The sequence below is a fragment of the Solanum lycopersicum genome, chromosome 1 (genome assembly GCF_036512215.1).
Source record: "Solanum lycopersicum chromosome 1, SLM_r2.1".
In the NCBI taxonomy this organism is placed as follows: Eukaryota; Viridiplantae; Streptophyta; class Magnoliopsida; order Solanales; family Solanaceae; genus Solanum; species Solanum lycopersicum.
The window spans coordinates 79,022,347-79,081,185 of NC_090800.1; the positions used below are offsets into that span (position 1 = coordinate 79,022,347).

Sequence of the window (58,839 nt, forward strand, 5' to 3'; positions counted from 1 at the left end):
AACATTTTTTTTATAGATTAGTTTGGCTACATATTAGCTTAATTTTTTTAGAGCTTTAACATATTAAGTTAATAAATGATGAATCAATATTAATACAAATTTAAATGAAATTAATTTTACCACCACTCGAAAGAAAGCTAATATATCGAGAAGATTATCTAAATTTTCATAAAGAAAAATATAACCACATCAACCCAATAACTTTTTTTTAAAATTATATATATATATATATATATATATATATATATATATATATATATATATATATATATAAGACGGAATTTAACAATATATTTTCAATATAAAGAGAATAAGAGATAGTAATTGACAATGATAAGACAGGAATACCTCAGCCAACTGTTTGTACTAATATATTTTTCAGACATTTCTCGAAATTTAAAATTTATATCCACTAAAATCTCCCTAAATTAATATTTACTTATTAATAATTTTTAAGATTATATTCTCCTTGACCATATTTTTACTTTTAATTATCTCAATTTATTTGTCTATTTTGACAAATTAAAAAAAAGGAGAAAAAGATTTTCTATTTTCTTATTACATCCTCATTTACTTCTTGAAAGTTTAAGCTTCTCACAACATTGATTAATTATCTTGAGTAAATTTATTTTGAAATCATAATTAATAAGAGCAAAGTTGTAATTTCATTATGCTAATCATTATTGTTTTAATATATTTGTCATTTCTAAAGTGAACAACTAAATAGGAACAAAGGAAATAATATCTTTCAATTCTAATTTGAGTCAATAGAAAAAATCATCATTTCGATAAAATAACAAAATATTATTTTTTTAGAAGATCTATATAAATATATCCCATTAATATATTTTTTTTGGTAACTAATGGTTTTATTTAATTATAAGAGCAAGCATTACGAATCGAGTTGCTAACTGTCACGACTCAAAACGAGCCGCGAGTGGCACCCACACTTATTCTCCTAGGTGAGCGAACCAACAAATCTAAAATCCCAACATTTCAACTAGAACGAACAAAATATAATGCGGAAGCTCCAAAACTCATTAACGAAATCAATTAAATAAACTTCTAAAGTTTAAAACTTATTATTCCCAAAATCTGGAAGTCATCACATCAAAAACATCTATCCTCAAATTTCTAAATCTACGAGTATTAAGAAGCTAAAATAAGTAAAAGGATGGTCCATGTCCGAACTTCAAGACACCAAGACGTGAAGAAGAGAATCCAGCACGAGCTAGGAGTAATAGCTCACCCTGAAATCTAATGTGCTGAAGACTGGCTAGAGTTGAGGACGAGTCGAAGTCGATGGCACGCTTGCTGCACTCCACAAATAACAAAGAAGAAAATTACAAGTAGGGGTCAGTACAAGGAACACGTACTGAGTAGGTATCATCGGCCAACTCAAAATAGAAAGCAATATATACCGAATAACAATGTAAAATCAACTATAATACTTAACAGGTGACAATCAACAAGTATAAGAACCATTGACAACAACACCAAGCATACCTATGAGGACTCAAGCCTCCACACCATACTCATTTGGGAAATAGGTTCTTTGAATTTGATTACATTAACATAATTCAAGATTCATTCCCTCCAATATTACCGTGTCGGAACGTGACACTCCGATCCCCTAATACTACGTGTCGGAACGTGACACCCGATCCCCTAATACTATGTGTCGGAACGTGACACTCCGATCCCCTAATACTACGTGTCGGAACGTGACACTCCGATCCCCTAATACTACGTGTCGGAACGTGACACTACGATCCATTTATCTCCTTAATTTTATTTCATAAGTCTTCATTATGCCAAGGCGTCATCTTAACAGAGAGGATTCAAGATTAAAGATTCAACAGTATCAACATTCTAATCCACCATAATTACACAATTACAACATACAAACCCACAATCAAGCATATAGAAGACTTTACAATACCACCCAATACATATCAATCGTTATTAAGAGTTTACTATGAAATAGCATAAACCATAACCTACCTCCACCGAAGAATCGCGATCAAGCAAGTTACTTGTCAATGCCTTTGCTTTCCTCTTCGCTTCTCCCTTTTCTCGCTCGTTCTCCCTCTCTCTGTTCTTTTTATTTTTCCTTCTCCAGATTCTTTTTCTTTTACCCTAATTATCATATAATTCATTATGACAAAAGTAACCCATTATTTATTTCAAGGTTATCTCCTTTAACCCCCAAGTAAATAAATTATTAAACTTACCCCACTAATTTCATAAAGTTTGTCATTAATGGTCCAAAATACCCCTTTAAAACTTTTAGCAGAAATCCGACCCAGTCGGGGTTACGCAACTTGTGACGGCCCGTCGTACCTGCGACGGTCCGTGCTGCAGTTCCGTCGCGGAGTTCAGAGAGTCGCTCCCAGTACCCAGATTTTCAGAGTTGAAGTGTCTCGACGGACCGTCGTACCTGTGACGGTTCGTCTTACCTGCCGTCGAGGGTAATCAGGAGAGCAACAGAAGAAATTATACAAGTATGGGACGACGGAATCCATCACGGTCCGTCATGACCATGACGGTCCGTCGCGTGATCCGTCGACCCAGTCAGTTTTTATCCAAAAATAGTTCTACTGCTTGAACCGACTAAACAGGTCGTTACACCAACACAACAAGTTTAGTTCTTTAGATGAATCTCATACTACTATAGTCTAACATATCATTGTTCAACACTTATAGCTAGGTAAAATATTCCTAATACTAAGCTGGGATCTTACGATAATTATGTAAGCTAACTCTTTTGACACATCAAAGTATAACATGATCCTTTGTTGTTTCGACTATAATGACCCTCCCATTAATATTATAAATTAATAAGTGTAAGTATAAATATATCAAAGAACATTTAGTAAAATATAATTTTATTATATTCTGTTTTTCTTATTAAACTTCAAATATAGTGGAAACTCATCTCTGACTTTTTATACCATCACAAAAAGTTTCAATATTGTCTTTTCTAATTGCATCACAAATTGAGAAGAGTTCTAGATACAAGTGTTTCCTTTCGTGTAATTGATTCCAAATGTATTGTAGCATATTCAACTTTATCATTAACATTGTTTTTCCAATGATATCGATGATTTGTTCTAAGCATTGGACCTCTAAACATGTATTATTTTCACCCATCAAATAGGTTGTTAACGTCCATTATATTATCCTTATCGGGATCACCAATCATTGCCTCAAGTTTATGAATGACGTTTCACAAGTGGATTCTTTCAAATTCTTTGAGATTTCATCCCTAAATAACTTTTCGGTGTCGAAGCACATTTTAAATTAATAAATATTAATTTATTAATTAAATAATTCCTGTACAAAATAATAATATTTTGTGATCGCGCCTACTAATTTAAAGAGGTTTTACTTTAAGTTTATTTTGATTGTATCTTCGTTAAAAATATTTTGATTTGTTAATTATTATGACTTATACTATTTGTTATGTATTTTATAAATATATAAAATTTCACAAATAACTTGATAATTTATGCGAAAATTTTTGCAAAAACATAAACGATGGGACTCTTGAAAAATTAAAATATCACAAAAATTAAAATAACAATTCTGAAATAAAGTATATGATTATAATTTTATCCAATATTTGATTGGGATATTAATTAGTCTTTGAATTACTTATCTTCATTTTTATCATAATAATAATAATATAAGTTTCTAATACACATGATATAACTTAATTCAGAATGATTAATTTCTACTACTTATTCTTAATCGAACGATAATTTATTTGCAAAACTCATCCAATCATTTATATCACAGTGATGGATAAATTATCTCATATACATGATGAGATAAATTATCTCAGTATAGCTAATTACCCAAAGATAATTAATCCTGAAATAACTTGTTTCCAACCAAACTTGTAACATAATAGATTCCACCTTGTTTTGGTTGGAAACTTCTTATCCCACTATGTATATGAGTAAACTTATCCATCATAATGATACAAGTAGAGGGGATAAGTTATCCTGAATATGACTACGAACTAGACACAAAAAAAATATCACATCACTATATCTTATTCCATAATTATTTATTTTTATCACTCATATTAAACGACACCTAAATTAATTATGTAATTGTCAAAAATAAAAAGAATTCTTTTATTGCTTCTTGTTCACATTATTTTCACCCCGTTCTCGATCAACACCAATGAAGCACTAGAGATATTCATCAATGGTGACTTTTTAGTTTTTCATAGATTAAGTAATCTCATAAAAAATTATTCATTATTTATTAAGTTTTCTTCGTAACATAAAAAGTTTTTTAGATATGTGCTTCTGTTGCTTTAGAATGTGGTTGCTCTTCTTAGTTCGTTCAATCAACAATACAAATAAATCAATTGTAACCAAACTTGATCCATATACCATCTTATGTACTTCAATATATTTAAATAATTCTCAAAATTGTTAGTATGAAGAATATTTGAATGTTATTTTAAAAAATAACGGTTAGATCTATAAAAACGTGTTTTAAAAAATAAAAATTAAAAGAAACACTGAGAAATCATTAATCTTAAATTCAAAAATATCAGAAATTATTTTTAAAAAAAAAATATATTTCCAAAAATGATCTTGTTGACTATCTATGAATAATAGTTAATCTCTTTAAAAAATTCGATTTACTTTCATATGTGTTTTCTCTATCTTAGCCTTAGGACCTCAATAGTCAATACGGACAACTTACGCAGCGTTTTGGACGTTTCCTTTTAGGAAGCTATGGATTTTCAATTTGAGGTATTGCTCGCCGCCACAACCACCGATTTATTGATTTGCGGCATCAAATTCCGGTGGTTCTGCCGCCCCGACAATCACCTACCACCGCCGTTCACCGACGAAGCCAGATACTGCGCCGTGTGCCTCTACGACGTTATTAGCGGGGAGAATTGCCGGAAACTGCCGAAATGTGGGCACGTGTTCCACGTGGAGTGCGTGGACGCGTGGCTACAAAGCAATCGGACATGTCCACTCTGCAGAAGGCAAGTTACTGATCAGGGGAGAGGCGAAACCGTAATTTCGCGGGCGGAGGATTTTATTTTGGAAAAGATTTATAATCCTATTACTGAGATAGTCACAGTGCTTGTGTCCGGCGGTATGTCTCTTGCACATCCATGAATCTATTCATCTTTTTTTTTTTTATATCATCGAGCTCTGTATGATTTCTATTGATTTCATCTGTTGTTTTTTTTTTGGATCCAATCTAGCTAATTTTGAGATGTAAAAATTGGGGAAGTTTCTTTTTTTTTTCTTCTCTTAATTAATCCATTTGTACCAAATTTAGCCATAATGAATTGTATTAATATTAATTATCATAGTGAAGTTTTTTTACAGTCAATTGGATGGAGGAGATGTTTCATTTTTCCATTCTTGTGTAAGCTTTGTTCAAAGAAAATTATACCCTTCCAGATCTCATTCAGTGGATATGTTATTGTTGCTCTTCTATCGAGAAGATGATCAAAATAGTCCTATATATATACACTGGGCGATTTTGATGCTGTAAATTGTTTCATGGATGAGATAGATCTAGGACTCTAATGGAAATATAGATGTTAGTTGTGTTGGTGATAAAGGGCTGTTTGGTCATAAATTTTTCAAAGAAAAAGTTTAGCAATTTATTTTCATTCGTATAGTTTGTTATTATTTGATAATATTTTTAATAAATATTTCAAATTTTTTAATTTTTTTAATCTTGCGTCAAATCTCATTATTTGAGATCTTTTTAAAAAACTTTATCTTTTAAAAAGGAACACATCGATACTAGTAATGAAATGTTAAATGATAATATGATTGTTAATGAAAAAATGAAAAGTCATGTGACTTTGTCTACTTAACGATGTACAAAATGATATTTATTGGACCACTTTAAATTACCACATTGATCTAGTGTAATGGACACTATTAATTGTTACAGCGAATATTCAATTGACTTATAATACAAACTTATGATTAATTTTAATAATTTTTAAAATTTATGTAAATTATATTTTTATAAAATAGTGAAATATATCTCTCAAATACTGTGACTAAACACATAGTTAAATTTCACTTAAATTTTTATCCAAATACTATTTATTAAAAATTTTTAAAAATATATAATCAAACAGTAACGAAGGAAAAAAAATAAAAACTGAACAGACAAAGGTAGAAATAAAAATTTATAGAACATATTTTAGAAATTCGAAGAAACTTCTGTATATAAGAGGACTTTTACAGTAACTAAAAGAATAAATCAATTTCTAGAAAAAAATAAATGGTGCAAGTGGGCAGAAATGGCAGAAGAAAGAAAGGGTCCACCTTGTGTGGGACCATATTACATTATTTTTTGATTTTTCATATAAAGGAATACTATTTTGGATAAATATAGAGGACAAAAATATTTGAACAACACTATTTTTATCATTTTCTCTTGGTATATCTTATCAAACTAATTAATGATTTAAAATTATAAATTTAAATTATTATTATTAATAGTTTATGTAATTATTAAATACTAAAAAGAATAGTATAAGAAGAACAAGAAAATGCTTAATTTGCAAATAGAACTCGTAAAAAGAAAAAAAAGATTTAGTACAAACGGAGCCAGGTTAAAATAAAGTGAGTGGGGTATATATGTTATTGGTGAAGAAAGAAGTGAAAATGAAGTTTTTGGGTTGGATGTCTTGTTTCTTATTATGGAAAATCAATTACAATCATAAATAAATATGAAAAAAAATATATTTTTATTAATAAATAATTTGGGTATATAATTTTGTTTCTCCTTTTATACTTTTCTCATGATTCGAGAAATATTATTCATGATTTGAGAGATATCAATGACGTATTTCTCGAATTAAGACGATATGAATTTGATTTTTTTATAAATATTTTGTGAATTTACGAAATGTTCGACATGACTTTTTAACCCTATATATAGACATAAATTAGAGTTTAAAATTAGAATAACCTAAAAAAAAATTAATTGGAATCGAATATTTGCAGACTTGCAACTAGAATTAAATCCATAGTAAGAGTATGAAATTGTGAGAATGAAGCTACATATTTTTATGGGTATGAAGAAGAAAGTATGAAAAAAATAATTAAAAAAATGAATGTTTAAGGCAGATATATTTTCAACAAAATTGTATTCTGTGGTCCAAAATAATCTCTGCCAGGAAATGACATTTTAAAATTATGTGGAAAAGTTTATTCAAGCTAGCTTGAGTTATTTTTTCTTTAAATTCTATATTTTTTTTTATCGGAGATTTTCAAAAAAAAATTACCTATAAAAAGTTTTAAAATGCTGTGTTCTTCTATTACTACTACTTGTTTAATTTATGGAATCAAGAATCTTTTTATTTGTTTTTCTCTTTTTACCTTTGATAGATAAATTTAGAATTTCAAAACCTTATTAATAAAATATACTTGTAATAACTTTTTTTTAAGATTGTATCAAGTTAACTAAAATAAAATAAAGTGAGTTTTAAAAATGCAGGTTGTGATTTACCTTATTCTGAACGAGTATTTACAGTTGTGGTATTATAATAATAACATATATAAATAAAATTTAAATAGAATAATGTATATGTAATTTTAGCTCTACCTCGTGCAGGGAGTTACTGTATTGAATTATATGAAATTATTTACAGAGTTATTGTATTGAATTATACAAAATTATTTATAAATTGATGTTGATCTTTGGTAGGACATTTCAGGTGGGAGTGGTGGTGGCATGAAACATTTAAATGGATGTACGGAATATATTAGACCGCCTAATCTTAATTAAAATACTTTTATTTCAATTTAGATAAAGTGTTTTTTTTATGAGATGAAATATTCTTTTTGTTCTCTCCAATAATTTAGAATAAATAAAAAATATTTTAATAGTTTAAGATGAAACATCAAAGTGGAATGCATTGGATGATGGATAACATGTTAGCATGTTTTCTATCACTAAACAAGGTTGGATTTTTTCTTAATCATGTGTAGGCAATAATGATTAGAGAACTTAATTAATTGTTTTATATTTGTCAACCCATTTTTACATCTCCAATAGATAGAATTACTATACTCCTTGTGTGTTAGGCTGATTCATGGGTCGATATATATTTCCTTAATCGCTAATAATCGATCTATTTTTTTCTTTTTTAGTGTTTTTAATAACTTATTTATTTTGAGAAATTAAGAAATGACTAAAAACTTTATATATTGTACCCTTAACTAATTACTTTGAAAAATGTAGGATTTCTTAAAAAATTTAAAATTTTCACTTCATCAATTTCATATTAAATAGGGGTAAAATGGTAAATTACTATGACAATCACTATTATTTCAATAGGTGTATCAATTCAAAAGTGAATAAATAAATAGAGATCGAGGGAGTATGAAAAATCATGAAAGTCGCGTAATTCTTAAAAGTGGTTTGTAAATATGAAAATATGTCTTAAAAAATTATGTGATTATACGTAATATCACGAAAAATTAAGAAAGTCGCATAATTCTTAAAAAGTTGGCTCGTAAATACGAAAATATGCCTTAATAAATGGTGTGTCTATACATAATGTTCTCTCAACTTATTACGGAGACCCTTATAAAAAAATTCTATTAGATTGTTTGGAGTGCTCCAAGGCGTCAGATCCATGGACTATAATACACACGCAAAATCAAGAAAGCCAAATAATTCCTACAAGTGAACTCGTAAATATGAAAATATACGTTAAAAATGATGTAATTATACGCCAAACTATCCCAACTAACTACAAATGTCCTCATAAATTTTTTCAGAAACTTTTTTGAGTGCTCTTAGGTGCCTGATACATGACTAATAAATACGAAAAACCAAGAAAGTTTTGTAATTCCTAAAAGTTGGCTCGTAAATGAGAGAATATGTCATAAAAATGATTTGACTATTCTCAACTCATTATGGAGGTTCTCGTAAAGTTTTTTAGGAATTTATTTTGGGTGCTACAAGGCGTCAAATTCATGGGCTAATACACACGAAAAATCAAGAAAATCGTGTAAATCCTAAAAACTGACTCGTAATGCGAAACTTTGCCTCAAAAATGGTGTGACTATACATAATGCCCCCCTAACTCATTACGGTGGTCCTCATAAAAAAATTTTAGAAAAAAGTTTGATTGTTCCAAGGCTTCAGATCCATGGGCTAAAAACACATGAAAATTAAGAATGTTGTGTATTTCCTATACTTAGGCTCATTAAAAAGGTATGACTTTACATAATGCTCTCCCAATTTATACACACGAAAATCAAGAAAGTTGCATAATTTCTAAAAATTGGCTCGTAAATTGCAAAATATGCTTTTAAAATGGTGTGATTATAGTAATACTCCCCAACTTACTATGGATGTCCTCACAAAGTTTTTTTAGAAATTTTTTTTGGGTGCTCCAAGACGCTAGATCCATGGAATAATAGACGCGAAAAACAAAAAAAATTGAATAATTCCTAAAAATTGGCTCTTAAGAATGAAAATGTCTTAAAAATGATTTGACTATACTTAATGCTCCCCCAACTTATTATGTGTTTTACTTTCTTACATTTAATTAAATGCCTCAAAGAGATAAGCAACTATAATACTCTAAAACTTCATATCTTAAATTGAAATAAACTATAGTTATTTTTGATAAATAACATTATTATAGCTATTTAACTTTAATAATCTTATTATTATAGTCATTTTTATAAGTCGATCTCTAAAAAATAAGACATAGATTTTGTCCTCGGCTTATGGGCTTGTACAAAGCACCAATGTAGTACCAAGGTCCAACATGCTAGAGCTTAGTAACATGGAAAAATTAGTAAACTAATCAAAATAAATAACATATTTAGTAAGTATCCATACTTTATAAATATAAGCAATAATGTCAAAAATGTCATTATTTTAAAAAAAATTATGTGTCCCAATTTTCTTCCTATTTTATCTCTCTTTTTCAATTAATTCTATATATCCTTTTTTTTAAAAAAAAATTATTCTCTCTCATATTTATCTTTTCAAATTGTTAATTCTCTCTCCCATTTAATTTTTTTTCTCTCTCATGGTTATCTTTTCTGATTTTCCTCCAACATTCAAGTTGCAAATATTTTTTTGCCATATATTTTGGTTGTTTTTTTAATCCAAAATTGAATCAACAAGAATCTCTTTGATTAAGGTATCTCTAATCTTTATCCTATTTTCAGATTTCTTTTCTAATTTTTTTTTGTTTAAATCTTAAAAAATTGTTGTTTGTATTTTTCAATTTCCGTTATGATTTACTCTCCAATGGCTGATCCAAGAGGCTTACTAGAGGTTTTCATCTTAATCAACCAATTTCTGGTGATTTTTCATCCTTTAATTTATTTATTACTTAACAAATAGTATATAATGTATGATCCGCTGCTAAAATGAGGGAAGAAAGAGAGTAAGAACATTTACAAGACTCATTGGTGTGCAAAACCTTCCTCAAATTCAGAACGCAAATGTAGAATCTTTGTCTACTCGTGAGGATCTTGAAAAAGACGACGAAGATCGAATAGTTGTCGAACAATTTTCTATTAGTTTGTTTTGTATTTATAGTTCTTTTTTAGAATTTGGTATGCTTTCTTAATTTGTATTCAAATCACTATGTATACTATCAATATTTGTATTTATTAAAAATTTCATGTTGCATGGTTTATGAATCTTGTATTTGTCCTTAATTTGTATTCATCCAAATGTTGTATTTTATTTATAAGAAGAACAACTTTATATTAGTTTATTTGTATTCGAATACAAATACAAATAATAGACATATTGGAATGAATACGACTTAGAAAAGGAAACAAGATTTTGAAAAGAAAAATAAATACATAGTGAAAAATATATACGAATACAAATGTATTTCTTAAATAGCTACATTTTATTTGACATATATATTGGAATGAATACAAACTAATAAAGGTATGTCAACTGAATTTGACATTTTCTTTAATTTGTATTTATTCTAAAGGTATGTCAACTAGTTATGTATTTTATTTAGGTTAAGAATGAGTACACCAAATGTTCAATTATTTCTTTTCAATTTTATATTTCATTCACTTTTTCATCATACTATTTTTTTGTATTTTATATATTATTATACAAAATTAAAATAAAAACTAGAATAAATAGAAATACAAATAAAATACATATTGAAATGAATACAGGATTTTTGAAGAAAAAAATAACTATATAGGGAAAAAATATATGAAAATACAAATATATTTCTTAAATGACTATATAGATAAATTCGGCATACCTATTGGAATGAATACAAACTAATAAAAAACTATAATAAATGTAAATAGAATATATTGTGGAATGAATATAATTTTAAAAAGGTAAAAAGTCTGGAGAAAAAAAATAAAATTTAAATTTTATTTAAAAATGTAACTGATGAGAAAATTAAGGATGCTTGTCTTTTTTTGAAATATCCCTCTTAATTTTCTCCTTTTTGTTATTAAATAATTATATTCTTTAAATAAAAATAAATAATAAAAACATAAATAAGATACATAACAAACTAAAATGACATTTTTACTAAATATTGAAATTGTTGCTAACGAGTTCTCTTAAATGCTAAAATATTGACATTTTGAAAAATTTCCCCGGTAACATTAGGAGCTGGCCTCTTAAATGGTCCTATGCAAGTTCATTTGGGCTTCTTGGGCCAGTATTTTGAATACAATCGAGGCCGATTACCTTAGTCCTTTTGGATTGATCTAAGAAAGAAAAACTATACTATTATAAATACATATTTTACTTATAATTTAAAAATATTATTCATAGTATCACTTTTTAATAATTATATCATATATTTTAAAAATTTTAATCAGATACACATATTTTTCAATATGATATTAAATAATTATATTAAAATTTAAATTCCTTAATTAAAGATACGTTAACAATTCGACCTCTCTAAAATCTTTTCTCCCAACAATATCCTTTTCCCCAACTCCCATGTTATTTCTTTCATGTATCTGATGTACGAAATTGATGTATTTGATCTTTTAACGTATTTCAACTTTCAATATCTTGTATCTGTTTCCTTTTAATGTATCGAAGTCGTTAATGTCTTGAGTCTGATTTTTCTGTTAATGTATCTAGTATGTATATAATTGTGAAATAGGTTCACCATCATAGTTTTTAAATGGAATAAACATGGCTATTGTGAAAAAAAAATAAGGATCAAGATTCAAAGAAATAAAATTGAATTAATGGAAAGAATAAGATTTTATACACTTTTATTGTTTCTCAAAAATGATAATGTTGCAGATCCTCGAAGGTCGTTAATAATATTGCATTACTCTATTATCACGCTTTAAAAACATGTAGCTAGCTTCAATTGTATCTCATATTTAATCTATGCCCGATCTCAGAGACACACTTTTATTATACTAAGATTTTATTATTTCTGAACTTATTTTATCAATAATTTTCTACCCCTTTTCGACCTATGTGGCATTATCTTGTGGGCTCAATGCTGATTGATGTTTTCTTTTTCAAACTAGTGTCACGTAGGTAAAAAAATAGTAGAAATTAGTTATAAAATAAGTTCAGAGAAGTAATAAGACCTTAGTATACTATAAGTTGTCTCTGAAATTTCGGGCATAGATTGAGGGGCTACTTGTGCATTTTCCCTTGTAGTATTAATCTTTTTGTCAAAGATAAATTTCATTATGTTTATAGAAATTTTGTACAATTAGTTCTTATAATTAATTTAATTAGCATATACTAACTGAAAAATATAATCAATCATTCTTTTAATAATATTAGTTAAGAACATATGTTTATTAATTAATATATTTTCAAAGATAAAAATATCTTAAAAATTCAATTTAATATCATTTATCAAGGCTCATATTTGTCTAATATAAAATCTTAATTTTAAATAATTAATTCTTATTTTTAAAATTCAATATAACCATTGGTTTCACTTATGCAATCAAATGGTACATTTATAATAACATGATAATTATATTGCGGCAAACAAACAAATCAACATAATTACTAGGCTAAGTCCTAACAATAAATTAAACTACTTTCTCCGTCCACTATTATTTGTTATGTTTTTATTTTAGAGTCAAACTATAAAAATTTTGACTAACATTTTAAGATGTATTTTTTCATTATATTAATATGCAAAATATTGCAATTTATAGTATTTTTCAATTTTCATATAGTTTTTGAATATTTAAATTTTTTTGTTTAAAATATCGAATTAAATATAATCTAATTTTACTTTAAAAATTAGTCAAATAAACTTTCAAAAAATATAATATACCAAATAAAAATGAATAAAGGAAGTAGAAAATCCTTACATTCACGATAAGGTAAGGAGAAATAGAAAAAGAATTATAATATAGAAAATCGAATACTCACCAACAAAGTAAGAGTCGGGATAAGCAAACAATTAGACTCTCTTTGGGTCAGAAGCGGCTCAAGCATATTAGTGACCTAAAGCAAAGATTAAGCGGAGCCTTAAAATTAAATTGTTAATAACTTTTATATAATTGATTTCTTCTACTTTTCAATTAATAATATAACCATTATTATTTTAAATTATTATTCATGAGATATAGTACTCCAAATATTTGAAATTTCTTCTATTAATTCCTTCATTTTCATGAAGTTTACTTTTTATACAAATAGTATTCAATATTTGTTAAAAAAATACTCCTTATAATCTATTATTATTAAAAATGAGGGCCCTTAAATTTGGGGGCCTAAGACACATGTTTTTTTTTTTAAAGTCAAACCCGTCGGTAGCCCCCTAAAGTTGGTACCAGTGTTTTGGACGGCGAGAGGCGACAAGGGTCTGCCTCGCCACGCGGCGAGGCGCTCGCTTTTTTGAATCAATGCGCCAATTAATACCAAAAATTAAAAATATTTAATTGCACATATAATATTCAAAATTTCAATAGCAATTACATATATTACAAATACTATAATAATTACTATATAAGAATTAATTTTTTTCAAAAAAATAATGGACAACAGTCACAGCACAGTGGAAGCAGAAAGCATTTTACAGTAATCCGGGACAAAACAGAGAGTGAAGAAAACAGAGAAAAAAGGAGAGTAGTGAAAGCAGGGAGCAGTGAAGAGTAAAAGAGAAAGAGACGAGCAACTCGAGGGAAAGAGACGAAGAAGAGAGTAGCGACTAAGGAAGAGAAGAAGAGAGCAGCGATTGAGGAAGAGAAGAAGCAGCACCGACTCGAGGAAGAGAAGAAGAGGAATACACGAAAGTCTGATGAAAGTTTGAAAATAGAAAAAAAACCTAATATTATTAACTTAAAACTTTTTTTTTAAAAAAAAAATCAAAATGGTGACACCATTTACGTCGCCATTGGGTCGCCTATTTAAGTTCGCCTCGCCTCAGTGGATAATGGCGATACAGTCTTGCCTCGCCTCGCCATTGCTATGGCGAGCGCCTTTCACAACACTGGTTGGCACCAAGTTTCACATAGACACTTCAAGTGGACGATTTTTATTTTAGACACTTTAAGTAGGATCCTATTATGTCATTTTGACTTTGCTGAGTTGACATATTATGTGTGCTACACTTACTTTGAGCGCGTGAAAGGCATAATTTTTATGATTTTTTATTTTCTTTTTAATTTCTTCTTCTTCTTCCTTCTCTCTCCTTCCCACACTTCCTCCACCATATACCACCACCTTGCCACCATTTTATATTTAACTTTTTTCCTCTCGTTGTTATTTCTTGATGTGGAAAAATAAATTAATAATATATATATCAACAAAAATAATTTAAGCAAGGATCAAAATATGTCTAGAGCATATATCTTCTTAATGATATTAAATTTTTCCACCTAATTTTTTCATAATTTCATTGTCGGAAAGTTCGATGAATCCTTAAAATGTTCATTGGTCTATTTCCACCTCACTCTATTTAAGTTAATTTTTTTTTTCATATTCAATTTTGAGATATTAATTTTCTACTTCTAAGAGCTTTTAACTTTTTCTATTTTGATGAATCCACTTTAAGTCAATTCATAAATAAATCTAATTTTATTAAGGATAAATTTTTTGGGTATTTTAAAACTTTCAAAATGAACAATTTTAATGATGAAGGTGATTGGAGAAAAAAAAAAGGGATGAATTTGAAGGAAAGGAGGAGATATAGAAATGGAGGAGGAAAAAAGAAATGTGTCAGATTTTTTTTCATTTTCTTCTTTATTAAAAGGAAATTTAAAGTAATTAATTAATTTTAAAATAAGTTTTTAATTCATAATATATTTTCTTAATAACTATTTTATATATATATCATGTGTCATTATTTAATTTTTCATTTGAATACGTTATCAACAAATATAATATACACATTTATATATTTAACCAATTGTTAAAAAAATATCAATATGATATTAGATTTGACCCTTTTTTTAACACTATGGAGCCACTCTTTTGGAGAGTAGGCCTATCCCATGTGTTTCTTTGGTTAAAACAGATTTTTCTCCCTTTACCTTAGTGAAGAAGAGTTCACCAAGAATGGCTTCTTCTTCTTCATTGGCACCTCTATCTTTCTCTCTTTCCTCTGAATTGCTTCCATCACACAAACCCAATTCTCTTTCATGGTCTTCTTCATTTCCCCAACTCAGAATTTCTGCTTCTTCAATTCCATGCCCTTCAAATCTCTCTTTTCACAAGGTATCTTCTTTATTTCTTCAGCTCTTTCAACAATTTTAGTCTTTTTTTTGGGGAGAATCTTTTGTACTGTGATTTCTAGTTAATTCTGTCAATTTCTTGCCCTAATTTGATTTAAATCTGCATTCACATTTTATCCTTTATTTTGTGTGTGTGTGTTATTAACTCTGGATAGTAGCTAGGTAAAAAAAATGTGAAAGAGGAAAAAATAGTTGGTGATATTTCTTTGTATTTCTGCTCAACTGCAGTCATATATTTCCACCTTATCTGAATGTGAAAAACATAGGAAAATGTGATATTAGAAAGGAAATCCAGCTAAAATGACAATGTTCCTATTAAAAGATTGAATTTTTATGAGATTTAAGGGTCAATTTGAGGAATTCTGAACAAAGCTCATATGACACAAATGTTAGTAATTTTTTAGGCAAAATAGAGATTACTAAGTTTTTGATTGAACAGCTACCTCTCTTGGGGGAAGGGGAAAGACAAGGTGGTCGAAGTGAGGATGTAAAGATGGGCAAAGGGATTGTACAAACAGTTACTAAATATGTTCCTTCTTTTCAACATTGCTATTTGCACTCTTAAGAGTCTGAATATTTTCACATTATCGTAGTTAAGTAGAGAGTGCTCGATGGAGTTCCTGACCTGTGTAAATATTGTAAGATGAGAATTGGAATGTATCTTGCTTAATCATTAAGGCCTTTTTTAATTGCAACTCAATGCTCACTGCTGCTTTATTGTGCATCCTGATATGAGGTAAGCTCGATCGACTAGTATTGCATTTACATTTTAGCTCTTAACGTAAAAGATTCTCATAACTTCTTTTCTTTCAGAATTGGAAAACAGTTTTACGATAGAGTTGATACATACCAAGAACGAGATAGATCTTCCAAAGAAAGTGGCTCTGTGTTTTCTCACCGATAGTTTTTTGCAGAGAAACCTTGTTGTAGTTACATTCACGATCTCACCTTTGCCAAGTATTGAGGCATCGTGTTTCTGTCCTCTTTACCCGCAATTATACTCCTGAAAGCAATACTCACATGCGGAGGTCACTTGGCTTGTTTATATGTTGTTTTTGTTACTTAATTATTAAACAGATCTGCTGATTTATGGGAAGTATCTGCTAGAATTGGGCATATGTGATGTACAGTGATCGGTGATGTGAGTGAAATTTGAGTATGTAGTTGACTTCTAAATCATATCCATTGTGTTTCTTCGTTGCTTACCTGATAGCATAGCTGTTTTAGCTAACTTTTTTCTGCAAGCACATATCTTTTTGACTTAGAAGACAATCATTTTGTTGGATTTTATAAGGAGTTAAGAAGACGAGATTCTTTCATGTTGGGGAACTTTTGATCTATAAAAGAAGTCATCATTTTGCTCGAATAAGATACTTGCTCTAAGAAGAGATAAGAGTTTGGATCAAAATATGAGGCATTCATTTACACAGTACAATCTCTGAATGTATAGCATATTCCAACATGTTTATCCTAGCTTAGCATGGATAACAGATCAGAAACTGCGGCATGGGTGACTGTTTCATTCGGATTTAAGAATGTACCTGCTCATTTTTTATTATTTATTTTTTTGTAGAAATTTGTCGTTGAGGCTGCATGGACGAGAAGATCTCGGAGTGAAGCTGCAAAAAAGCCCAACAGGAAATCATGGAAACAAAGGACAGATATGTATTTGAGACCTTTTTTACTAAATGTTTTCTTTTCAAAACGATTTATCCATGCCAAAGTGATGCATCGAGGGACCAGCAAGGTGATCTCTGTTGCTACCACAAACTCGAGAGACTTGAGGAACACATTGCCATCGCTTACTGATAACGATGCTGCTAGGGTAATAGGCAAATTGATTGCAGAGCGATCAAAAGAGGCTGATGTCTATGCCATTGCATATGAACCTGGGAAGAATGAAAGAATTGAAGGTAGACTTGGGATTATTCTTGATACTATTCAACAAAATGGCATCATATTTGTTTAAAAATTTCACCTTGTGTACACACTTTTTACTTGCAACTAGCTATATTAGTTATTTTCAAGATCAGTTATTCCCAAACTATTAGAACATATTCTGGGCTCGTCTTTGTTGCATATTATTAATGTTACTTGCCAAAAGATTGTTCTGTTATTCTGGTCCTGTCTTCTTAGAGAAAATCCAAGAGCAAGATAGGACATTGTTCTTAAATTTGTGCAACTGCGAATGCCAATAGTGCATGCTCGACTAGCCAAATAATAATTATTAGTACTTATGAGTTTCAAGGATTTGTTCGTTACAGAAATCATGAGAGACGAAGAAACTCTTATAATCTTATTTATCAGATATCAGAATTGACAACGATAACAATACAGAGACGATAAACTAATAATACAACATTGTGTTTCCTTCAAAAGAAACAAAAAAATTAGAGGAAAAACAAAGAAAATTTTGCATAAACTCGTATCAAAAAGTAGAATCTATAAAGATGCATCGTTTTGCTGCTGAAGACACACAGCAAGCACCAATATTCAAACAACCTGGAGAGAAAGAAATGACAAAAGAAAATGTTAACAGTAAAATCAATTCAAAGCAGCAGAAACAGATGCACGCATTTACGCAAGCCCAAGTATAGGGTTCTTTTAATTACCATAACAATTAATTGTGATGCCTCTCTACTAATGAATTCTCAGGCAGCAACCTGTTACATACAAGAACAATATGTATAAAATAACAAGAAAAAGGAAATAAAGGATATGCAGAACGAAAATATTGTTATTTTGACAAACAAATAAAGACGACAGAATATATGCCCATACCAATCAATTGGTAATAGAAGAGATTTTTATGACTGCACAAAGTTAGAGAACTTCAAGTACTTTAAGTTTTATATTTTGTATAAATGCTGGTCTGAGATGAATTTTAATTGGATTAATATGGTTAATGAGGATTCATATAGTTGACCCCAACTTGTTATGGATTGAGGCCTAATTGTTTTTCATACAAATAAACTGAAGATCAGCTCATATTATGAGCTCAATTAGCAGCCAACCACAGTGAATCATCCCATATACTCCATTATTATGGAGACAATTCTCCTGGATAAGGCAAATTTTAGGAGCAAATCTAACCATATCAATAATGATAAATAAAAATAATGCTCCATGAACTCAAAATATATGCAGAAATTGTTTGAATTGTAAGGCAAACATTCACAGGATTCTCAACACTAAGTATTAATTTACTGATCTCATAATGTAGAATAAATCTAGCGATGCATAAGCCCTAACATTTGCAACAGAGGACATTTACCTCCCAATTACATTACATACGTCAGATATCCTTTTCCATGCAAGTTACTAGGTCTTAATATCGTTTAAACATTCACTAAACCATCATTTCTACTATACCTTCTCATTAGATGGGGCAAAAACAGCTTTAACGGCTTCAAATACTTCTCCAACAGGCTTTACAGCATCAATCTGAAGGCAAAAAAGATGTCAATTTCTGTTTAATATGCAGAGTCTCTCCCTCTGGAATGGAGGGGAGGAAGAAAAAGAGGCTGAAAGATAAAGCAGTACCTTTCGAACCTTCCCCTTGGAGTTGTAATGTTCAATAACAGGTAGACTAGATTCCATGTAAACGTTGAATCGCTTCTTTATTGTTTCAATATTATCATCTTCTCTTCCCTAAAGAACAAAAATTTCAAAGTTAATGAGAAGAAAATCAATCACAATAATAAGAAAAGAAGATTAACTTAAAAGAAACAAGAATACCATAAAGGTTTAAAGAACTGTAAGCATGAGAAGAAGTCTTATAATATGTCTAACCTGGTTCCGACCTAAAAGGCGTTTCTCCATCTCTGCTTCAGGACAATCAAAGAAGAGCACAAACTCAGGCTCAATTCCAGTCTGGGAGACATTAAAATATGATAGTTAAATTTTAACAACTCTTAATAAATAGGAGAATTATCAATATGCCGCTAAAAAGAGCTGTGGAATAAGGAACTCACGACCAACTCAAAAGCAGCACGATTCTCCTCATTCCGGGGGAAACCATCAATAAGAAATTTGTCATTGCCATTTTCCTGAATTGCTCGTTGGAGAAGCTTAACTGTTACCTCTGACGGAACAATCTTCCCTTCTTTAATCATGTTCGAAATCATCGTCCTGTACATTCAAAAGCACAGTACTGAGGATTAATCCTTTGTGTGCAATAAATACTGCTTGAAGCTATTGAACAAAACTCAAAGAGATGATGCAACTTAGCAACAGCTGTTGATCTACTACACAGAATGTTGGTTGAAATGACAAAGGGTAAAAAGTAAGGAGAAAGATCGAACAACACACAAACAAAACAAGATATCCTACCCATTCTCGGAACCAGATTTTATTTCTGCTCGGAGAAGATCACCAGCACTTAGATGGGTGTACCCAAAGTGTTCAACAATATTAGCACATTGGGTGCCCTTACCACTGCCTGGGCCACCTGTCCAAGTTAATAGAGGAGACAAATCTTAGCACAGGATAAAAATCTAACATCAATGGTACAGATTGCATCAACAAATATGTATGTGCAATGAGGATGTGTATTTGATCCAGAAATCCGCACAGGTTGCACCCCCATAATAGGATATTTCCAAATAATTGTTTTATTCACAACGCCAAACACAAAAAATCTTTTTTGAGTGAGTTAGATAAAGAAGTAGAGCAATTAGCTTAAGAGTATATTAAGTTTATGGTGAAATAGATATACCTCCTTCAAATTTTCTCAAGTAACCCTCACAAGTTAATTACTACAAAACCCTCCTGTTAACTTGTATGTAAATAATCACAAAGATGAAGCCCCGTTACTTAAGAAAATCAATTATACCATCACAATCTAAACTGGAGTAAAAAATTTTCCAACCAGTCCAATCTGATCTGGCTTTTACACAATATAGCTTCTTGTTTCATTTTTATTAAAATTGGATGTAAATGCCCAAAGGATTCTTGCAGTCATACAGGCAATAGTTTATTAATACAATAAATGGGGGGCAGTTTCAACCAAAGAAGCTATAGTTACGGCGTCGAACCCTAAAAAGTTAGACATATAGACTGTCAAGAGCTGCATTTAATCGGTATTAGTGGCAGCACTAACTGAACATGTAGATCAGATAACATATGATGGCAAACATATGATTCAAACAAGTTCCACCTTTAATCCTCACAATTAAATACAGGGACAAAATACTTTGCCAAACTATGAGGTGCCGTATCAAGAATGCCACAAGATCATGCAATGTTGGTGTTGAAAAACTCACCTAGAACAAAGATAACAGTGACCTTCTTGTTGGTTGGCAGGCTTACTGCTCCCTGCAATTCATTATTAAGAAGATATCAAATTAAGGAGAATGTGGCATCTGCATGACACTGTGCAGGAGCATAAATCATGGATAATTATACTATTTATTAAAAGTGGTGGTGGTAATTTATGTATAGGGAGGAATTTTTATATTCAACAATAATGTTCTTATGATAATAGAATAATGCCTAGCAAGAAGAACTCATAGAACTATATGAGAACTTTTATAAATAAAGAACTTCAGGGAGGAGAATGGGAGTTAGACCCCTTTTATAAACAAAGAACTTCAGGGAGGACAATGGGAGTTAGACCCCTATTTCCGTTCTTTCTTGGTGTTGCTGTTGGTACATGCATCCTGCAAATCTATAAAATCGGTATCTAATTTCACAGTGCAATTGTTGTAGCCCCATATGTTGTAAGACACACCACAACTCCACTATTTTTAGTCTTTAAAATCTCAAAAAAATTTCTGCAGGTTTCTTTAATTATAGTGGAAGTTCTTATTTGCATTTGACAATAGAGAAGTTAGTGATAGCTTAAAGGTCAAGCATCCCTCCAATAATGTCATCCAGGGTAAAAAGCATTTCACTTTTGTTTAGAATCCAGATGCTTAGACGATATATTAATTAGAACTCATTCACAAAAGGAGTGGACACCAATAATCAAGGTAAATAAGAATATTCTTTAGATATATGAAGCACATTTAGTTGTAAAGAAAGCTACCTGGTTAGCAGACTCGACAACAGTCCCCATGGATTTCTGGTAACTTGGTCTTACAAAATTGTCTGCAGAAAGACAGACTCAATCAATTACTCAGGATTATGTTGACACTAAAAATAAAGGAGGGGGGACTGAACATCTAAAAGGAAAAGACTTGCACTTTCAGAGATCAGATGCTGGAATCTTCACTTAATATATTCCAGCTTCAGATCAAATAAGAAAAATGAACATGTTCACATTAATAAGCTTCAGAAAATACAACTGCTAGAGTTAAAAAAAGTATCTTCATGTCTCCAGAAAATGTACATTACAAAACTTGAAACAACACTTTTAATTTAAAGTATAAAACATCAATCTTCATAATAGATGACAATCAAAAGCAAATAAATCCAGAACCCACGTCTTTACATGCACCCGCCCCGCTTCATCATGAATTTATTCCTTCTCACATACATTCCTAAGTACCAGCCTAAACTATTCCCAAGCCTCGATACTATCCTAAAACAGTAGAAATTTTCCAGCAACTGAAATTAAAAGAGATCAAGTCAAGTTAAACAAAAACCCACAAGTATTTTTTAAAAAAAAATCAAATCTTTAAACAATAAATGTGTCGGTGCAAAATTGAGCACGCGCAAACCAGATAAAATTGCATGAGATCTGTTCAACCATAAACAAATTCCTAATCAGATAAAATCAAAACTAGCTCCCAAATACAAAATCAAATCTCAAGAATTCCAAAACAAAGAGATAAAATTGGGGTCAGATCGGAGCAAAGAAAATGCAGTAAATTGAAGAATGCAATGTATGAAATTGAGGAGATGAATAAAAAAGCGTAGATCGGGAAAAGAGAAATCAAGATCTGAAGCTTACCAAAGGTAGAAGAATGGTGGATTTGTGAAGACACAATAAGGGAGGGAATGGTAATGTGAAGAGCTCGCGAGGCTCTTTGAGATATATTTATAGGCCTCGAACTAAATTTGGGAGAACCATTTTGAACGGTAAACTCTTCCCTTTTTCCTTTCCCACTCCACACGTTGCGTTGAATGGTTACTCTTTTTTCACTTTATAGTGAATTGACTAACCTAACAAATTTATATATTTCGAGCTACCTAATTTGAAATTATAATTTTATTTATATGTTTAGATAACATGATTTCAAATTCTATAAGTTCAGAGATTTTAAAACTTTTTGAAATGTAAAACTTAACTCATTCGTTTATATTTTGTAAAAAAAAATAATAATGGATGTGAAGAGTTGGATTGAGTTATATCACATGAAAGAATCACATTAAAAGGATAATTAGCTAATACTATCACGAACTAGTGAAATTTTATGAAATTATATGTATTTGAAAGTTTATAATTGCAAATGTTTATTTATAAAAGGAACATGAAATAAGTGATTTATCGATGTGACACCTTAAGACATTCTAATATATCTTGATCATGAACTATAGTTTGCTTATTTTTGTAGTATTATATAAGAGTTAAGAAAATTTTGATAGATTTCACAACTTGCGAAATGAAAAAAATAAATTAATTTAAAATATAAAAAATGAAAAATTGCATGTAACTTTAAATTAATTTGATTTCAAATAATGCCCTGTTATCCGCTTTTCATCAGAAAGTGCACTAATTTTTTTTTAATCTTTTCTTTTAATCGTGTACATCATTTTTGGCATAGACTAAGAAAGAATGGACCTATTCAATTTTAGATAGGATTATTTATTTGTTTACATTTGGAATCATACGAAAAAGAATTTAATTGTTTGTACGAGAATATAAGAGCTAGAAATACGAAAATAATGAGTGACTTGTTTGTGCTCGTTGATAGCTACTTTACACTTGTTTTTTCTCTTTGTTTCTTCTTTTTGGCAAACTAATTATTCATTAAAGATATGACAATATTTTTAATGGTACGTGAAGAAAGAGCTGGTTTTTTCCCTTTTTTGTCTTTTACGCTATATTTGGATCATTGTTATCCATTATATTATATTATATCGTTACTATACTTACAATGTTTGTTTTGATTGCTATTTAAAATGTATTGTATTGAATTGTTAAATTTGGTTGTCACTAAACAATGAAAACCCTTATTTTATGGAACAACGATTTGGTGTGTTCCAATTATTACTTAATTTCTTTTTTTTTAAATTATATCTTTACATAATATTTCAAAATACTATTTTACCCTTAGCTTTACTTTAATTATTTGAATTTAGTCAAATCTCCTACCCTAGTATAATTAAGAATATAATTTATAAATTATAATATAGTACGATACTACCAAACCAAACAATTAAAATGTTATTAAACAACAACAAACAATACAATCTAACCAAACATCGTATCTACCATACAACACACTACAATACAATACATTATAAAACAATGAATAACAATGATCCAAACAAAGTATTAGATTAAAGATTGTTTACATGCTAATTTGCAAGGAAATGTTGTTTGCACTTAATAAAGAGCTAAATCTTAATTATTTATATTTTTTCTTTTATATACGAGTAGATATCAAATATTTTTTATATTACTTAAAATATATTGAGTTGAAGATGAATTGTATTTGTTCATACTAGTAGTAGAAAAGGATATTTGTAAATATGTGCTTAAAATTCATAATTGAAGTTCATGAAAGATCAAACACTAATTTTTACATAAACCGATCTATATAAAAGTGTAAAAATATGTATAAGCATCTCTTATACACTTTTATACCGAATGTACAATAAAATATCGTGTATATAAGTACTGCTGTGATAAAAATAATATTCATAAAGATCATATATTTTTGTAAAAATCTTCAATTAGAAGTCAAATGCACTCAAAAGGAAGAGTGTGAATAGAAAAAAAAACTAATAAAAGTAGGTATACTAAATGATTATGATTGTGGCACTTCACCCTTAGCCTTGTTTTCACCAGAATTACAAAATTTCACACCCACTTTCAAGGCCGGTCTCGTGTTAGGGTTAGGCCTCGAGTCGACATCGGGTCCCTAGTCATGGTGGGGTCGTTGTTGGCTACGGGTTAGGTTTAGTCCAGGTTTGGCTTGGATTTTGAGTCGGAGTCCGAAGCAAGGGTTCGTGTTTGTGGGGGGGGGGGGGGCAATAGTATTTGTCACTACTATATTTAAATGCTTTTGGAAAAAAATTTCCTTACTAATAGAACACTCAAAAACAAGTAAAATTCACTTATTTGTGCAAAAAATCATTTTCATATCATACCAAACTCACCCAAGTGTGTATACTTTTTCCTTGCTAGATCTACTGTTAAAAGGTCTCGACTTCAAGATTGAAATAGTTTAAACATTACATATAAGAAAATTACAGAACTTTCCTTTGTGACAGAAGAAAAGGTCAAAAGAGTACTTGTCAAGACACCAATTTAAAAATTCAATACTAACTTTCTAGTCAAGCTGATTCGAAAGTTCAGAGGAACGCTTAAAGAAGCATCAAAGTTGATATGTAGCTAACATGTTTTCATGTGATAAAAGCTTGTTTTTTAAAAAGTTCTCAAAATAAATTATTTTCCATACTGGAGTAATAAAAATTAAAGGGTCTTTATCATAAATTCCTGAAATAACACACACCCTGTCAGAATATGAAACTTGGGTTCAAAAGAATATGAATATTACAATAGCAAATAGAATATTTTTGCTCTTTTACCAATCAAAAATTATTCTTACTTTTTTTTTAAAATTATAATAGTAGTGTACTGGCCAGCTTGCCGTACCTTTACTATTTCATTGGGTATATGTCATCTTCTATCAACATATATATCAGGTTAATCTTTCGATTAAAAAAAAAATTGTTTCTTGCCTTCACTAAAATTTAATTGAGAGATCATATAATTTGTTTCAATTCATTGACCACTAGATCACACCCGTGATTTTTGAAATATTTTTGGAATTTTTTCTATTGATGAGCATGGAGTCCGAACCAACGCACCTCAACTAATTCCATGGATAGCTGTCACCTCCCACAAGCCAAATTTCACAAGCCAAATTTCAAATCCTTGTAGATCACTTCTCTTGTTTGATTTGCTATATACTAGCACTCCACTTCTACCTAACTGTTTCTCTATTGGGGAATGCTGGAAAAATGACCAGCTGACATTAAATACCAGATTGCCAAGTAGAACTTTTCAATTCAAATTTAATCTCTTATGAAACTTATACTCATTTTATTTAAAACTTGTTATGGTTTTCTTTATAATGTAGATTTCAAATTATGACATTGGACAGCGTATGAAAATGCAACGAGCTTTGAGTTTCATAAACTAATCAACAAACTATAAAGTGATATACAGTACCTAAGTTCTGAGAGGACTCCCAACGGAGTTGCTGAAATTACAGTCGTACCTTCAGTCTGGAGAATGATCTTGATCCCTTTAGATAAAGCTTACTGATTCACAGTATGCATCGAACTACGACCTTAGCTCTGCAAACCTCTGTCTCACAGCATTGGCAAGTTTCCACTCACCAATACTTGTCAGGCCTTCGACAACCTTTTGCCTTGACCTTATGTATGGTATAAAGCCTCTCTTGGTCATTTCTATCACAAACTTACCAGCTAAAAGAAACTGCCGGCTCTCTAAGCACCCTTCAAGGACTGACTGGTGGCACTCGAATCCAACATGCACACCCTCATTTGTTAAGAACTCAATTACTTCAATTGCTCTCCTTATCTCTTTGTTAGCCCGTATTGCTGCCAAAGCTTTGACCAAAGTTTCTTTTCTGGGGCTCAAGCCAAATATGGCAACCATTTCATTCAACGTCTTTATGATAGCAGACGTCAGTCTTAGCTCGGACAAGTTGTCAACTAAAGAACCGTAACAATCCAAATCTGGACAACAACCAGCACGGCCCATGCCCTTCAATACATTAACTGCTTCATCTATCTGATCAACCTTACAAAGCGATGAGATCAGGTAATTGCAAGTGCCACAATCAGGTGCATATCCAATATCCTGCATTTCCAACAATATGCTTGAAACAGAATGGGATTTACTCCGACGTTCCATCCATGCAGCGGAGAGTAGGAGGTGAGTTTGAGGTACCGGAATGCAGCCAGAGCGAAGGGTACGCTGGAGAATGGCAAGAGCAAGTGGGAGAGGATTTGAGGTTTGGAGACTGTAGGAAAGGAGGCAGGAATATGCAATTTGAGGGCGATAACGAGGCCTGATCGGAGTAAAAGACTGTAAAATTTCGTCAACAATTCTGACACTTGTGTTTTCAGGAAAATTGGATAAAAATGAAAAGGGATTCGAAGTGCGGTGAAACCCTTCCGAAGAGCTTAGAATATCAGGAATCTGTTCATATCTTTTATCTTCCACCATAGCTTTAATGGATTCTTCAAGCATTCTTGCTGAAGAGATAAAAGAACGATAAAGAGGACGAACAGAGAATTGTAGCTTTGCAACAGCCATCACCCTGTTCCAGTTCTTCTTATTTTCCTCTCAAATGTAAATAAAATTAGTCGCAAATCTTTTTAATTGGAATGAACAGCTTAGTCTCGGCTCAGAATGCTTGAATTACCTACACCTGCAGAAGGGGTTTACAGCAATTGGACACATGATGTAGCAAAATGAATGAAGAACAGAAAATATGTCACAATTTTCGTTGTGGCATTACATCGAACAGGTTGCAGGCATAAAATGGGACACAAATAACAAACTCTATTTTGGAAAGATTCAAAAACATACAAATTCAACATTCTATCGAGTGGAAAAGGAGAGAAGTTATACCTGATCTGACTAAACACTATCACGCATACGTATGCTTCTGCAATTTTTCTTCTTCGGTTTCCAACATTTTACAACTTTTGTACTTACTTTAAACTATGAGGTGTTGTTATTATTCTCCTAATTAATTTGTTTATATTTTCAAATCACAATTCAATTTAATCAATAACGTTATAGCCAATTAAAAGAAGGATCAAATGCTTGAGTGTTTTATTTTTATTTTTTACATTTAAGATAATAACTTTTTTTTAAAAATGTATTGAATATTATTATCGCATAAAGTTCTCCTAAAAGTGTATATTATACAAATTTTAATGAATCAGCTAAATGAAAAGAAATTGCACTTTGCACTTATATTCATTAGTACATGACACTCGTTAGTGATCATAATTCATTTAGTTGATTATGAGGCCATTTTTGTTGTTGTAATTGATGATAAATTATCAGTGCTCTGATAATGGAAAAAAAGAAAAAAACTAAACAAGTGAAAATAAATTGAATCTTCATAATTAAATAGACACATATCCTACGTAAATATTTCAAAGACACAAAAGTGATGATTCCTTTAAAGTTCTGAATTTCTGGCATCTTTTTTTGACTTTTTTCGTAAGTGTAAAACCGCAAAAATATATATGAAAAAATCCACCTAGTTTAAGGAACATGAATTAGTAATAACTAGTTTAGAAAGATGAATTACAAAAGAGAAGAAAAATCAATAAAACTTAATAGAAGATTCATCTTCTCAATAGGATAATGTAAGAAATGGCCACGAGAGCCAAAATGTATAGAAACTGCAGTGGCGGAAATGAGGAAGCTCTGTAACTATCGGCAAAGCTTATTTCTCTGCCCCCAGCTGCAAAATTCAACATAAACACATTGTTAATATCTAGAGAGCCGAAAGAATTCTGAATCATGTTTACTCAGTGTGAAATCACGTTATGGGTTCAGCTTCATCAAATTTAGATCGAGTAAATTATTTGAGTGAACAAGAGAAAGAAATGTTATGTCTCACTTACCACAATCTCTAGTAGAATTACTAGTGATTGAACAAATGCACTGCGCCATCTCAGTCTCTACATCAAATCCACAAGTCCCACCAGATTTAGCACACCGGCCACATCCAGTGTCCGGCACGCTAAATGACAATTTCATCCCATAAAGCCAATCCAACGGACCAACACCTTCCAATCTATCCGTATTATAAACACTCGTATAATGCGTGCAATCCAATATATCCATACTCATATACTTCACCGTTTCATAACTCGTGAAACAACACGCCGGCGTACTGTTGGACAGCAAATGAAACAACTTAAACGAAGTGCACGAACCGTAGAGTTCGTCACACGAATGACCGGAGAAATTAAAACAGAGCGACTTGTAATGGTTAAGTACCGGCGAATCAATGGAGCAATTGACGAGGACGAAGACCGTGTCAGGCGTAGGCGGGATTATAGCTGATTGAATTTCTGACATTTTGAAGTCGTGGTGAGGTTGTAGGATTGAACAAGTAGACATTGAAGGATCGAATATCGTCATGGTTTGCTTTTCGTAGTCGATTGATTGGACTTTGTAATTTCCTGACGGTGTTAGGAAGAATAAATCAGTAGCGGAGCAATTCAGCATGTGACGATACTGCGGGGCGCCGCAGCCATCGTCGATGCTGAACGGGTAGTTTATGGGAATGTTGTTACAGAAATTGCGACATGTTGAGTGAATTTGTGGGGATTGTGATAGTAGCAACAGAATGAGGTATATTGTTAGATGATTGAATGTGAGAAACGATGATTTTGAGCTAGCCATTGGTAAAGGTGAAAGAAAGGGAGTTTTAATTTGTTGTGAAAGGTTTTAGATTTGCAAAACACAGATTTCAATGAGTAACTTCTTTTCTTTCAAAGTTCTTGCAGAAAGCAAATGGTGAGCAGCTGTCCGCAATTTTCTCCTAATTTTTTGACCGTTGGGCCCGCCGTTTCACTGTCTTTTACAGGGCCCCACACTGGAAAAAAGAATCAGTATTCGATGATCAAGAAATGAAGAATTCTTTTTTCTTATTCAAGGGAAAGGAATAAAGGACAACCACTTTCAATTTCTTTAGCACATTGATCGATTCCCGATCAACGCGAGCTTGTTGCAATGTGGTATTTAATGTCAGCTGGTCATTTTTCCATCATTCCCCAATAGAGAAACAGTTAGGTAGAAGTGGAGTGCTAGTATCAACAAGAGAAGTGATCTATAAGGATTTGAAATTTGGTTTGTGGGAGATGACAGCTATCCATGGAATTAGTTGAGGTGCACTGGTTTGGACTCCACAGTCATCAATAGAAAAAATTTCAAAAATATTTCAATAATCATGGGTGTGATCTAGTGGTCAATGAAATGAAACAAATTATATGATCTCCCAATTAAATTTTAGTGAAGGCAAGAAACAATTTTTTTTTTATCGAAAGATTAACCTGATATATATGTTGATAGAAGATGACATATACCCAATGAAATAGTTAAGGTACGGCAAGCTGGCCAGTACACCACTATTATAATTTTTTTTTAAATGTAAGAATGATTTTTGATTGGTAAAAGAGCAAGAATATTCTATTTGCTATTGTAATATTTATATTCTTTTGAACGCAAGTTTCATATTCTGACAGGGTGTGTGTTATTTCAGGAATTTATGATAAAAACCCTTTAATTTTTATTACTCCAGTATGGAAAATAATTGATTTTGAGAACTTTTCAAAAAACAAGCTTTTATCACATGAAAACATGTTAGCTACGTATCAACTTTGATGCTTCTTTAAGCGTTCCTCTGAACTTTCGAATTTGCTTGACTAGAAAGTTAGCATTGAATTTTTAAATTGGTGTCTTGACAAGTACTCTTTGACCTTTTCTCCTGTCACAAAGGTAAGTTCTATAATTTTCTTATATGTAATGTTTAATATATTTTGTGTTGTATGGTAGATACGATGTTTGGTTAGACTGTATTGTTTGTTGTTGTTTAATAACATTTTAATTGTTTGGTTTGGTAGTATCGTACTATATTATAATTTATAAATATTCTTAATTATGCTAGGGTAGGAGGTTTGACTAAATTCAAATAATTAAAGTAAAACTAAGGGTAAAATAGTATTTAGAAATACTATGTAAAGATATAATTAAAAAAAAAAGAAATTAAGTAATAATTGGAACACACCAAATCGTTGTTCCATAAAATAGGGTTTTTCATTGTTTAGTAACAACCAAATTTAACAATTCAATACAATACATTTTAAATAGCAATCAAAACAAACATTGTAAGTATAGTAACGATATAATATAATATAATGGATAACAATGATCCAAATATAGCGTAAAAGACAAAAAAGGGAAAAAACCAACTCTTTCTTCACGTACCATTAAAAATATTGTCATATCTTTAATGAATAATTAGTTTGCCAAAAAGAAGAAACAAAGAGAAAAAACAAGTGTAAAGTAGCTATCAACGAGCACAAACAAGTCACTCATTATTTTCGTATTTCTAGCTCTTATATTCTCGTACAAACAATTAAATTCTTTTTCGTATGATTCCAAATGTAAACAAATAAATAATCCTATCTAAAATTGAATAGGTCCATTCTTTCTTAGTCTATGCCAAAAATGATGTACACGATTAAAAGAAAAGATTAAAAAAAATTAGTGCACTTTCTGATGAAAAGCGGATAACAGGGCATTATTTGAAATCAAATTAATTTAAAGTTACATGCAATTTTTCATTTTTTATATTTTAAATTAATTTATTTTTTTCATTTCGCAAGTTGTGAAATCTATCAAAATTTTCTTTAACTCTTATATAATACTACAAAAATAAGCAAACTATAGTTCATGATCAAGATATATTAGAATGTCTTAAGGTGTCACATCGATAAATCACTTATTTCATGTTCCTTTTATAAATAAACATTTGCAATTATAAACTTTCAAATACATATAATTTCATAAAATTTCACTAGTTCGTGATAGTATTAGCTAATTATCCTTTTAATGTAATTCTTTCATGTGATATAACTCAATCCAACTCTTCACATCCATTATTATTTTTTTTTACAAAATATAAACGAATGAGTTAAGTTTTACATTTCAAAAAGTTTTAAAATCTCTGAACTTATAGAATTTGAAATCATGTTATCTAAACATATAAATAAAATTATAATTTCAAATTAGGTAGCTCGAAATATATAAATTTGTTAGGTTAGTCAATTCACTATAAAGTGAAAAAAGAGTAACCATTCAACGCAACGTGTGGAGTGGGAAAGGAAAAAGGGAAGAGTTTACCGTTCAAAATGGTTCTCCCAAATTTAGTTCGAGGCCTATAAATATATCTCAAAGAGCCTCGCGAGCTCTTCACATTACCATTCCCTCCCTTTTTGTGTCTTCACAAATCCACCATTCTTCTACCTTTGGTAAGCTTCAGATCTTGATTTCTCTTTTCCCGATCTACGCTTTTTTATTCATCTCCTCAATTTCATACATTGCATTCTTCAATTTACTGCATTTTCTTTGCTCCGATCTGACCCCAATTTTATCTCTTTGTTTTGGAATTCTTGAGATTTGATTTTGTATTTGGGAGCTAGTTTTGATTTTATCTGATTAGGAATTTGTTTATGGTTGAACAGATCTTATTTGGATTTCGTAAAAGTTTCTATAATTTGCTTATCCTTTTCAATTTCAGTAGCTGAGATGTCTTCAAATTGCGTAGCAGCTCAAGTAATTCGGTAAGCAGTTTTTCTCTGTGGATTTAATGCATACATGTCTATCTAATTGCCTTTGGAAATTACAATATGCATTGAGTTTATCTAATCTGATTGCAACTCTATTTTATTGTTTCGTCCATTTTATTTCTGGGATTACTTGAGATTGAGATTATGGTGAATCATGGGTCCATCTCGGTTGGACTCACCTACTTGGCTTAGGTTTTGTTTCAGTGCCAAATTGAATGACTTGCTGCAGTTTGGAGATTGAAAAAGGAAACACCAGATGGTTTATTATTATTACATTTTTGATTATACGATAGTTCAATTGTATTAATAGTTAATAAGTATGCGAATAGAGGGAAATGTGATTAAGTAGTAATATTGTAGCGCATTTTGATCTTTCGTAGATAGAAACTCTGATTTTATGGCAAGCAATATAGCAATTGCAATGTGCCTAAAAGAAAGAATAAGTGTTTGATTAAATTGAGTCATAGGAAGTCTCAATAAACTTTTCGGAGGATAGAAAAAAGAAGATCCCATTTGCTTTTGCTGCATCACATCTTTAATATTTTGTCCATTTATTCATCTCTGTGAGACAGAAAATTGATTTAGACTCTTAATTTCAAATGAGAACCGATATGTAGTGGTTTTGTGTTGGAGCATTGTTGATTTAAACAAAGCAATTAAAATATCACCATGTCTCATGTGGCGTGCTGGATATGTATGATTGCCAATCCTAGTTCTTTTTAAACTCAGTGTTGTAAAAAGCCTCGCTCTAAGCTTTGAAGTGAAGCCAGGTATGGGTCTTGCGCTTCAGATGGCTCCTTCTCTTCTGCAATATCCCTACTGCTAGCGACTTCTTTTTTCCTCTTTCTCTTCTCTGTTTCAATATCTCTTTTTTCTTTCTCGCTCATCTCCATTGAATGTTTAGCACCACATCTTGTTACACATTTGACTAATAAGTTCTTTTCCTTTTCTTGATTAATTTCTTTAGTTACGGTAATATTAAAGACCTTTAAATCCGTAAATAATCATAATTGAAACATACTCCTAAATAAGGATGAATTCCTGGTCACTAGCTCCATTCATTCCATAATTTCAAGGGAACTAATGATCCTCATTGTAATTATTCTGAGTTGCTTGGTGGGTTTTTTGGGGAAATCACTTAATTATAGTGGCAGTTCCCATGCACTAACATCTCTGTTTTGGGTGTTTTGGCAATTGTTGGGACAGGTATAATTCTTACTCAGAGTGACACCTTGGACCTTCTTAGATATCGTGATGCTGGAAGATAAAGGTTGGGAAGATCCTCGTTCCGTTAATAGCCCTAGGAGGATCTTGAGTTTTTCCAAGAATAGGAAGGCCACTGTGTTCTTTCCAGACCCAGACGACAGAGATTCAGGTTTTGGTGTTTCTGGAGATCAGGGACCCAAGACTTCTGAAGTTTACGGATTTGTTGGCTCCATTACTACTGTTGTTGCTACAGGTCTACCCATCCTCATCTTTAAGAAGCTTAGTCTGTTACTTAGAACATATCCCTATGTTTGAATATTCAATGTTTTCTTCTGATGTCATAGTTTTGGAATATAGTTGAATTGTTAGTATTATAATGTGATGTGATTTTCTTCCTTGGTAATGCTCATCATGGCATGAAAGTTACTTATTCTTATCTTTTGGTTAGACTCCTTGGCCTTCCTGGAAATGCTTGTGCCCAGGCATCACCAGTATCCGTATATAGGGCAGAGTATGCTAATTGATTTTTCTTGGGAGTTGAAATGACAAGGCTGTTGAAATCTCTGTATATATTACTCTGCAAATATTGAAAACAGATGCAAATACTAATTTTTGTTGTCTGTAAGATGCTGTCTGTTGTTAAGTATTGAGCTCTCATATTTTGTATGTATAGCTGCTTTGTTTAACCTAGTTTCACTGGTATTCCAGTGGTCACAACATTCATTTGTTTTCATGCATACGGAAGTCTGATTGGTTTCTATTATTTTCGATGAGCAGTTCTTTTTCTGGTGTGGGCATATCTTCCCGAACATTGGTTGCACTCTTTGGGAATTGTTTACTATCCAAGCAGGTAAAGAAGATGTACTTGCAGGCTTGTGTCATATTTACATAAAAGATCCTTTTTAAATTAGGAGATATTATGAATTTCGTAGTATCATAGTTTCAAATTCACTTAGCTGGTTTGTCTGACACCAGAGCCAGAAGCTGGTTAGTGTATTCCAGCCTAAGTTGGGCTTAGTTTATTCCAGTTTCTGGATCTATAATGGCATTTGGTTGTTTTGAACAAACGTCTTGAGAATAGAATCCACAGATTTTAAATTGATAAACCCTTTAGTTGCATTTCAGAAATTGATATATTGGTCCTACACTTCAGAAATTACAAGTGCATGAAAGCAACTTAAAGCATTTGCAGAATGCACAAGATGAAAAGAATTTTCTTGGCAGAACTTAGCTGGTCACATACTAATTGTCACAAGATATATTCAACATCCTGTTAAATTGTTCTTCTTTTTTATCAGGTACTGGGCATTAGCTGCGCCAGCTTATGCGATGATGACTATAGCACTAGCTGTAGGATTTTACATTGGTCTCAACTTCTTGGCTACCCCTCCTCCAACTTCTTTCAGCATGATATATGGTAATTGTTACTTAGACTTTCTGGGAATGAGAGTAGAAAGGATTTTCCTAGCATCTCTGTCTCGACTCTTGATGCATGCAAAACCCAAATTTAGCATTGTTTGTTGAGAACACAATATGAGTAGTTGTTTTTACATAATCATGGGATTGAGCACGTAATGTTTTCTTTCTATCTGTTCTGCAGATGAATTCACGAGAGAACCTTTGCGCAATGGGCCTTCAATAGACAATGATGAGCAACCTATAGAGCCTATATCTGATATTCAGATTGATCAAATAAATGATCTTATGTTCAATCCATAGAAACAATTTTACTATGCAGTTATTTTGCTTGGGTAGATCGTATCAGTTTCATTTCCTTCATTTCTCAGTGTTATCTTTTTGATTCACCCAATTCAGGTACTTCACATTGAATGTAATTTAGATGTGGCTTCTTTCACAATCATGCATAATGGTTCTGGTATTCACAACAAGTATATTGTTTAAAGACGCCATATTTCTACATCATGAAGTAATGTTTTCTTAATCAAGTCCATAAGCAGTAAAAAGGATACAATACAAGTACAAAAATGGAGCAGCAGCCTGAAGCAAAAGGGCAACTGAATGTGGTATATTATTAATTCAGTTCACAAATACATAATAAAGCAACAATTCATCCAAAACCAAATAATATGACAATAAATTCTACTACAATCAAAGAATTTAGGCTGTTAAAATGTTTGAACAAGCAGCGATATCGATTCACCCAAGTCGTGAATTCGTTAATGTTTTTCTTAATCAAGTCCATAAGCAGTAAAAAGGATACAATTCAAGTACAAAAATGGAGCAGCAGCCTGAAGCAAAAGGGCAACTGAATGTGGTATATTAATTCAGTTCACAAATACATAATAAAGCAACAATTCATCCAAAACCAAATAATATGACAATAAATTCTACAACAATCAAAGAATTTAGGCTGTTAAAATGTTTGAACAAGCAGCGATATCGATTCACCCAAGTCGTGAATTCGTTTGTGTATCGTAGAAGAAAGGTCTCAAGTGCAATTTATCTCATCGTACCCACGCTACAGAATCAATCTCATCTCTTGCTTTCTTGTACAGTTCAAGCCTCTTGGCACATAGCATTCTTCTCTCCATCAATGCAGGATCTTCATCTAACAATTCTGAAAGTGCCTTGCCCTGAGAAATATAAACAACTGTCAGCACTTGTACTATAAAAAAAAACCTGCTAATTTGGGATGAACACTGAGATAGTACCTCTTTCTTCCCAATCTGGGTGTAGAAGTAGTTCAACAAAGATTGTTTAGCCTCCTTCACTTGACAATAAACCACTGCTTTGGGGAGTGTGTTCCTCAATGTATCAGACACCATATTCACATATGATGATACATTTGAACCTATCCGACGAAAGTGAGCCTCTCCGTACCGGTCTACAGCAGCAGCAGCTTCTGGCTTTCCCCCCTTGGGGGTTTCCATCTCCTGAGGTAGTTTTCTGAAGAAATCCACTGTCAAGTAAGAAGATTCCATGTCCACTAATCTGACTACCGTCTTTCTACCTTCATCACGGAATTTTTCCAAGGCTTCATTAGAAGCTGCAGCTATTGTAGATTGCAAACTGGGAAACCGCTTCAATTCCTGCTCCACCAATATATTTAGAAATAACCAGAAAAGGGAGAAGGGGTTATGTAGCTAAAAGTAAAATTTAACACAGCTGCCCGGCACCATTACCTGACATTCTCCAATAGATTTCCTCACTAGTTCCTTCAGCACAAAGTGTACCTGATATATTTCACATAAATTAGAGTTGATAGGAGGATTAACTATTTGACCCCTGATAAATTTTGGATAATTACTTACAGCATCAACAGAGGCTTCAGCTGGGCCTCTAAAATAATTCAAGGCCCCTTCAATTAGACGTCTATAACCTTGCTCAGGTGCTATCAAGTGAGGCTGGTAACCATCTGCCTCTGAAACAACTTTCCTCACATTTTGCACAGAGAGATATCGGTCAAAAGGGAGTTTTCTCAAAGCAGCAGGTAGTTGGTTGTCAAACACTCCATATATTCGATCACCACCAGGTCGACTGATTAACAAAAAGAGGTAAATGCATATTATATATAGTCTAGGTGCAGAGCAATAAACTGGAAGTTCATTAAATCAGTACAAGCATTTACAGACAAGATAGACAAGTGTGACGTGTCTACTGGAATGTGTTGCCAATTCGTTGAGTTTAATGGGTACATCTTTTTCATTTTACAAGTTCTCATGAGTGAAGTTTCTTCAAATTCTGTGTTTTATGGGTACTAGTCACATTTGGTGGTCTCTCTTCAGCCTTTGCCGAATCCCTCCTTGTATTTCAAGTTCCTTTGGATTTTTTGAAGTGCTAACGATCATTAAAGTTAGATTTGGAAAACTAAGGAAAAAAAGAAAACAATCCACTTACCCTCCATCTAGATGCTCCTTAAATATCTTATCAAAAGCACGGCAAAGTTCCAAAATAGTATACAGTTGAGCCTGAAATAAACCAGTTCACATACTAAGATAAAGGAAAATATCAACAGTAGCAACGAGAGATATAGAAGTCGAAGCTTACGCCTGCATCAACAGCAATAGGCCTTCCAAGGTGGTCCAGTTCCGATTCAAGTTCATCTATGCTTTTATTAATAAGTGATGTGATACTTGGTATTCTTGCCTTAATAAATTGTTCCAAGTGCTGAAATGGAAACAATCTGAATATGAACTCTGCTCAACTTATTTAGGAACTCCTTACATTAAAAGAACTATTAACTATACCTTTGACAGAAGTTTTGCAAGGTACTCCGAACCCATTTTACTAGCCAGATGCCCATAATCCGGACTGGTAGCAAAATATTCACGCTCCTTTCTTCTTGCATAGATCATGTCTACATTTTTATTGATGTCAGCTTGTGAACGATTCACAATACCAACCCAGGGATGTTGCAAACGATAAGCTCTTCCTTCAAGAACCTTAAATTCAAGAAAAAAGAATCAACTGCTAGTACAACAAGCTGTGCTGCCAAATAATAGCATACAGCAGGAACCAAGGACTCAGAGAGTTAGATCTGGATAGGCTTATCCAATTTATGAATCAAGTAATGTAGAAATTAACCAAAACAAGTTCACAGGTACTATAACAAATAATAAAACTCACATCTAGAGCATTAGTGCCTTTGTCCATCAAATCTAGCTTGGTCAACACTCCAAAAGTCCGTTCACCTGCAGGGGTTGCAATGTGACACTTCATCAATGATAATGACAAACATTAGACATTCTCCCAAAATATGGACACTCTTTGACAAGTACTCAAGCTACTGGACTTGGAGTCCCAAAACTATAAGTATCAAAAGATTATACCTGTTGGATCCACTTCTCTTGCAAGTTTTATTGCGTCAGAGGTGGCGATATCCTGATTGGCAGGAGAAACTGCTAGAATGATGCAGTTGGGCTGCATGAGAAGACAAAGATCAGATGAATAGAAGACACAACCCAAGAACAACTCATGTATGGGAAATGAACGCGATAACTAGCAAACAATGTGAAAGGAAAGGCAACCTATTTTACACACTGATGAATGTAGGTAGCATGCCAACCATGCATGGAGACAAATGGAAAAACTAGCAAATAATGTGAAAGCAAAGATTTGTCCTAGTTAAATTCAGGTAGATTTTCTTGAACTGACAGCAACAGAAAACCGAGCAAGGGAATATTGTGCTCATCAGCTCATAGTCATCATTCACTCAACCAAATATAAGAATAGTTGTTATTTGGCATTATGTTCCACACTAACTGAATATTGTTTGGTGATCCAGTCAAGGGAGCGGGAGACTTTAGGTGATTGACATTCAGAACAATTATTCTGACTGCAAGAGGTATTTATAAAGTAGTTTTCAGTTACTCATTATTTAGTTTCTCACAATCAGTGACATGTAGCATTCTGTTATTTTCTTTAAATGCACTATTCAGACTAAATTACCAGATGTTGAGGAATGTTTAGTATATAATCAAAACAACGGTATTGTCCCACATAATTTGTGGGTTTTATCTACAAGAACAAGGTAAACTTCCAAGTTAAATTTTGTGAGGACTGTAGTCATTTGGTAAATGTAGCCATTGTGGAAATTTTGGGACTCCTAAATCCTAACTAGTTAAATCTCCAAGCATTTTAACTCTTTTAAGGGAGTAATACCTACATCACATATATCATTTAATATCTCCACTCTTTTCACCAGAGAATAAAAATGAGCATATCAGAAAGTTAAATTAGTATCTCGTTACCTTCCCAACATACGTTCGAACCATGTTCTCAATGTCTTCGACTATAGTCTCAGACTGCCCCTCTGCAGTAATGAGTATTGTTGCATTGAAAACAGGCTTGATAAGACTAAAAAAGAATGCAAATAATGAAAGGACATATGGAGCGTACCAACAGCCACTTTTGTTAAACCAGGTAAATCAATCAGCGTTAAGTTGACCACTGCCAAGAAAATACACATGGTATGGAGTTAGCATGATAAAGAGAGAAAGAAATGCTCTGTAGAACAAAGGAGCAAGAGAAAAGACCATACGTTCTCAGCAATAAATCAAAATGTTATAATGAAATACTACAACATCAAGCCTATCTTCAATGATATTTAGAAAACAGACATGTATGTGAAATAACCAACTTCAGAAACAAAAACTAAGAGCATACTGCAGTAAGTTTACTTTTTGGGACCATAAGTGAATCCTTAAGCACGTATAAAGAACTCATGGATATCATACCATTTGGAGAGTATATGCTCAAGTGGATCGGAACAGGGGAGATCTGCTTAGTTTTCCCTGTGATTCGATCAGTTTCATCCGCGATCTCCTTGCGAACCATGCCTGTTAAAAAAATAATAAAGAAACATATATTGTTGAATCAGAATCTACAATTTAGTACTGATAGGTAAAACTATTGATAACATGTGCTTGAGGGCACACATACATGTCACTTCACAAGCACACATACACTAAGAGAGAGAGAGAGAGAGAGAGAGAGAGAGAAGAGTGAACTAAAAAACTAGTAGAACTAAAGTTTAATAATAATCTGTCTCCATAACTACCAATCTATTAAGTTACTGTATATGACTACTCTTCTATGCACAAGTAATCATGTTACACATTTACCTCACTTGTAAGAAAAAATGTTTTGTAGCAACTTTGATATTTCATTAATTGTCATGAAATAGTAAAGAGTTCAGATAAATTCAGAAAGTGGTAAAGTAATGCCCCAAAAGAAAAGGAAAGAACAGAGGTCAATTGATATACCGAAATCTGTGAACCGTCTTCTTGGCAAATGACCAAACTCTGCATATTCCTGCTGTCCGTCATCAGTCTTATGAAGCTGCAACACCAATGGTCTCCTTGTGACAATTCCTGAATGGATACAACAGACCATTTCACTCAGCCAATGTAATTCACAAAATCTATATTATATTAAAAGCAGGAAACCCTTGACTTAAAGGGTTAAACTGTGGGGATCTTGGTAGTCAGTTGGTTTGGCTACCTGAACTTTCACGGTTTCACCTTGTTGGGAGGGTTCAATTCCCAACCTTATGATCCCTCCCCCATTTCTCCTTCCTAATCCCTATGTAATAAATTAAATTATAAAAAACTTAAAGTTATGAAGACGTGCCACCGTTTCTAATGTTACTCCTGCACAAGTTGTCACAACTTATGGTCACTTGGTTTATCTTAGTGCAAATGAGATTATTATCATTATCTTGCAGATTCATAATTGGTAATGATACAAAAGAGGTTTCTAATTGTACATTTAAGGCATATTGCACTTAGCTTCTTCTAGCAAATACTTTTATCTCTTTTTTTTCTTGGTTGACTACTTTTTATACTATAAACCAACAGATCCCCAGAATCGAATGAGAGGTTATTTAAAAATCATCTATTTTTCCTTGCTGGTGTTCAATCAAGCATTGTTTACATCTAATATGATTTTAATCATGTTTGGCGCAATCACATGTTAAGTTGTTTTGACTGACTTTACTAAAAGACGAGGACTGTTTATCGGTTGGTCCAGCTCGGCTATGAATGTTATCGGTTATCGGACTATAGACATGCTAAATTGATCCAAACCACTACGATTGATTATCAGTTATTGGTTAGCAGTCCTTACATCTTGGTTCTTTGAAGTGAGGCAGTGACTTTTCTTTATAAATTTATTATGATATTTTTTTTCTTGGAAATGTTTACTAGATAAACGCAATGATTAAAAAAAAAGGGTAAAGGTGTTGCGGGAGTTAAGAAGGAGAAAATGGTCTTCACAAAAAGAACCAAAATTTTTATTTCAATTATCGGTTGAATTTGATAGATTTTAATGGGTTATAGGTAAAACCATTAAGAAAACTCAATAACACCATTAATCGACCAATAGGCCAATAGAATAAAATACTAAAATGTTCACAAACCGTGAAACAGATATCAATAAACAAATAATTTCTTTTATTCAGCTTATCGGTTTAATTAAAATTAAACATATTAGTTGATATGCCTACTAATAGCATATATGTCGTTGAAGGAGAAGGAATTGTTATTTATTGGTTGGATCAAAACTTGATTTGCCCATAGAAATTTGATTCAATCAACAAATCCTATAAGATAGAGCTAACATACAATTTGGTAAGGTTTAATTTTTAAGTTATTTGGTAATGGTAACATACAAATGCTAGCCTTCTAGCTAATATGTAGACAAACTGATACCATTGTGAGCATCTCGATTGTGACATATTGGTTACAGCCAATTGGTATGGGATTCGTATTGCACCCAACCTTTATTTGTTCCAACAATTTTTCGGGTATGGTATCTTCTTCTTTTTTTCGTTATCAACAGTAACTTTTGGTGTTGCAACTTGCACCACATTGATATATGTCCGAGCATTACTATTATCTCTACTCTTCCTAATTTTATTTTCACCATTTCATTTTAGTAAATATCATTCGATATTATGAAAAAAAATATCCGTAGCAGATAGTTTGTTCATTGCAGGACAACTATATAGAAACAAGAGTAATACCTATTTGCTTCTATATGAAGTCAGGTCATTTAATGATCTAACTCTATTGATCCTGTGCACCTTTCAAACTATGACTCAACACTGCTAATTTAAGTGAGTTTCGTAAGGAGAAGATTATTTAATCATGAGTTTATTGTGAGACAAGTTTTTTCTCAATAAATCAAGTTAATTTTATAACGGCAGTGTTTATAAAGGTGATGGCCACAAAATCAAAATAAGTAAAAATAATCACATGGATCTAATAAAATTTTGATGTTAATCTTAGTAGATTCAGACAATATATGCAAATATCTTGACCTCAACAAACAAGTCATTATACAAAGATTTGCGGCGATTACCCACAACAGCTTGCACTTTATTCTTTTCTGTATAATTATAACGCAATTTTAATAATATTGATATTATTATACATAACCATATATCGCATCACTCAACATACACGTGCACGTAAGGAGAAACTAGTTGTGTATAATGTAATAGAAGTTCTAGCAACCCACCGCTTTAGTACAGTTAGAATGATCTAAGGAATGACAGAGAAAAAAAGTATGATAAAGATAAATTAATCAAAGCAGCTTACCTGATCCACGAGGAAGAAAATCTCGGGCTACTATGCTTTCCAACACAGATGACTTTCCAGAACTCTAAATTAATACAAGCAACCAGCAAAAACTGTGTTAGCCCATTTCCTTTGAATACACAATAAATTGAGCAACAAAAGTTACTCAAAACAACAATCAATAGCAGAGGTAAAAATAACCAAAATTCCACCATTACAATACTTAAAAAATCTAAATCAGCACAAACCCATTTCAGCAACCAATAGCAGTGGGGGAAAAAAAATCAAGATTTCTCAATTTAACAAGTTAAAATCAAATCCAACACAAACCCATATACAAAAGTCTCATCTCCACCATCACTAACATGGATCTACTAATTACCCAGCTCCCCAAGTTAAATCCTAGTTCCATTAAAACCCATCGGGGGGGGGGGGGGGGGGGGATAACCAAGAAACCGAATAAAGATAATGGATCACCAACCTGACCGCCGACAACAGCAACTGAAGGAAGAGCATCCCATAAAGAAGAAAACGCATTATCTCCACCACCATAATCACCAAGAGCAGTACAAGCTCTCTGAATCCGATTCACCAAACCAATTAAACTCTCCATAGTATCAATCTCAAACTAAAAACAATAAAATCCTAAAACCCCAGATCTATATTTATTACGAGAGAAAAAAGATTGGTGATTAAGCAATCAAGATTTGGACTTGAAAGTGGAACTGTGTTTGCTTTTTTACAGAGAGATAGGAAAAAGGGGAGAAGAGAAAAGGGTCTTTGAAATTGGACTTGGTTTTCAATTTTACTCAAAAGAAAGTAAATATAAGGGGTTACGATATATGCGCGTTATTGTCGCTTTGATTTATGTATGGTTAATATACAACCTGTACCCTTTCCATTTTTATCTTTTTATAACGTTTCGAAATTTTGAAATTTGAATATTTGTGGGTCACCTTGATCTAAGCTATATCAACAAGAAAGTGTCTTTTTTTAATGTGTAAAAGATTTTCAAATTAGAACCTTGTGTGTTAAAGTTTTTAGAATGCATGTATTGGCGTTTGAATATCATATTCAAATGCTGATTTCATTTCATAATTTAAAATTACGAGATGAAATTTTATATTGAAATTTTACTTATAAATCAAGCGTAGTTAAAAATTATCTCGTTTCTAAATTTTTTTGAACATTTTGAAATGTTACAAATTCAAGTAGAAGCCCATCAAACTTAAAGAATAACGTGAACAAAGTTAAATGGTCCATGAACAAGTATGACAACACAGAAGAAATCAAAAATTATAGTAATTTTGAAGCTTTTTCTACCAAGGAAATTCTCATTTTGTCCTAATACTAAATGTTCGTTTACAAATTTGTGGACGGCATTATTATTTACATAATAAAACTTTAAAAAAATTGATTGTTATTTTTGGTATTCCATCCGTCCGACATTATTTGTCATGATTTCTATTTTTAGAGTTAAATTGTAAAAATAACTTTGACTAACATTATAAGATGTATTTTTTCATCATATTAATATGCAAAAAATTTCAATTTTCATGTAGTTTTGGAATATCTAATTTTTTTGTTTTAAATATCAAATTAATTTGATCTAATTTAACTTTGAAAATTAGCCAGGCTTTCTAAAAACACAACATAACAAACAATTCCGGATGGAGGAAGTATTATACATAGAGCCTGTTTGGCTCAGCTTAAAAGCTGGTTTTTGACTTATTTAACTGTTTGGCAATACTGAAAATAGCTTATTTTAAGTTAAAAAAAACTTATTTTAAGCCAAAAGTTAAAAGCTGGGATAGGGGTGCTTTTTTTTTTTTAGCTTATAAGCTGTTTTAAGTTGACCACATTTTTATGTTTTTTCCCTTAATATTTTTATACAATCTCCAAATTACTCATATAACCCTAACATTTCTTTCTTCTATTTTTCCCTTTTCACGTTTGGCATAACAACTTCAGCACTTTTATCCAAACACATAACTGCTTATTTTAAAAATAAGTTTCAGCACTTTCAAAAGTACTTTTTTAAAGCTGCTTTTATTTAACCCATCCAAACGGGCCCATAATCGTGGAAAATCCCAGAAGCACTAATACTTGTGAATCAAATTCTTCTATAAAGAAGAAAAATGAAGAATATAAATTTGATCAGGAATTAGAATGGGTACTAGTACTTCTAATTCAATAAAATCTAACTCTAATACACGAAAAAAAAAATTGTTTATCAGTGGTTTTAAAGCAAAAAAAAAAAAACCATAAAAATAAATGGTAAGGTATACACACTTCTTTTCAAATTTATGCACAATGTATTAAAATTTAAAATGTCACACGTACATGATTTTAGTGCTATAATTTCACATTGCAACTAAAATTTAACTTCGGCATATGATATACAACCATGTCAGTCAATAATGATCCAACTAATCAAAAGTAAAAAACTTTACACAAAATCTCATCTCATAGTGATAAGATCTAATGTCAATCTATTTACTCGTTTTTAAATTACAAAAAAATTTTAAATTTGGTGAATTTGATTACATCTCAAACTATCTCAATACATCGTGTCCCGATTGCAGATGCATCCCTTAATGTCTCAATACATCGCATCTCAGTTTCAAATACATCACTCAACGTCCCGATACATTGTGTAAAGTGATGTATTCGAGAATAGAAGAGAGTAGAGGTTTTTGTAATATTTTCAAATGGTATGAAAATATGGTAAAAGAAGTTGTATATTTAAATAATTTTTTCATCGACTTGGGCTAACGAAGCTGATCGGTTTACACACTGGGCTAAATCTCCTGATCTGCTAATGTTCAAGTTGGGCCTTTAGTGGGCATTGGGCTCGTATCTCTTCTGTAGCATGTTCTACACTAGTGGGCCACTTATTATTTAGAGACCCATTTACCAATGAACACAAAAAGGGCAACGTTAGAGGTGTTAAATGGGCAGATTAGACTGAATTATATTCGGATGGGGTCGAATGAGGATCAATAATGTTAATAAAGAAAGGTCACACACATGATTTGTATAAAAATTGGGCGAGTTTCAGACATTGACGACAATTTTTTCATTAGAAAAGTACGTTTTATGGGTACCTTAAGATGTTTTTTAAGAAACTCACCCCGCACCAAGATCTAATTTTCCTATATAGCTACAAATAAGTAATTTTCCTGCAAAATAATAAACCGATAAGAACCGACATTTCATAGTGGAAAATAGAGGTGCGTGCTTTGAAATAGATGGGCCAGTCCAAGTACTGATTGGGATCTCTCAGGCCCACTTGGATCTCAAACTTCAAATTTCAATTTTCCAAGCCTTTTTTGTATTTATTTTTCTTAAAAGGAAAACGTCATCACACCCAAAAAAAAAATAAAAAATAGGAAATTTCAAAACATAGCCAATTAAAGATAGATTCAAAACTATCAATTCATTCAGACTCCAACATTGTTTTCAAGGCATTACAATTTTTTGAAATTTATAATTTGTTACTATTATAAAACGTCAGACAATTAGAAACAACACCATTATTCTATATATGCAAAAATAAGGAAATAGAATATATGCGTTTAATTAGGGTATTTAAGTCAAAATCTTATCCCTAATAATTAGGCCCTAATTATGTTGAGATGGAGAGGGACTAGTTACTAACTCTAATAGTATATAATGCATATATTGTTGACACTCTAATCAGCTGCTTTCATTAATTAAAAAGATGAATTATTCTTGTCTTTTGTGTTTAGGACAAGTAATTAATTTTGACTATTTTAAAAATCATATATGAATATAATTACTGGTATATAATTTAAGCAGAACTTTTTGACAAAATATTGTACAATTTTATATAGGGTCAAGTTTGAAGGAAAAATCACAACAAAATGAGACAATAAAAACAACAAAAAGGAAGTAACAATCGTACAATATCATATATAATGTTTTGGAGAAATTTCTCGTGAGTTGAATAGTGAGTACCAACCACTTTTACGTTTCAATATTATTTATAATGATGCAATATTTATGTTTACATGAACATATATATACATTTAAAATATAATATTAGATAGTGAAGGCGATAAAATGTCATTTACAAAGTTTGATATCATTATAATAATTTCGATCAAAGTTTAGACATATTTCAAACTTTTTTTCCTTATTAATATTTTAAGATATAACCACCCTTTATTAAGTCGTTTGTAATTTCAAGAACAATGTACAAAAGATAAAATGAAAAAAAAAAGGAAGAAATTATTTTGAACTTTTACAATGATGATCAATTTGAATAATTATTTTTAAGAATTACGATAGATAATTTGAGACATTAAAAGTAATATCACGAAAGAAAGTATAAGCTTAAAATGCATAGAACGAGAAACATATATGCTGCAATTGTCTACTATACTCCTAATTATGTGAGAATTATATGCCACCCTAAACTTAATATTTTCATATTATTTATTATATCCATTTATTAATTATCTAATTAATAAAATAAGTTAATACGCAACCTATGCAAATACACGCTTTTTCAAAACTAATTTTTAAGCATATGCAAATACACGCTTATTTTCTTTATGAAGTAATTAGTGATCAGCAGTATAGTTTTGAATATTAGTGTCATTATTAATTTCATCATAATTTAGATGCAATTTGTATATCTTGTCCCTATATTTTATATTATAAGTTGCATAAAATCAATTTGATTATAGCTAGGCAATGCTCAGATTGAAGAGTCATTTATGATGAAGCAAATGCAATTTCAGCTGCACATGACAAATAAATACCTACTGTACCTGATGTAATGTGGTACTTCAATTTTCATATAATTATTAGCATTTATATATGTGCCTTATATTTTAATATATAAAAAATAGTATAATAAATCACTTATTTATCCAATTATGGACCGTATATTATAAATATATTTATTTTGTTGTCATGTACGAGAAAAGGTCTCCAATTACGGACTTGTCTAATCAAAGGGCGGAAGAGTTCACCCAAATCTTCCTGGTAAAAAGTTATACTAAAGCGGATTAATGAAATTGGAGATTTAAAGTGAAATTTTAATTTAAGGCTTAAAATATAAATATAAGAATAAATGTTAGATATATATTAATATATTTATTTTCCTTACACTACACTACTTACATGAAAATTATTAGTACTTAATATTATTTTTTCTGTTATTGATTTTAGGTAAGATTTTATCAATCCAATATTGAAAAACATCCTTTTAGTGAGATAATTATTATATTTTATCAATCCAATATTAAAAAGCATCCTTTTAGTGAGATAATTATTATATGAATTGTTAACATAATCTTATAAATAGAGTTAGTAAATATTAAATAAAAGATAAGAGTATGAAGCACAATATGAGATCGAAGAACATGTTGACTTGATTTACTCCATTTCTATATGTTTCTTTTAAGGGAAAATTACATGGGATGACAAACATTTATAGCTAATTATATTATAGGGGTATAGTTTAATTTATTTACATTATATAATTATAGTTTATTTTTGTTTGCTATATTTAATGGGGTCCACAACCTATTATATAACCAATGGTATAAAAACATTATTTTCTAATTTTGTATATAATTATACACAAAACAATTTTCTCTCTCCTTTTCACATTCCAAATTTTTCTCCTACATTTAATACTCCAGCTATCCAGTTTGAAATTCAAATTGTTGTCCAAAATTAGATTATTCCCTCCCGAAGTTGAAGTTTCCTCCCGAAGTTGAAGTCAATTTCGTAAGTACTCCTTAATTTTAGTTGTCTACCTCTTTTTCTTTTTTTTACTTATTCAAAATTTGTATATGTATTCTGTTTATTTTTTTTCCATATATTTTGATGAAATAATCGATTTTTTGTTCCTGATAGATCTAAAATTGGTCACACAATGAATGAATCATCTTCATCTTTGAGGATTACCAGAGGTATTCCTTTGCATGTCAATGTTGTTGACATTTTACCATCGTTTTCAATGGGGTTAACTCAAGATTTTGGGTTTGATGTAGGGTCATTGGGAAAATCAAATCAAGTTATACAAGAACAAACAATGGAAGAGCTTAGATCAAAGGAAAAAAACGACCCTACGGCAGTTCAACAAGCTATTAACAATGTCAAAGCTAGAGGCATTAAAATAGTACAAGGAAGAAGAAAGAGGAAGCCTGTAAACATTGAATCAGAGGAAAATGCTTCTGAAGTTGTCGGATCTGAAGAACATAATATTCATGAGGTACTGTATTAAAACACAAAGTTAGATACAATTTTTTGGTTAATTAGATGTCAATATACAAAAAATATTACTTAAGTATTGTATATAGTATAATTGCATGTTTAGTAATTGTATATAGTATATTGCATATTTATGTTATTTTTGTTTTTTTGTATATATATACAAAAAAGTAATTGGACTTAGTTATACAGATGAATTTTTTTTTATATATGATTAGAGTTTGTATATTCTATTAGTTATATACAAATTATTGAAGTTAGTATATATTAAGTTTATATACATATACAAAAATTGATATGTACATGTCTGTTTTATTGTAAATAATGAATTTTTTCTATTAAAATTGTAACACGTAATTTATTTTCGATAAAAATTTGGTGACCCCAATATTTTAGGGCCTAAGGCATAAACCTTATTTTGCAAAGGCAGGAGCCGGCCCTGGTCTTATACACAGACATATTTTGAATCTTTCAAAAACAAAATCAAAGATTAAATCAGTAATTTAATAGATTCAAAATTTACCTTGAGATTTTAAATTTAAATCATAGGTAACTTTTTAACTCTCAAATAAAAATTTCTAACTTCACTAGTGATTCGAATATTTTAACTAATAATGAGATAAGTATAAAGACATTAAAAACAAGCATAAAGTAAAATAGAACATGTAATCATGACATTACATCAAATGTGTGTAACAATTTTGGGTAAGTGATCTATTCAGAAGGACATAACGTTAACATTAAATTTACTAGATGCATAAAAGTGTTAGTAAGTACATAGCTTCAATTTTTTGAAAATATGGAAAGGGGGCTATAGTGGTTTTTTTTTTTTAATTATGTTTATTGGCATGTCCATAAAAATAGTGTGACGAAGTTTGTAAGGGTGAAGTACTTGTTGATGTTTATTAAGAAAGTTGACTTTGTTTGATTAAATTATAGGCTATAATCATGATTTTAATCTGTGTAAACATCAATCGGCTATGATTAATTGGCATGTCTGGTCAATTTATTGAAAAATTAAAAACATTTATTTAGAAAGATAAGATTTTTTTATTAATTTTTTATTTCTGTTTCAAAATATCTATCGTGATTTCTAAAATTAATTATTACAAATTATTTATTATTTTTAAAGTTCAAAAATAAAATTATTCATCATCATTTAATAGTAATTGAGAGAGGGAAAATAGTATAAATATGTGTAAAATTAGTTTGGTAGTTAAATGGTTAATTATTTATTTAATTTCATGTATCAGCAATGTCTTACTTTCCAATTATAATAAAATACTCTCCAACGTACTTTCCTTTCTTTAAAAACGTGGTTAATAAATAAAGCCGTTGTTCAACAAGAAACAACTTCCAACTAATTGTGATTCCATAATATATATATATATATATATATATATATATATATATATATATATATATATATATTTCAAAAAAGTTGATAATAATGAATTCGATTAAATACATATATATATGTATTAATAATAAGAATCAAGAGATAATTAAATGATCAAGCTAATATTATATAATGTTATGAGTGTACAAACACCTCTTATAATATTACGAGTCTATAAACACTTCTTAAATTTCAGAAGAGGCAAAAGAAATTAACTAAATAAAGTAAGTGTTTGGTATTAATATTATGAGTGTGTAAACAACCTCTTATAATTTTATACAATTTTTGTATATTAAAGGTATTATATTGTATTTCGAATTCTTAAACCTCGATACAAAACAAAAATAACCAACGTTTTTGCATAATGTTACAAAAATCAAGTATATTTATTTTAGAACTCAACTATGTAGATGCAATATAATTTGTGGACTATATGTTATTCTGTGAAATCAACCATATTAAACAATTATAACAATTCACATACGATTACTAATTAAATCTGATTAAATAGAGGTACTGATATTTATCTTTTAAAATAACTTGAATATATAGATATTCTTTATGTGTTGTTAATATTTATAACATAAGTTTTATTTCATTCGCATATATGTAGATTGTGACACAATTAATTTTTTTCGTATCCATAGAGAACTCAAATTTTTTTAATAATTGAATGGAGAGATTGTATTTATCCATCGGTATAGTAATATCGATTGAAAAGACATAGTTGATATAATGTAATTGTTGACTTAATGTGAAACCATAGTTTAGGCAAAAAGACAAAGTAATCACAATTTGTAATGTCAACTCCCAAACACCAATTACCTACTTTCAAAAGTTACATCAAAATAGTAAGAGGTCCCCTACCATTTTCAACATGTAGTGCTCCATTAAAATAATCATCAAATTAAAAGCTGAACAATTGGATTATTGCAAATGTCAATTTTGTTTGTAAGCACTAAAAAGTTAATTACAATTAATAACCTAAGGTCAAAATGAGTGGTCTGTGTTTGTTCACCAAAAAAATGCAAGATACATCATACATTAGATCTAAAAAGGAACTTACCGTTGTAACAATGTATATTTAACCACAAAAATGAGTAGATTAAAATTAATTATATTGAAATTATTTCTTATTTACTGTTTGATTTTATTTTGACGTATTAAAAATAAATTTGACTTTTAGTCATACTTATTTAACGCGTTAATAACTTTTGTATTGCTAATATGAAAAATTGCAATGTATTAGTTATGTCAGCTTAATAGGGTATATAGAAAATGTATGCATTGGTTATTTATGAGCTAAAACAATCATTAAAGAAAGATTGAATAATACTATAACTAATATATTCCCTCCATCCCAATTTATTTGTCAGTATCTCCTCTTTTAGCTGTTCCTAATTAGTCATTTATTTTGACAAATTAAGAAAGAACTTTAAGTTTTAATTCATCCTTTTTGAAATCATAATTAACAAGAGTAAAAGTGTAATTTTACCATGCTAATTATTGCTATCTTAATATGTGTGTCATTTCTAAAGTGAAAAATAGATAAAGCATATATTATTTTCTATAATATATCCGATCGAACGATCCTTAATTGAAATATCAAAAAATTCACTCAAAAGAAATTTAGACAATAAAATAAATTAGACTTGGAGATGAGCTAAATAATAGATCGGATCGTAGTCAAACATATCACACCATTTTTTCCATGTGTTGAGTTACCAAATGGACGAATCTTTGGGTAAATCATATTCTAGGCGTTAATGTTGTCACTCTAGAAAAGAGCATCACATCAAGGATGTGTTTGATATGATATTCAAAAAGATAATTATAATTTAGCCCCTTTGAATATTTTAATTACATTCAAAAAGATAAAATTAACTGCCTTATAAATTTCAACCAGATAATTTTGGTCGATTGATACATATTCATAACTTAGATACTCATATAAATAACAAATATAATTAATGTGTGTTATAAATTTCAACCAAATGTTTTGGTGGAATGATACATATTGATAAGTTTCTCAGAAAAAACTCCACATGAGTCAAGACATGTTATGTTGTTTTATACTATTGTGATTGGCAAACTTAAACAGTAATTTCCTCGTAAATAATGTATGATATTATTTAATAGTAAAGCTCTATGTATTTTTTGGCTCGATACATAATATAAATATTTTTTGCAGCAAAAAGAAAAATTTAGAATAAAATGAACAGCGAAATTTACTATCAAATAGCCATGCTTTTGTATAATATATTCCACTACACAAGCATTATATAGAGACATTTATGTTCCGAGTTCATTGCATTTTTATAGTGTTCTTTTTTAAACAGAATTATTTATAATATAATTATATATATTATTATGTTGAGTTTTAAAAAATGTGAATGAAATACGAAGAGTTATGACTTCTACGAAAAATTATAACTTTAATTAATAGTTGCAATTTTTATAAAAAAAATTGTGATTTGAATGAAAAGTTGTAAATTGTATGAAAGGTTGCGGCCTTTGTGAAGGATTGTCAATTTTCTAAAGTATTATGACATTTTCGATAAGAGACAATAAATAACTCTTCACATTACCTTTTGTTGTTTATAAATAGAGATATTTTCTTTCTCTCATTTTGGAACGATTAATTTTTAAACTTTTTCTTCTACTATTAAATCTAGTATTCTGAGTGTGTTTTACTGTCATTGAGTGACTCATTGACATCGTGAGTATTGGTATATATATACCGGTAAGTAAGATCGTTCTATTCTGAAAAGATATCTTCCATTCAGTGGGTCCGATTTGTTCTAAAGAAAAAATATTTTGTATATTATTTTTAATATGTTTATGATTCTATTTTTACTATTGGTTTTATTTTTTTTAAAAAATACTTTTTAAACTTTGTTATTTCTTACCACGACCGTGCTTCTTCCTACTATTGGTATAAGATCATTAGCATTTCCATGAAGGTGCAACCATTTGATTTGTCACTTCATTAGCAAGCTTAGTATAGGTTTTCTACGATGAATCAATCAATGGATCCCCAATATTATATACATGCATATGATAATTTAGGAGGATCCTTCCTTTTTTTTTTTTTTTTGAATGGTTCCATCAAATATCCTTGTCAAGTATATTTCCAACAAATAGTCCATATTGATTAACATAGCACATAAAGTGAAAAGTTAGTCAGTCCTTGTTGCATTCATTTTATTGGGATACTTGGTTTGTTTTTGGATGCTACTTATTGTACATAAGGGCATTTGATGTGATATACCATATACACTAGTATGAAGAGTATTTCTTTACTAGTCATGCTTCATTGTCCAAAAGACAATGAATCTGAATCTATGATATTAAAGTTTTTTTTTTCAGACTATTTTGAGATGTAAATCGTATTAGTAGGTTTAATAGGATAAACTTAACTACAAGACGTTAATAAAGAAAATTAATAGAAAAATACCTAAGTATCCCTTCAACCTATGCCCGAAATCCCAGAGACACTTATACTATACTAAGGTCCTATTACCCCCTGAACTTATTTTATATGTAATTTTCTACCCCCTTTTAGCCTACGTGGCACTAGTTCGAAAAAAAAAGTCAGTTATCGTTAAGCCCACAAGATAGTGTCACGTAAGCTAAAAAAGGGTAAAAAATTATTAATAAAATAAGTTCAGGGGGTAATAGGACCTTAGTATAGTATAAGTGTGTCTCTGAAATTTCGAACATAGGTTGAGGAGGTACTTGGATATTATTCCAAAATTAATCTCTAATCCTTTTATGAGATTACATGTTGTACTAACTCAAGTAACCTTGTATCGATGGAAGTTCTAATTGGCAAATAATATTGTGCACTTATAATTATGGTATAGTTGATTAAGATTGGATAGCTCATGAAATGCCATCTGGTACATTCATTTAAGAAACCAAATATTCAATTCCCAATGTAAACTAGGAATGCTTCTAAATAAAAAAATATACTTTAGTTACAACTCCATATCATATACTGCAATTGAATTAGAATTAAATTTGATGAAACAATACAATAATTTCAAGGACCAAAACTTAAAGCTTTGAATTCTCGAAAATATGAATTGCTTTGAATGCTCTCAATTGCGTGCAAGTTAACTTAGCAATGAAACATGAAATACATTTGGAATATATATGATCATGACTCAACCCCATATTAAGTTGATTAATCATCGAAATTTCATAGAATTTTATCAAAGGAGTCTAATTTTAATCAGCTTTTTTATGAGACTATTCCATCTTAGATCTTAATTTACGTCTATATAAATCATATTAGATCCCTATAAACTTGAAGGCGGTCCAAATCAGTATACGTTTGAAAAATATGTAACTAACGTGTAAAGATACGAGACAGGACCAAACTAGCTCATAACCGGAGAACTACTCAAATCTATACAAGAAAGGCACCAATCAATTCCCCAAACAATGTGTACTTTGACTCAGAGCATGTTTACATTGTTGCTAAAAATAGCTTATTCTTAGAAGAGCTTTGCAATAACGAATTTTCAATCAAGTGCTTTAAAAAACAATTTGAGTTTGTTTAATTCATTTGAAAAATATTTTTATAAGCAAATCATGTTTGAATGATCTTTTTTAAAAGTTTCTTTTGAAAGCTAAATTACAAAAAAAAAGGATAACTATTAATATACTTCTAATATTAAAATTATTTTATAGAGAAAACCATTTAAAATATTTATGATGAAAAGTTAATTAAATTTTTATTTTTATTAAATTATAATTTACATGTTAAAATTTTCAATCAATGTTATACCTTTCTTTGTGGCTGAAATCTTTAATTGTAAATCTTTTTCTTATCTAGTAAACATATTGTTATCTTTTTCTAATTCTATAAATAACACGTAAAATAATATACAATATATGTATACATAAAACATATTATAATTTTTTTGTTTAATTATATAAAAAGAAATATAAAAATCAATGAAATTTAAGCAACTTATGAAATATGTTAATTAATTAATAAAAAATATATTGGTAAATATGCATAGATGAATATATTTTAGTTTTGAAAAAAATATATTTTTGTTTTTGCTTCGTTTTTTTCTAAAGCAGAAATTTTTAGTTTCTCCCGAACAGCCGAAAAATTACTTAAAATTACTTCTGCTTCCATTTAAGATAACTTTTACTCATAAACACTTTATTTTTCTACAAAAAATAATTTTTTTTCTTAAATTAAGTATTTCTAACCTTGTAACAGTAATATCAAAAAGATTTTCACTTTAACATTACAATCCTCTAACGAAGATAATTAAAAGAGAAGAATCAAGATAGAAATAAAATTGTATCTACATGTTTATTAATATAAATATTTTTCTTCGTGATTGGAGTTTATTTTTATATGTATTATAATTTGTTGCACATAATGCGATTTCTTTTTATGAGTAACGATAACATAATTTTTATAGATATTTTATTATATAAAAGAAATGTCACCCGATGATATTGAATTTGAATTTTCAGATTTTAGAAATCTTGCAAATTCTACCGTTGATCTTTGCCAAAAAGGATAAGAAAAGAATCAAACTTGCAATTAAGACGAGGTTGTAAAGTTCTTAAGATTTTCTAGAGGTGATATTAAAAATGATTACTTAGTATTTCCCATTTATATTTATTAGGCAAATAAATGGGAATTTGACCGAAAAATTATTTTTTTTGACTTAATTGGATAATACTTATCTTAAAAATAACCACCGTTATTTTCAAGTAGAGTTGAAAATTTCTTTAATCACAAGTATTGGAGTATAAATATGATGAAATGGATAGTGTGTTATCAAAGGTAAAGTTGACCATTCATAAAAATATCATTAGATTGTTGATTATAAAGTAATAAAATAATATATAAAAAAAAAGATATAAATAAAACCATGACAAGAGCACTTCGTCATCAACTTTAAAAAAATTAGTCATCAAAATACTATATATTTGGCACAATGATTAAAAATAATTAATAGCATTATTGTGAAAATATTTGTCGAAACTATATTTTATATCCTTATAAATGTTTTACTTAGTTAACATAATTAAAATAACAGGAGTCAATTTTCAATGAGTTATAAATATTTATAATTTTTCCTCAAAAAGAGTATATCTTAAATAAAAAATGGTAAAATTTAGACCAGAGAAAGTAACTCATAATTAAGAGTTTATTTGAATTGATAATTCTCATAAGTTAGAAATTTTAACATATGACTTTTGACCTGTTTTATCATTTTAACTATAAATCAAATACTTATAAACACTTTATAATTTATTCAAAGATGCTTTAAAACTATTTTAGCTTGAAATAAATAAATTAAAACACCAAAACACTTTATATTCCCTTTATTTCAATTTAAATGAATTGAGCATTTTTCAGTACTAGTAATTTTTAATTTAAATTTTTTACATGACATATTTATATATATTTATGAAATATTTTAATATTAATTTAACTTTTTTAATATCAAGTTAAAATAAGTCAAATGAATTAAAATAGAGGAGGTATAAATACAAAATAGTAGTAAAAGGATTTTAAAGGGTTTCATATTAAATAAAACTTATTACTACTTACCTCTAAGTCCTAAAATGATGTTTTCATTAAATGTTGGCAATGAGAGATTATTTTATTGTTTTTCCTATTCTTAATTATTTTTATTATAATTAATAATAAGAAGATAGTGTAAATTTGTGTTTAAATATTAGAGTGGCATCATTGTTGTGGTCTCATCACACACACACTCTCTCTCCCTCCTTTAATTTGAACCTATAAGAATAAAGAAAAAGATAAAAAAGCTCTCATTTTCTTTACCCATAAAAGCCTGCATCCATCTCTCTCTCTCTCTTACACCCAAACCCAATTTTCTCTCACTAAAAGAAGAAGACAAATTCACTTCTCAGATCCTTGTATTCTCCACTAATGTTGCTTCTTCTTCCTTCGATTTTCTGTTTCTCTATCTGATTTTTTTTTTTCATACTAATTCAGTTAAGCAAAGAAATTCAATTGATTAGGATAAATGAGGTGTAAAAAGCATCTTTCTGACCTCAGTAGTAGCGTCGGGGTCTGTGCTTCATGTCTCCGGGAGAGGCTATTTGCGGTTATGGCTGCACAGGCACAGGCTCAGGCTCAAGTTCAGCAGCAGTTGTTTCCGGAGGATCACAGAAAATCCGATGGAAATCCTCCGCCGTTGATGTTTCCTCGCTCTGTTTCACCGTATATATCTCGTCGGAAATCTGATACGACGCCGTGGCAATTGCAGCATAATTCGCTTCCGTCTATTCGAGATCAAAGATTTTACAGTACTCCACAAGTGGGACCTAACGGTACGGTAATTGCTGCTGGGCCTTATAAGAAGAAAAGTTATTTTAGATTTTTCTCTGGTTTGTTTAGATCCAAGTCGGATAAACTAGATTTGGATCGTAGAGTTTCGAATTCAGGTGATAATTGCCCGGCCTCGTCTTCATCACCGTCGTGGTTCACCACGATTCTCTCTGGTCGTCGGAAAAAGCAGTCACGCACGTTTTCTTTAGAAGAATCGACGATCGGAGGTCATCGGAAGACGCACCGTAATCGTGATCGAGGAATGTCGCCTGCTCGATATTCAGACGACGAGGAAGACGAGCATTGCGGCGGATCGAGCGGGTACTCATCTGAGTCATCACAGGGTTGGAAACAAACTCCGAGAAGAACACCAGCAGCTCAACCTGGCCGACGAGGGAAATCAAGTCATAATCGGAACATCAGTGGAATGGCGTTTTGCTTGAGTCCATTAGTACGGGCTAGCCCTAGCAGAAATTGGAACCAAAAAGGAATGCCGCCTGAAATGGTGTTTTCCGGCGAGATTAGAGTCACATCAAAACCTCAACTCTCCACAGCGACGTCGTTTTGCAAGAACAGATCGAGAAAACTTGCCGATTTCGGGAGGTTCAATCCCAATCGCTGATTTCAGTGACCGTTGACATTTGACCATTTCGCCCTCTACAAATTTGATCATAGAAAAAAAGTAAAAGTACGATTTTACCCTTGTTTGTTTTAGCACTGTTCAATGTTGTTCATCAGTTATTTACATGTACAACTCCACAAACTACGAGAAAAAAAAAACACTCAAAATATTTTCTTTTCTCATTTATGCAACTTAGTTTTCAAAAAACATTTGATTAGAAACAGATTACCCGAATAACCCGACTCAATTTCACAGATCATGAAAGAACAAAACGTACTGGATTGGGTGTGCTCACCATTTAGTTTTCAATATTAGGTTGGCTACAAGATGTGTTTTTTTTTTAATGAGTGAAGAGGGCGAAACCATGTGTAAAATTATGGGCTACACAAGTTATTTTTGTTTTGGTAAAAAGATTGTTATATTTTCATTATTTGTTCCTTTGCTATAAAAACTTACTTCTATTCTTGTTTGACTATGTCTTTTTCATCTAATTGGCAAGTCTAATATTATCTAATCACAAAAATAAGAAAGAACACTTGTTTTTGTCTTTTACCTTTTGTTATTGTCACACTTAGGAGCTAAGCTAAGCTAAGCTAGATGTTGTTGTTTAAAGAGAAGAGAAGGAAGCAGGTGGCAAAGAGGTACTCCAAATCATAGGGAATATTTATTATATAAAGAAAATAGAGGAGATATAAGGGACCCTCAAAATTTAAGGTAGTGGGTGACAA

General features: G+C 30.7%; 7 protein-coding genes and 2 long non-coding RNA genes across 14 annotated transcripts; 5 read left to right on the forward strand and 4 right to left on the reverse strand.

Moving 5' to 3' along the window:
• Positions 1-15,391: 15,391 nt before the first annotated feature.
• Positions 15,392-17,835, forward strand: LOC101268800 (uncharacterized). Its single transcript, XM_004229651.3, has 2 exons — positions 15,392-15,702; positions 17,293-17,835. The coding sequence occupies exons 1-2, from the start codon at positions 15,544-15,546 to the stop codon at positions 17,686-17,688; spliced, it is 555 nt and encodes a 184-aa protein (XP_004229699.1). The 5' UTR covers positions 15,392-15,543; the 3' UTR covers positions 17,689-17,835.
• On the forward strand, positions 16,313-16,929 carry LOC138337224 (uncharacterized). Its single transcript, XR_011210738.1, has 2 exons — positions 16,313-16,455; positions 16,533-16,929. It is a non-coding gene; the product is annotated as an uncharacterized lncRNA (long non-coding RNA).
• Positions 17,836-17,929: 94 nt separating the features above from the next.
• Positions 17,930-22,803, reverse strand: LOC101243930 (UMP-CMP kinase 3). 2 transcript variants are annotated; one of them, XM_069293601.1, is made up of 10 exons: positions 22,615-22,803; positions 21,748-21,809; positions 20,984-21,035; positions 20,052-20,169; positions 19,694-19,850; positions 19,512-19,592; positions 19,263-19,370; positions 19,092-19,163; positions 18,332-18,382; positions 17,995-18,221 (listed from the first exon to the last, which is right to left on the reverse strand). In XM_069293601.1, the coding sequence occupies exons 2-9, from the start codon at positions 21,775-21,777 to the stop codon at positions 18,371-18,373; spliced, it is 630 nt and encodes a 209-aa protein (XP_069149702.1). In that variant the 5' UTR covers positions 21,778-21,809; positions 22,615-22,803; the 3' UTR covers positions 17,995-18,221; positions 18,332-18,370. The 2 variants fall into 2 exon arrangements, with proteins under 2 accessions (NP_001296740.1, XP_069149702.1); NM_001309811.1 differs by lacking the exon at positions 22,615-22,803 and having other exon boundaries at positions 17,930-18,221; positions 21,748-21,810.
• A 2,570-nt stretch (positions 22,804-25,373) lies between these two features.
• LOC101244229 (pentatricopeptide repeat-containing protein) lies at positions 25,374-27,980 on the reverse strand. Of its 3 annotated transcripts, XR_003247186.2 has the most exons (3): positions 27,502-27,640; positions 26,068-27,298; positions 25,710-25,848 (listed from the first exon to the last, which is right to left on the reverse strand). XR_003247186.2 is itself a non-coding variant. In XM_004229653.5 (2 exons), exon 2 carries the CDS (start codon positions 27,181-27,183, stop codon positions 26,182-26,184), a length of 1,002 nt encoding a protein of 333 aa, XP_004229701.1. In that variant the 5' UTR covers positions 27,184-27,298; positions 27,502-27,980; the 3' UTR covers positions 25,937-26,181. The 3 variants fall into 3 exon arrangements, 1 of the variants encoding a protein (XP_004229701.1); XR_011210739.1 differs by lacking the exon at positions 27,502-27,640 and having other exon boundaries at positions 25,374-25,848; positions 26,068-27,465; XM_004229653.5 differs by lacking the exon at positions 25,710-25,848 and having other exon boundaries at positions 25,937-27,298; positions 27,502-27,980.
• A 149-nt stretch (positions 27,981-28,129) lies between these two features.
• On the reverse strand, positions 28,130-29,614 carry LOC101244527 (uncharacterized). The gene is made up of 2 exons (XM_004229654.5): positions 28,515-29,614; positions 28,130-28,351 (listed from the first exon to the last, which is right to left on the reverse strand). The coding sequence occupies exons 1-2, from the start codon at positions 29,299-29,301 to the stop codon at positions 28,233-28,235; spliced, it is 906 nt and encodes a 301-aa protein (XP_004229702.1). The 5' UTR covers positions 29,302-29,614; the 3' UTR covers positions 28,130-28,232.
• A 2,103-nt stretch (positions 29,615-31,717) lies between these two features.
• Positions 31,718-35,313, forward strand: LOC101246235 (phosphatidylinositol N-acetylglucosaminyltransferase subunit P). 2 transcript variants are annotated; one of them, XM_069286938.1, is made up of 6 exons: positions 31,718-31,931; positions 32,201-32,243; positions 33,456-33,708; positions 34,233-34,305; positions 34,754-34,872; positions 35,056-35,313. In XM_069286938.1, exons 3-6 carry the CDS (start codon positions 33,504-33,506, stop codon positions 35,172-35,174), a joined length of 516 nt encoding a protein of 171 aa, XP_069143039.1. In that variant the 5' UTR covers positions 31,718-31,931; positions 32,201-32,243; positions 33,456-33,503; the 3' UTR covers positions 35,175-35,313. The 2 variants fall into 2 exon arrangements, with proteins under 2 accessions (XP_069143039.1, XP_069143041.1); XM_069286940.1 differs by having other exon boundaries at positions 31,766-31,931; positions 32,145-32,243.
• Positions 35,314-35,705: 392 nt separating this feature from the next.
• On the reverse strand, positions 35,706-44,716 carry LOC101244911 (phragmoplastin DRP1E). Of its 2 annotated transcripts, none has more exons than XM_069286932.1 (15): positions 42,978-44,716; positions 42,518-42,581; positions 40,181-40,288; positions 39,653-39,754; positions 39,315-39,365; positions 39,167-39,228; positions 38,246-38,336; positions 38,043-38,107; positions 37,664-37,858; positions 37,464-37,583; positions 37,314-37,384; positions 36,728-36,953; positions 36,599-36,649; positions 36,128-36,505; positions 35,706-36,043 (listed from the first exon to the last, which is right to left on the reverse strand). In XM_069286932.1, exons 1-15 carry the CDS (start codon positions 43,107-43,109, stop codon positions 35,921-35,923), a joined length of 1,839 nt encoding a protein of 612 aa, XP_069143033.1. In that variant the 5' UTR covers positions 43,110-44,716; the 3' UTR covers positions 35,706-35,920. The 2 variants fall into 2 exon arrangements, with proteins under 2 accessions (XP_069143033.1, XP_069143024.1); XM_069286923.1 differs by having other exon boundaries at positions 35,706-36,049.
• Positions 44,717-48,363: 3,647 nt separating this feature from the next.
• On the forward strand, positions 48,364-48,860 carry LOC104648444 (uncharacterized). Its single transcript, XR_742477.4, has 2 exons — positions 48,364-48,447; positions 48,529-48,860. It is a non-coding gene; the product is annotated as an uncharacterized lncRNA (long non-coding RNA).
• Positions 48,861-56,863: 8,003 nt separating this feature from the next.
• Positions 56,864-58,586, forward strand: LOC101244809 (uncharacterized). The gene has a single exon (XM_004229655.5). It carries the CDS (start codon positions 57,185-57,187, stop codon positions 58,109-58,111), a length of 927 nt encoding a protein of 308 aa, XP_004229703.2. The 5' UTR covers positions 56,864-57,184; the 3' UTR covers positions 58,112-58,586.
• Positions 58,587-58,839: the final 253 nt, after the last annotated feature.

Excerpts from the sequence above, each read along its gene's own strand:
- LOC101268800 (XM_004229651.3), top strand. The coding sequence starts at position 15,544 with ATGGCTTCTTCTTCTTCATTGGCACCTCTATCTTTCTCTCTTTCCTCT. Across the intron at positions 15,703-17,292 it reads CAAATCTCTCTTTTCACAAG|AAATTTGTCGTTGAGGCTGC; the intron begins GTATCTTCTTTA and ends ATTTTTTTGTAG.
- LOC101243930 (NM_001309811.1), bottom strand. The coding sequence starts at position 21,777 with ATGGGGACTGTTGTCGAGTCTGCTAACCAG. Across the intron at positions 20,170-20,983 it reads CACTGTTATCTTTGTTCTAG|GTGGCCCAGGCAGTGGTAAG; the intron begins GTGAGTTTTTCA and ends TAACTTGGACAG. Across the intron at positions 19,851-20,051 it reads AAATCTGGTTCCGAGAATGG|GACGATGATTTCGAACATGA; the intron begins GTAGGATATCTT and ends TTGAATGTACAG.
- LOC101244229 (XM_004229653.5), bottom strand. The coding sequence starts at position 27,183 with ATGGCTGTTGCAAAGCTACAATTCTCTGTTCGTCCTCTTTATCGTTCT.
- LOC101244527 (XM_004229654.5), bottom strand. The coding sequence starts at position 29,301 with ATGGCTAGCTCAAAATCATCGTTTCTCACATTCAATCATCTAACAATA. Across the intron at positions 28,352-28,514 it reads TAATTCTACTAGAGATTGTG|CTGGGGGCAGAGAAATAAGC; the intron begins GTAAGTGAGACA and ends TGAATTTTGCAG.
- LOC101246235 (XM_069286938.1), top strand. The coding sequence starts at position 33,504 with ATGCTGGAAGATAAAGGTTGGGAAGATCCTCGTTCCGTTAATAGCCCT. Across the intron at positions 33,709-34,232 it reads TACTACTGTTGTTGCTACAG|TTCTTTTTCTGGTGTGGGCA; the intron begins GTCTACCCATCC and ends TTCGATGAGCAG. Across the intron at positions 34,306-34,753 it reads ATTGTTTACTATCCAAGCAG|GTACTGGGCATTAGCTGCGC; the intron begins GTAAAGAAGATG and ends CTTTTTTATCAG.
- LOC101244911 (XM_069286923.1), bottom strand. The coding sequence starts at position 43,109 with ATGGAGAGTTTAATTGGTTTGGTGAATCGGATTCAGAGAGCTTGTACT. Across the intron at positions 42,582-42,977 it reads TTGCTGTTGTCGGCGGTCAG|AGTTCTGGAAAGTCATCTGT; the intron begins GTTGGTGATCCA and ends GTATTAATTTAG. Across the intron at positions 36,050-36,127 it reads CCCAGATTGGGAAGAAAGAG|GGCAAGGCACTTTCAGAATT; the intron begins GTACTATCTCAG and ends TATATTTCTCAG.
- LOC101244809 (XM_004229655.5), top strand. The coding sequence starts at position 57,185 with ATGAGGTGTAAAAAGCATCTTTCTGACCTCAGTAGTAGCGTCGGGGTC.